General features: G+C 50.9%; 4 protein-coding genes across 12 annotated transcripts in view; all 4 read right to left on the reverse strand.

Moving 5' to 3' along the window:
• Positions 1–372: 372 nt before the first annotated feature.
• PIM2 (Pim-2 proto-oncogene, serine/threonine kinase) lies at positions 373–5,452 on the reverse strand. The gene is made up of 6 exons (XM_047076212.1): positions 5,206–5,452; positions 4,961–5,070; positions 4,179–4,229; positions 2,338–2,710; positions 1,666–1,842; positions 373–1,567 (listed from the first exon to the last, which is right to left on the reverse strand). The coding sequence occupies exons 1-6, from the start codon at positions 5,264–5,266 to the stop codon at positions 1,404–1,406; spliced, it is 936 nt and encodes a 311-aa protein (XP_046932168.1). The 5' UTR covers positions 5,267–5,452; the 3' UTR covers positions 373–1,403.
• Positions 5,453–8,416: 2,964 nt separating this feature from the next.
• Positions 8,417–36,586, reverse strand: OTUD5 (OTU deubiquitinase 5). 6 transcript variants are annotated; one of them, XM_047076221.1, is made up of 10 exons: positions 35,272–36,586; positions 34,699–34,749; positions 24,470–24,563; positions 17,000–17,064; positions 16,756–16,912; positions 16,509–16,657; positions 11,737–11,922; positions 10,047–10,248; positions 9,844–9,957; positions 8,417–9,538 (listed from the first exon to the last, which is right to left on the reverse strand). In XM_047076221.1, exons 1-10 carry the CDS (start codon positions 35,863–35,865, stop codon positions 9,414–9,416), a joined length of 1,737 nt encoding a protein of 578 aa, XP_046932177.1. In that variant the 5' UTR covers positions 35,866–36,586; the 3' UTR covers positions 8,417–9,413. The 6 variants fall into 6 exon arrangements, with proteins under 6 accessions (XP_046932177.1, XP_046932175.1, XP_046932176.1 ...); XM_047076219.1 differs by having other exon boundaries at positions 11,719–11,922; positions 35,272–36,584; XM_047076220.1 differs by having other exon boundaries at positions 8,417–9,535; positions 11,719–11,922; positions 35,272–36,583.
• A 3,159-nt stretch (positions 36,587–39,745) lies between these two features.
• KCND1 (potassium voltage-gated channel subfamily D member 1) lies at positions 39,746–48,014 on the reverse strand. 2 transcript variants are annotated; one of them, XM_047076217.1, is made up of 8 exons: positions 47,801–48,014; positions 45,250–46,492; positions 43,151–43,313; positions 42,965–43,048; positions 42,775–42,873; positions 42,252–42,502; positions 40,944–41,165; positions 39,746–40,618 (listed from the first exon to the last, which is right to left on the reverse strand). In XM_047076217.1, exons 2-8 carry the CDS (start codon positions 46,368–46,370, stop codon positions 40,600–40,602), a joined length of 1,959 nt encoding a protein of 652 aa, XP_046932173.1. In that variant the 5' UTR covers positions 46,371–46,492; positions 47,801–48,014; the 3' UTR covers positions 39,746–40,599. The 2 variants fall into 2 exon arrangements, with proteins under 2 accessions (XP_046932173.1, XP_046932174.1); XM_047076218.1 differs by having other exon boundaries at positions 39,746–41,165; positions 45,250–48,013.
• A 1,824-nt stretch (positions 48,015–49,838) lies between these two features.
• Positions 49,839–68,218, reverse strand: part of GRIPAP1 (GRIP1 associated protein 1) — a 22,113-nt gene continuing 3,733 nt past the window's right edge. Inside the window, exons 4-26 of one of the 3 annotated variants that reach the window (XM_047076213.1) lie at positions 68,027–68,053; positions 67,133–67,240; positions 64,156–64,306; positions 62,995–63,179; positions 62,752–62,799; positions 62,027–62,058; positions 61,876–61,923; positions 61,645–61,744; positions 60,012–60,089; positions 59,717–59,809; positions 58,864–58,998; positions 57,964–58,059; positions 57,494–57,706; positions 57,246–57,359; positions 56,156–56,233; positions 55,956–56,051; positions 55,775–55,831; positions 55,590–55,689; positions 53,688–53,818; positions 52,194–52,316; positions 51,973–52,066; positions 51,072–51,226; positions 49,839–50,388 (exon numbers count right to left, since the gene is read on the reverse strand). In XM_047076213.1, coding sequence (XP_046932169.1) covers positions 50,296–50,388; positions 51,072–51,226; positions 51,973–52,066; positions 52,194–52,316; positions 53,688–53,818; positions 55,590–55,689; positions 55,775–55,831; positions 55,956–56,051; positions 56,156–56,233; positions 57,246–57,359; positions 57,494–57,706; positions 57,964–58,059; positions 58,864–58,998; positions 59,717–59,809; positions 60,012–60,089; positions 61,645–61,744; positions 61,876–61,923; positions 62,027–62,058; positions 62,752–62,799; positions 62,995–63,179; positions 64,156–64,306; positions 67,133–67,240; positions 68,027–68,053 — 2,355 coding nt within the window. In that variant the 3' untranslated portion in view covers positions 49,839–50,295. The remainder of the gene's footprint in view (positions 50,389–51,071; positions 51,227–51,972; positions 52,067–52,193; positions 52,317–53,687; positions 53,819–55,589; positions 55,690–55,774; positions 55,832–55,955; positions 56,052–56,155; positions 56,234–57,245; positions 57,360–57,493; positions 57,707–57,963; positions 58,060–58,863; positions 58,999–59,716; positions 59,810–60,011; positions 60,090–61,644; positions 61,745–61,875; positions 61,924–62,026; positions 62,059–62,751; positions 62,800–62,994; positions 63,180–64,155; positions 64,307–67,132; positions 67,241–68,026; positions 68,054–68,218) is intronic. The other 2 variants (XM_047076214.1, XM_047076215.1) reach the window with 2 other exon arrangements.

The raw sequence follows: 68,218 nt of genomic DNA on the forward strand, positions 1-68,218 counted from the left end.
TCCCTCATCAGTGCCCTGAAAGGCATTTTCTCTTGTGGGAGGATTTTATCTCCTCCCCTGGGGGTGAGGAAAGCAGTTTTCTCTGCCTGAGCAAGCCCATTTTTGATTCGGGAAGTGTCCCAAACATCTTCAGTGTCTATGGTATCTCTAATGGAGCCCTTCTGCACATCCTGGGAGCTATATAAGAGCTGAAGAGGGGGAAATCAAGTTTTTCTTTGTGGTCCTGCTTAAATGAACCCTAAAGGAGCTTTAGGATGGTACCACAAGGCTAAGAATCCCCAAGAGCTGAGGAGAGCTCCAGCCCACCTCCCTCTTGGCTCAGCATACAGATGCTCCATAATTGCCTCACTGTATCTACAAATGGCCAGTCGCTTCTGATTCTATAACATTTATTAAGTAGTGGGTTTCCTTGCTGCATCTACAGTGGCCAGTCGCTTCTGATTTTATAACATTTATTAAATAGTGGGTTTCCACACATGGCTTTTTAAATAATCCAGGCAGGGGGAGAAGGAAGAGGAGGACACAGTTGGAGTTCCCCTCCCACCAATACATAAGTATTTACATTTCAGCAACTGGACAATCCTGGCTCAGAAGGAGGCAGCAAGAATCCGAAAAAGATGGAGGGGGGGGCCCCAGGAGAACAAACAAGACTTATTTCCCCCACCCCATCCCCCAAAAAACCATCCACCCCATCCTAGCGGACTCTGGTGGTGTCCATCTTCCATTCCTTCCCCAAATCATGGAAGAAGGGTTCTCCTCACCAGAATAAGAGCACTTGGGATAACAGAGTAGGGTCCCCTCACCAAAAAAAAAAAAATAATAATAATAATAATAAAATAAAATAATAATAAAAAAAATTTTTAAAAAGTCCTGGAATAACAATAGGGCATTACCTCCCCCAGAATTAACAACCCTGGGCTGAGGTAGGCAAGCAGCTTGACTGAATATAGACCCTGGGCTAGGGGAAAGGGTCCCTTTGCTAAAATAAGAGCTGCTGGGGCATTGGAAGGAAAGCACCCTTGCCCAAGTGAGAGCATTTAAACTAAGTGTGTGCGGTGGTAGCAGGAGGTGCCAGTGTAGGGGTTACAACTTATCAGAATAAGAGTCCTGGGGCTCAGAATGGAAGTAACTTCAAACCAAATAAACATCCTTAGCAAAATGAGAAATATGGAAGTCCCCCCCTCCAGAATAAGAGACCGTAAGTTCTGGGAGGAAGGCTCCTTAGCAGGATTGGGATGGGGACTGGGCAGACTTGGCTTATGTCTCCTGATCCCTGATCCCCAATCTCTGACCCTAGTAACACTGGATTTTTACTGACCTGTATAACCAGGTCAACAGATGTCCATCTATCCCTGTGGCATGCCATGGGACGGGTATTTAAACTAGTGGGGGCCTGGCCAGGACTAGGGCAGCAGGGACCAGGCCAAAGGGGTGGGACCCCCCGTGGGGGCATTGAGGGATGCATCCTCAGCTGGTGTCTGCATCCAGGGGTCCAGCAGTATCTCCTCCAGTGAGGGTCGGGCAGAGGGTTTGGGGGCCAGGCACCGGCGGATTAGGGCACAGCAGTCTGCAGATCAGAAGTACACAGAAGATTAGCAGTCAGTTGGGGGCACTAGTCCCTGGGAAGGATGCAGTCCACTGGGATGGGACCAGTGAAGGCCTCACCTGGGGAGACATGGGCAGGGAAGTGGAGCTCAGCCTCCAGAATCTCCTGGTCCCTCTCAAAGGGAATGTCCCCACACACCATGTCATAGAGGAGGATGCCCAGTGACCAGACAGTGGCTGGGAGCGCGTGGTACTGGTGACGAGAGATCCACTCTGGGGGGCTGTACACCCTTGTTCCTGCACACAAGCCAGAGATTAGATCACTCTCTGATAATGCCCTTCCCCCACCTCACCCTCCCCAGGAAGTGTGGTCCCCTCACCAGAATTAAGAGAACTCAGTACACGAGCAGGGTTCCCTCACCAGAATAGGAGCTCTTTAAAAATAACAGCAGAGTCTCATCATTAGAAAAAGGTAATAGCAGAGTGCCCTCAACAGAACAAAAGCACTTAAAAGTAACAGTAGGATCCCTTTACCAGATAGAAAAGGAACATTCAGGATAACACAATCCCCTTACCAGAATAAGAACCCTGAACAAGGTCTAGGCATTGTCAGAAGATGGACTTTATCAGAGGACAAGGCTTGAGCATTCCCAGTATTAAAGATCAAGAACCTTACAAAGGTGCAATACAGATCAAGGATTACAGGACACCCCAGCACTAGGGGCCAATGATCAAGAGACCACAAAGATAAAAGGTAAAAAATCCCCCCACTGAGATTTAGGGAAGACTTACCATCAAAATCAGTATAGGGTTCATCATGAAGTAGGGCACCGGAACCAAAATCAATGAGTTTGGCACAGCCCCGGCGAAGGTCCATCAAGATGTTCTCATCCTTGATGTCACGATGGACAACTCCACGAGCATGGCAATGCCGAACAGCTGCCACTACCTGGGCAAAGAGGCAGCGGCTTCGGCCTTCACCTAATGGGCCCTGCTCTGTGATGTAGTCAAAGAGATCCTGGGCAGGCAAAGGTCGCTCGAGGACCAGCATGAAGCCTTCTGGTGTTTCAAACCAGTCAAGCAGGCGGATCACACCAGGGTGCCCACCACCTGCACCCACCTTCCATAGCAGTGCCACTTCCAGTGGGCATGTGACTGAGTCTGACTGTGAGGGGAAGAGGAGAAAAGAGAGAACACAGACGTCAGGGCAGCAGCTGTGAGGCGGGCTTCTTGCCTGAACTTAATTCATAGCCCCTCAGCCTCCTGACTTTGTGGTCTTCAGCAACCCACTTCCCTCCCTGAGCCTCAGTTCCCTAGCCTTAAGGGCCACTGCAAAGGTGGTTTGAGCCAAAATCCTATGAACATCTGGCTCAGTAACTATTTGAATAAATGAAAGTGGTTCTTAAAAAAAAAAAGCCTTCTGCAGAAGGAGCAACTGATGAACACTACTATGTAATAGGGTATCTTTTGTTCACTGGCATCTCAGAAAAGATTACAACAGTACCTTACATACAGTAGATGCTCAATAAATAGCTGTTAAATAGCTGAAAGTACTCTATAGCATAGAGTCTAACACAGAGTTAGCACTCAATAAATACTATTATTGTGTAATAGTTGTAATGTTTTGTTCACTGACATAGCTCAAACACTAGAACAGGGTCTGGTAACAGGGCAGGGCTTAATACATGTTTGTTAAACAGGTAAAAGCAATTAGTAGAAAGGACCTAGCACAAAATTAGCTCTCAATAAATGTAATATTTTGCCAAATGCCTAAAACTGTGCCTGGCACATAGTAGGTGCTCAATATACATTTGTTAAATAGCTGAAGCTGATTAAGTACAAAGGAACAAAGTAAGAACTCAACATCATGTGATGTTTTGTCACTGACACCAAACATCTATAGAACTGTGTTGCAAGTACTCAGTGGGACTTGGAACACAGTAAGCTTTGATGATGAAGCAAAACCTGAGACATACAGTCAGTGCTCAATAAAAGGCATAAATGCTAGGCCATAAAAGCCGCCCCACGCTAGAAGCCCAACGCGAGCACAAGGGCTGCCAGAAGCAGCCTCCCAGCCTGAGGTGGGGCCCTCTCCCGGCCAGTCCACTGACTTGCACAGCCGCAGACAGGTTTTCTCACGGTGGTGAAAATTCCGCTACTGCGCAGGCGCACCTTCTCCCTCCGGGTCCCACAACCTGCGCGGGCGCACTCTCCCCTAGAGTCCGCCAGGGGGCGCTCGCACTCCTACAACTAGCCCAGACCCGCCCAGTTGTCCGTTAGCGTTCTAACGGCTGGAGTGAAGCAGCCACTGTCACCATGGCAACCAGTGACCTCTGCCCCTCTTTCCCCACCAGCATGCCCCGCGGGCAGCCCCCGAGGCAATGTTCTGAGGGAGAAGGAGAAAGGCGGTTTGGAGGGGAGAATCCAAGGCCATGGGGGTAGCTGGGGTGAGAACTGTTTGGAGGTGTGGATGTCACCACAGGGGAGTAAACACGGGCTGGTAAGAGTGTTCTCACCATTACAGGGCCCAGGGAATCATACAAGCCCTAGAAAGGCAAGGGGGTGAGTCCCTCGCCAGGGCCCATCGTCAGAGATGGCGTCGCCAGGTCAGGCAGGACTCCAAAGATACTCACCAAGGGGGACCAGCCCAACACACGATTCCGGGGGATCACTTTGATGGCCACCTGGAGAAGGGGGCTGAGGTGAGGGGACCAGCAGACGACCCCCAGGCCCCTCCTAGTCTTGACCCTCACCCCAGTCTTTCTGGTCCCAACCTCGCCACGCCACAACCCAAAATGAGCTGGAGATTCTCCCCTGCTCTCCAAGTCCCCAGAACCAAGTTCACCTCTCCCATCATCCTTAGCCCTGGGTTCTCCCTTCTCAGGCTTCAGGCCCCTCGCTCCAGCTCCTCAGCTCTGAATTTCCTAATACCCCAAGCCCTCGATCTTTCCATCCAGCTCCAAGACACCCCAACTCTCTACCGGGGTCCTGGTCCTCAGGACTCCACGCTGGACATCTGCCCTCAAAATCCCCCAAATCTCAGCTCTGAGTCTCCACCTTCCCACACAGATACATATCCCCTGGATCCCAGGATCTAGAGTCCTCACGACCTCCCAGTCTTCAGTCTCACCCCCCTGGACTTCCAGAATCTCTGCCCTGAAACCCCCCTCCCCCCACATACCCACCTGGATCGCCACACACACAAACAAGCGCGCGCACGTGCGCGCGCTCGGGCACCCCCACCAACCTGGATCCTGGTCCTCATGACCCTACCACGCACACATTGTTGGCTCATCCCCTGGTCAGTCAGCATCCCAGCCCCGGGACTCCGGGGCCCCGAGACTCCCTCCCCCGCCGCGCACACACACGCGCACACGCACACCCCTGACCCTCCCAGGACCCTCGTAGTGGATACCTGGAGTCGGTCTGTGACGCGATGTCCTGCGAAGACGGTACCAAAGCCCCCCTTACCAAGGAGAGGGCCAAGTCGGTACTCGGCCTCGAACGCTTCCCGATCCTTGCCTCCTACGCAGGCGGGGGCGAGGAAGTCAGGGTGGCTGCGTGCTGAGCCCGGCTGCGACCCTCTCCTCCCCTCCTCCCGCGCCGCCCTCAATCACTTCAGCCCGCCCGGCCTAGTCGCGGTAGGGGAGCCTCGCTCACCTGGCGGCGGCGTGGGGGTCACCGGGGCCACGGGGAGCCCTTGCAGAGGCTTAGTCAACATGGAGGAGGTGCTGCGCAGATTGAGCCCGCTGAGCCCGCAGGGCGTGGACGCCCGGGGCAGCGAGGCTGGTGAGCCAGGACTTGGGGGCGCCAGGGTGGAAGGCAGAGAAGCTGGTGGCCCAGAAGGGCCCTCAAACAGCGCAACGTTCGGATTCGACGCGCGCGCCAGCCCTAACGCTACTGAGCCGGGGCACGCGCCTCCCGAGAGAGTCGCCCCGGGCGACAGCCCCGCCCACTTGGCTTTGATCAATCCGAACGCGGCACCTGCTGTACCCCAGCCAATCGGAGCCAGTCCTTATTTGCATACCACCCTCAACGTTTCAAGTACCCCCTTATGCAAATACATGCCCGGATCTTCCGCGGGGGCCGGGCCCGCATGCAAATGTGGGGGGGCGCGCGCGAAGAGGAAACCGGTTCTGGGAATCCCTTTGCAGCGACCGCATTTGTTTTGGTTGTTGCGCGGGGTTGTTTTTATATATATGCGTATGTGTATGTGTATAGATATAAACTTAAAAAAATAACTGCACCGCCTCCTTTCCTAGGAAGTTGGTTTGCAGCCGCTGCTTCGAGATTAGCGCGGAGATAATGCCAGGCCCGGCTTCTAAGAATGCGAGCCTGTGGCTACCCTGGACCCGGTCTCCGAAGAGTGCTCAACACCCAGGACCAGAGCCCTCAAGGCGACCGGCGGCTTCTCCCCCCAAACTGAAGCCGGGGATCCTGGAAGAATCCGCCCAGCTTCCAGGGAGGGGTAGCCCTCCTGACCACCACCGCGGGGGACGCGCTGGTCAAAGACAGCGTTCCCAAGCCCTGAGGCGGAGGCCTATGGTGTGTTTTTAGAGCCCTTAACCTGGCCAGACCTGGCTAGGTTTGGCCACGAGCCCAGTCAGCACGTCTAGAATCTGGAATGGCAGGGGGAAATGGATCTTGGGCGGGGGTGAGGAGCAAGCCAGAGTGATGGTGGCGTGGGGGTATGCTTCCAAATGGCAGAGACGGACGGGGAGAACTCAGACAGGTGGCAAAATATCCTGTCACAAATTTGTGAAAAATAAGTACAGTGTCATGCCACAAGAAGATATGCACTCAAGGCACTCACGAAAGTACCATATACACAAAACCCATACTGTCAGACACATTCATGTAAACTTACATGACACAGATGCAGACACGTACTGTCACAGAGACTGACATCCACTGTCAGGCAGGCATACTGCCAGTTATGTCCCAGAATGACACCCAGAGAAACACTGTTACAGAAAGACAGGCACTCCAGAGAGACTCACATGGACCTACGTTGCCATGTGACAATGACACAAAAATGTCAGACTCACCACCACCAGAACTTGTCATGATACTGGCACCATCAGACACACACTATCACAGGAAGACTTGTACTGTCCCAGAAATGAGAGACCTCGTGGCTGTCACAGGAAGACACACAGATGCTCCAGAGACACACAAGTACTGCTCCAAAGGCAGACATAAATACTTATGCAACAGAGCCACATGGATAGGCAGTGTCACAAAAACAGATGTGGAGAGACCCAGTCAGACACACAATCAGCAAACATGCAGCGCTGTCACTGAAATTGTCCAGAAATAGCTACCTAGAATCTGTCAAAGGAATACAAACGGACATCCACCACATCAGAATGAAACCACAGATGCACTGTCACAGACAGACCCACGCAGACATGCACTTGTCTCAGAAACAGGCATAAACTGTCAGAGACAGAGTCCCACACTCAGTCACCATCTGACACACCTGGAAACAAGCCCTTGTCACACACACTGGAGACACTGTGAGAGGCATGTGAAGACTTGGACTCACCAAAGTCACACACAGACAACACTCAAAAAGCAAATACACACATGTACTCTCCCTTATTCATCCAGTATTTATTAGGGGTCTACCGTAAGCCTGCCAGGCCCTGGCAGGGGTGCAGATATTAAGAGATACACAGATTAAGTCAGGCATCACAGCCCTTGCACAGTTATTGGGGAAGGAGTAAAGACACATTTGTGGATAGAAGTGAGAATGTGGAGTCACACAGGGCTTCTCAGAAAGTGACCTTCTACCCATCTTGAAGGACAAGGTTGGGGGCTCAGGACAGGGGAAGGGCAAATTCCAGGCAGAGGCCAATGAAACTGGACAGAGCAGCAAGAGGTAGGCAGGGGCCAAATGGTGCAGAAACTTCAGTATTAGGATAATAAATACTATCTGCTAACATCTGAGCTCTCAGAACGTGCCAGGCACCATGCTATCATACATTATATTGACCACATGCATTCTCTCTCTGTGCTCACAACCAGAGAGTGTGAGGTAGTAGACATTAATCACTCCTGTTGGACACGTGGTAGGACCCTTGAAACTCACAGAGCCTATGATTTGACCAAGGCCACACATCTAGAAAAAGCCAGGTAGGTTTCAAACCAACTCTCCAACATCTGCATGCATGACCAGTGAATTCCACAGACACCCCACAGGTGGCCACCTGGCCAGCCATGCCCTCACCGGCAGACCTGGACATGCACCCTTCCACATGGGCCCCATTAGTGAGGCACAGCAAACAAACAAACAAACCCCATTCTTGACAAAACATGGGGACCAGCCATCCTTCTCTGCCTTGACTTTACCCCAAGGAAAGGCAGACAGGGGTGTTAGAAGACCGGGGACATCAATAAGAAAGGACTTAACCATTCCTTAAACCCAGGAGGCCCACCAGTCAATTCCACTAAACTTACGTTGATATGAGGCCTCTGTTGTGCCTTTCCAAAGCATTCCTCATCAAAGATCACAAGGAAAGAGCAAACGTATGCAGGCAAGGAGGCAGGCAGAGAAATTGGAAGTTCAGTACCAGCCCTCAAGCTCATAGTCCTCTGCTCCCATCATACCCCAGGACACAAGGTGGGCAGGCTACACGTGCCAGTATTGAGGCAGGGGCAGCAGGCAAAGATGGAACTTTCTTGTTAGGAACAGGTCCAGAAGTTGGTTTAGTGAGCAGTGAATCAAATATGAACAAACCCCGAGCCCGGGGAAATACCGTACTGGAGAGCATGCAGCCCTCAGAGGTCAAGCCAAGGCCTATGCCATCACCGCCTCTGCCCAAAGCCCCACCCATCCCATGCCCCACACAGAACAGAGGCGCTCAGGGGAAACTGACATTTGGTTTTATTGTGCCAAGGACATTACAGATGGTGGATCTTGTCAACACCTGCAGGGCACAGGTGCCTCATCTGTTGAGGCTGCTCCCACTCCCCACTCAAATCCTGGGCAGGCAGTGGCTGCCATGATCCTCAAAGGTGCCTCCCACCCCAAGATTCCAAAGAGACCAGTGGTGGTGGTGGTAGTGGTGGTGGTGGTGTGGAAGCAATAGGAATGCAGCGAGGTCAGAGTCTCAGTGTCCAAAGCCCATATGACACCTGCCCCCCTGCCCCCCACCCTGCCCCGGCTTGCACTCTAGACACTGCCCACCTCCACAGAGCTGGAGGCTAGAAACAGCAACCACATCTTTGTGCTCCCTCTGTGGCCCATGGCCTGCCTGCTCCCAAACCAGAGATGCCGCCTTCACAGAGCCAATGCTGTTGTCTACATCATTTTGGATTGATTGATTTTATAAGATAAAAGTACATTTTAATAAAGAAAAAATTCAACATTGAAGGCTCAGACATTCTTGGGGTACTGGGAAGGGGAATTCCCACTTCTTCCTCGCACCTTCCCAGCATCATTGTGGAGGTGGGGGTAACAAGTTTTTCTGAAGTTGGAAAAAACAGGGCAGGGAGTGAGGGGGGCAGGGAGACTTTCCTCTGTCTGAATGTTTCTCCTCGGGGAATGCCTGGCTGCCAGTTGGTTTGTCTCTGTGTGCCTCTTGCCTATGTTCGGCACCCTTGCCCAAGTCCCCTGTGGAGTGCAGGGATGGTGCTGTGCAGGGGGCAACAGGGCACGTCAGCTGGCGAAGAGACGGGTGATGGTGGTGGTGGCAGCGATGAAAGGGGGTGCAGTGGTGGGTCAGCCAGAGGGAAGTGGGGAAGAGGGAAACGAAAGGAGAGAGGGAAGAAGGCAAGAGGGAAGAAAGCCAAAGAAGGTGGGTCGGCACCGGAGGGCAGGAGTGGTGGGGGTTGGGAGATGGTCTCCAGTCTCTGGGTCTCCATCAACTCTTGTCTGGGGGTGGATCTCTGTGCACTTTGTTTTTCTTCATACTGTCTAGGTATTCCTGTTGGGACACTGCCAGCACCGATGCTAGGATCTCATCATCATCCCAGTCATTCAGACCTGCTGGGCCAAGAGGAAGGGGAAAAGGATGATGGAATACTTCCAGCCCTCCTTCTCTTCACCCTTTGCTGATCCCTGGCTCTAGAGAGATCCTATCCAGGCCCCTCTACATTTCTATGGAGAAGGCTCCTCCGGGCCTATGGAATCCCATTCAGATCCCCCCTGGACACATCCCTTGGGTTTGAAAAATTCCCTTTTCTTGGGTAGATGGCCAGAGGTCTGGAAGGCCCCCCCTCATGGGGTCTGTTGGTTCTTCTCTCTCCCCAATTCCCAGCTGGCCTCTGGGCCCCTAGACAGAGGAGGCTTACCAAACGCAGAGGGGGACATCTGCTGAATGAGGGCACGGCACTCCAGAGCAGGGTAGAGGGACACGAGGGGGGGAGTAGCCCGGTCAGCCCCTGCCGAGAACTGGCTGCTTGTACCTGGGGCAGAGGGATAGTCAGAGGCAGGGCCCAGGACCTAGGCAGCACCTCCTAACCCCGGCATGCTTCCCTGTCACCAACTCACTGACCTGGTGCACAGGGTGAAGGAGGTTTGGCAAGAGCTAAGACAGTGCCTGGGGAAGGGGGCTTGATGCCCAACTCGGTGTGCAGCTCAGGGTGCTCGGGTGAAGAGGCTGAACTCCGCTGCCGCGGGGACCTATTGGTCCACTCCTCTAGGCCACTGGAGGCTGCTGCTGTGGCAGAACTGCATGTGGCGCTGGCTTTCCGGGGCTGCAGTGGGAAGGAGGAGGAGGAGGGAAGGACCAACGCCAGTCATGACCCTCCTATGCCCCATCCCTAAGGGCTGGCTCCCTCCCGGAATCCTGGCTATGATACAGTTTCTACATAGGCCACCATCATTCCTGGGCACACAGCAGACCACAGGACAAAGGTAAGCTCCTTAATCCTCCCTCACACCCTTACAGCCAATTTGACAGGGAACCTATACTCCCACCTTCAAAATCCATTCAGACTCCATCCCCTTTTCTCCTTCCTTCCTAGCCAGCTCCGCCATCAGTTACCACTGGGACTATTCTAGTAGCCTCTGCCTCACAGGCCCCTGCTTCTACCCCTGCCCCCTAGATTCCATGTTGCACTCAGCAATCAGGGGGATCCTGTCCCTCCTCTGCTCACAACCCTCCAAATGGCTTCTGCCTCACTCACAGTAAAAGCCAAAGTCCTCACCACAGCCCACAAGCCCCTTCTCAATCTGGCCCCACCACCTCTGACTTCATTTACTACTACATTCTGCTCAGCCACACTGGCCTCCTGACCACACCCAAATCACACCAGGTGTGCCCTACCTCAGGGCCTTTGCTGGCCTTCTGCCTTGCCTGGCACATGCACTTAGCTAACTGCTTCACCTTCCGCAAGCTTTTGCTCACATCTCACCTGCTCTCAGGCCTACCCTGACCACGTTATTTAATACTGTGACCTCTCAGCGCCCTTAGCCCTACTCATTCCCTTTACCCTGCTCTACATGTTTCATCTGTCCCACCTCTCAACTAGTGTACTCATTATGTTTACTGTTTATTTTGTTCCACTCTGCAAAAATGTAAGCATCACAAGCACAGGGATCTGGGCCTGCCTGGCTCACCAATGTACCCCCGTACACTGAGAACAATGCCTGGCACAGACCTGCGATCAATATTTGTTAAGTAAATGACTCAACTCTTTCCAGCATCTACAGTCACTCTAAACTCCTTGTGATTCCTCAAATGCCTGCCTGCTCTGCCTCCTCTTTGCCCTAAACATTCAACCTTCCTGTGTGAAGACTGATCAGAGCCCCCACAACTACTGGTCTCCTAGACAGGGCCAAGGGCTTCACTGATGTATGTCTTCCTCAGTAGACAGGGGATCTCTGAGAGTGGAGCAGGCCAGACCTGATTTTACATCTTCAGCACAGAGCCTGACGCACAAGGACCTTCAACAAAAGCCTGTCCCTCTGGAACTACCCATCAATCCCACGTGTCACCACCAGTGGCTGGCCTCCCTCACTCTTTTAGAGAGCTTGTTCTGCAAAGGTGTTGAGAGTTCTAAGGCACAATGCCAAGACTTAGGCCAAGATGAGGTACAGAATGGGCTGGGAGCTTCCTTTTCTCCCAGATGTCAAAACTGCTTAATTTTTTTCTGCCAGTATGGGGGCAGAGCATGGGAAGTAAGGGGTTCTTGGCCAGGCCAGTGACAGAGCCCAGGACACACCTGGCTGGGGCCGCGGACCTGGCGGGCCTGTTTCTCTTGATCCCGTAGCCACTGCAGGTAGGATTCCCGAGCCACCTGCTCCTCAATGGCCTCGTTTGTGGCCTCCCAGTCTGTGGCCCGCTTCTTGTCTTCCAACATCTGCTGTTCAATCCATGACTCCTCTGATGTTTTTATGGCATTCTTCATCAGGGACTGCTCTGCAAACTGCAAGGCACAGAGGACAGGGATGTAGGGTGACACTCTGAACTCCAGCCAAGAGACAGAACTGGCTCAGGATTATGAGTCTGTAGGCTCAGAAGACAGGGGATAGGAAGGCAGGTACTCCTACTAAGCACCCCCCTGAGCAGGCTGTCTATTCATCAGGTATCGGGGGAAGGCAGGCTGGGGTAGTGGGATTTGTCACTCCAAACTCCTACACTCAGAAGCCCTGCTCCCAACCCCAAGACACTTTGACTGAAGTACTGTCTGGGGCAGCCAGGTACTGGAATTTAAAGACGCCTTACCCAGAGATGACTCAGTTTCATAATGCTGAGGCCTTCCTCACCTATGCCCACATGGGACAAGGAGAAAAGATCATCTGACCTGAAAAGTTAGCTGTGTGTACACAGGGCGAAGGGAGTATTTGGACATTTAAGGGGACAAGAGGACAGTACTGTCATGGTATAGGGTATTATGAGTTGTGGGACACCGTAGGAAAGTGCTTTTCGTCAGGCTAGGAGATATGAAATAATGAGAAAAATATCAGAGCCTATTCCAGGCATTAAGTGTAATTATTGCTCAACAAAATTCTAACATTATTTTAATGCAGATATACACACTACACACCAATGTGTGTGTGCACTAAGTTATGATGTAAAGCGTAGTTTTTTACACATGTGTAATAGTCCAAAAAGTATGTAAAATTGTTAGAACAAGTCAATTAAAAAGTGGGCAAAAAAAGTCTAAATACACAACCTCCTCAAAGAAGATATAGAGATGGCAAATAAGCACATGAAAAGATGCTCAACACCATTTGTCATCAGGGAATTGCAAATTAAAACAATGAGGTACCTTATCTGTTGGAGGTATCAGTAAGAACTGCAGCTTCATATAGATACAGATGGTTACATAAAAAAATATTTCTAGATAAGAGTATACATAGAAATATTTCTAGGTAAGTGTATACATATGGGTTAGTATACACAGATATATTTCCTTGCTCTGTCAGCTGAAGGAGCCTAGAAGCAAGGACACCCCAGTAACAAGGAGCATACTCAGCATCCAGATCTTGATTTTTCTTTTTTAAAAATTTTTTAATGTTTATTTTTGAGAGAGTGAGCAAGCAGGGGAGGGGGAAGAGGGAGGGGAAGGGGGAGGGGGAAGGGGGAGGGGGAAGGGGGAGGGGGAAGGGGGAAGGGGGAGGGGGAAGGGGGAGAGGGAGGGAGTCACACAATCTGAAGCAGGCTCCAGGCTCTGAACTGTTAGCACAGAGCCTGTCGTGGGGCTCGAACTCATGAACCACAAGATCATGACCTGAGCTGAAGTTGGATGCTTAACCGACTGAGCTACCCAGGCACCTGCAGATCTTGGTTTCTAATAACACACTCCAATAAAGGGAACCAGGGATCTTTGGAGAAATGGCTGGTTCTAGAATTGGGGCAAGAAATACACAAGATGAACCTGGAGCACCTCATAGTACCAGAAGCTACGAAAGTGCTACAAAATAAAACAAAATAAACAAACAAAACCCAAAATTTAAAACAGCCCACCACCACAATGATAGGGGGATGTCAACGAGATGTAGGAACCAACTAAGAGAGCTCTTAATAGCCAAAACTGGAACAATGTGAGCATCAAAATCAATAAATATAGTACTGGGTTACAATCCAGTATAAAAGAAATACCCTTGAGTCCACAGTGATATAAATAAATGGAGGACAAGAGACCAATCTCCCTTGCAGAATTCTACAGTTTATATAGATACTACGCCCTCAAGAAGATAGAGCATAACCTCCACTTCTCAAGTGTGGGCTGTACATAATGGTTTCCTTCCAAACAGGACAGTATGAAAAAGGGAATGGGAAAAGAGAGTAATTTTACAGTGGAGAAAATCTGACAAACACTACTTCCACTATCAATCAAGGTCAACATCAACAGTCATAAATCATGTTCACAGTATATACTACTGACATGATGTGATGAGAATGGCACTTTTACCACTGTGATCTTTCTCCCTAAAACCAAAAGCCCCAGTCTAATCATGAGAAAAACATTAGACCAATTCCAAAAGAGAAACATCCTACGATATACATGACCAGTACTCTTCATAACTGTGAAGGTCATCAAAAACATTAAAACATGAGAAACTGTCACAAATAAGGGAACCTAAAGAGACATCATGATTTTAGTTAATAACAATGTATCAGTATTAGTACAAATATTATAACAAATGTCAATTCCAAAAGAGAAACATCCTACAATAAGTGACCTATACTCCTCAAAGCTGTCAAGGTCATCAAAAACATGAAAATGTGAGAAATTGTCACAAATAAGGGAACCTAAAAAGACATCATGATTTCAGTTAATAATAACGTACCAATACTGGTTCAAATATTATAACAAATGTATCATAGTCATCTAATGTTAATGATAGCGAAACTATTGGGCTTGGGCGGGAGAAGCGGAGAGAAGAATACATGGGAACTCTATACTATCTTCTTAATTTTTTGGTAGATCTAAAACTTCTAAACCATTAAGTCTAGGTGCGCCTGGGTGCCTCAGTTGGTTGGGCGTCTGGCTCTTGATTTTGGCTCAGGTCATGATCTCCTGGTTCGTGGGATCAAGCCCAGCTTTGGGCTCTGTGCAGAGCCTGCTTGGGATTCTCTCCCTCCCACTGCCCCCTCCCCTTCTGGCATGCATGCATATGTGCTCTCTCTCTAAATAAGTAAATAAACATTAAAAAAAAAAACCCAAGCCTACAAATAAAACAAAAAAAAAAACTTAAGGCATTCACATTTTTTTAAAAAAAGGAAAAAGAGGGGCGCCTGGGTGGCGCAGTCGGTTAAACGTCCGACTTCAGCCAGGTCACGATCTCGCGGTCCGTGAGTTCGAGCCCCGCGTCGGGCTCTGGGCTGATGGCTCAGAGGCTGGAGCCTGTTTCCGATTCTGTGTCTCCCTCTCTCTCTGCCCCTCCCCCGTTCATGCTCTGTCTCTCTCTGTCCCAAAAATAAATAAACGTTGAAAGAAAAAAAAAAAAATTTAAAAAAAAAAAAAAAAAGGAAAAAGAGGGGTGCCTGGGTGGCTCCCCAATTGGGTGTCTGCAGCTCAGGTCATGATCTCAAGGTTCATGAATTCGAGCCCCACGTTGGGCTCTGTGCTCACAGCTCAGAGACTGGAGGATGCTTCGAATTCTGTGTCTCCCTCTCTCTCTGCCCCTCCCATGCTCGTGCTCTCTCTTTCAAAACATAAATAAACATTAAAAAAATAATTTTTAAGGGACACCTGGGTAGCTCAGTCAGTTAAGCATCCAATTTCGGCTTAGGTCATCATCTCACGGTTTGTGAGTTCAAGCCCCATGTCGGGCTCTGTTCTGACGGCCTGGAGCCTGCTTCAAATTCTGTGTCTCCCTTTCTCTGCCTCTCTCCCTCAAAGGTAAATAAACATTAAAAAACAATTTTTATGTAATTTTTTAAAAATAATAAATAAGGAAAAAGAAAAATGAGTGATCAGACCACAGAAAGTCACGGATGAATCTTAAATTTAAATACGTAGTGTTATGTGTGAGAAGCCACTCTGAAATACTGTAGGATTCCAATTCCATGACATTCTAGAAAAGGCAAAACTAGATCTGTAAACAGATCAAAGACAAAAACAAGGAAACTCAGAGAAACTGTCAGAGCCAAGAGGAGCCAAGACAACTAAATGTAGTATGGTGTCCTGGACCAGATAAGATCATAAGGGAAAGACTGAGGTTATTTAAATAAAGTACAGTCTTTAGTTAATTATCAATATTGCCTTTTGATTGTGACAAATGTTCTATGCTGACATGCTAATCAGAGTGGGGAACATGGAAATTCTCTAATTTCAGTAATTCTGCCAATCTAAAACTATTCTAAAATTAAAAGTTTACTTAAAAAAACAAAACAAAAAAACCCTCCATTGGAGGGTGTGTTGGTGTTAGGGTGTGCATTTCCTAAAATGAGGCAGGGGCACTTTCTGCTTATAGGAAGTGAAACCTGAATAGAAGATAGCAAAATCCCCAGAAGATGACTGTTTATGAGAGAGAATGAGAATGTCAGCATGTGCTGGAAAACATACTGCCACCTTCTGAGCACCTACTAGGCACCAGGCTCAGTGTTAGGCACTTACTGTATAGGCTGAGCTACTAGCCCAGATTACTTGGGTAATCTACCCTAGGTCCCACAGCCAGTAAGTAGTACAGCCAGGCCCGCACTTTAAGTCTCTGAACACAGCTGTCTATAACTGCTGAGTTTCAGAAGAGGATCCATGTGGGTGCCAAGATACCCATACCAAGCCTTGGTTCACAGTTCTCAGATGTGCCTCCATATCACAAAATGTCAACCATCAACAGGCATGAAAGATGGGTAAGCCAGCTGGGACAGGCAAATGGAGACCACAGACTGAGCCCTGAGATCCCCTCGAGTTAACTCCCTTATTTTTATAAAGGTGAGACCTCAGGGGCAACTCAGAGGGGACAGGACATTTTTGTGGACTAGGGCATAACTGAGACCCCAACAGAGGTTTTTGGCCTCTGTATCTAGCAGTCATCCTGAGCAGGGGGACCCACTTACCCCCGGTTTGAATGACGGCAGGCCTAGCCCCACACCAATGGTGGCCTTGTTGGGATTCACCACTGAATTGTAGTGGATATTCCGATGGTAGCTGACGCGGATGGGTTCATCCTCATTTTGATGGATCCCATGGAATGTGTTGATGGGTTCTGCAGAGAAAGAGAAGGAAGGAGCATCCACAATGGGCCAGGCAGGGCAGGCTCGGACCAGGTGCAGTCGGTCGCTCACCTACCCACCACAGAAGTACCTGTGCTGTACTGGTACACCTCCACGGGCCGGTTGTACATCTCTGCCATGGCCTGCATCTCAATGTGGTTGCCATGGCAGTTGTTTTTCCGCTTCCTGTTGATGTAGGTGGTGAAGTCCTCTGTGACATAGTTGGAGAAGTAGTCCGCATTCTTCATCTGCAGAACAGATTGGAGAGTCAAGGTCTGCAGGGGGAGGAGATGCACCCATACTGCCCCCACCCCAAGGCCTCCACAGGGTCTCACCAGGTAGTCCATGCAATGCTTTCGTACAACCTCATGCATGTCCTGGTCTCCATATACCTGGTCAGCTGTGGGGAGAGGAGAAAGGAGAGGCTGGGGTTAAGAGCTGCCACCAGAAGAGTTTGGAGTCATGGAACATCCTTGGCGGTGGAGGGCTGGGGGCCAGAAAAACTCCTTTTCCTACACTAAAGGCCTGGAGAGTGCTAGGCTTTGTGGGCTGGAATGGGGTCATGGAAAAAGAGGCAGGCAGGGACAGTCTTTAGGAACAAGAGTATAGGCGAGAGGAACACAACCACAGTCCTCTCAGGCAGATGAATTTGTCCACGGCTTGCCAAGCCACTCAGACAAGTCAATAAACATTTTAAGTCCCCTAAGTGGTCTTGAGCACCAGCAATTCCACACTCCCCCTTCACTCTTCACACGAGGAACCCAAGGTTCAGGGAGAGTTTGTGGCTTCATCAAGGTCACACAGCAAGTGAGTCTGACGGATTCAACTCTAGAATCCAGTTTTCCTGACTCCTGGAAGCCAGCATGGCCTCTGTAGGTTAAAAAAATGAAAAAAGAAGAGACAAGAAAAACAACTGGGCTCCAAGCCTAGTTCTGCCAGGTCCTAGTGAGCTAAGCGACTAGAAGAAAGCAACCCAAGTGTTCCGAGCCTCATGTGCCTCACACACAAAACAGGAACAAGTAGGATGATTCCCTAGCAGGCCTCTTGTGGGATCAATGAGATAAAGGGTATACGGTGACTAGCACTGGGCTTGGGATAGACCAGCCACTCAGCAAATCAAGAGTTCCCTACCCATAGTGGGGCCTGAATGTGGGGTACTGTGAAGGTGAGAGAGGTGAGTAAAATCCTGCCCCTGCCTGCAAGAAGCACGTAATCTAAGCAAGAGAAATAACACACATATGAACATAACTTAAACTTAATTCAGGAAAGGCAGCCTATGGCCCAAATGGTCTAGGCATCATGGGGTTTTGGTCAAAATAAGAACCATGCTCCTCCTGCCTCACTCTGAGGATCTTCACACATGCCATTTCCTCTTTTCAGGGCATTCTTTCCATTCTCCTTGGCTGCCTACCTGTCAAATACCCATGTGTTCTTTATACAGTTCCCCATCTCTCCCACCATCCAAAGCACTTCTATCACCAGATTTATCAAAGATGTATGCAGACTTCCTCTGCCTGAGCACTCTGACTTCCACTGAGGGCTGAGAGCAGTTCACATCCAAGTCCACCCCAGCTCAGAGGCCAATACAGTACAGGAAATCGGGAAGAGCTTGCTGACTGGATGGATAGGCTGGGGTGGGGGGAGGCCGGGAGTCTTGTCCCTGGGAAATTAAAGTGGGCTTGAAGACGAGGCCCACCTGGTGTCCACTGGCTAAGACAAAGAGGGAATTTCCCTTTGTCTCCCCAAAGGACCAGGACCACTGCTCTGATGGGATCACCCAGGGCACTGGGGCAGGGTCAAGTCCCTCAGGGGACACCACAGAGTTCTTCCATGAGAGCCAGTCTGCCTTGGAAGAATCGCCGGAAGAACGCCTTTGCCGCCCTCCCCCTTCCCTCCCTGGAGGATTCTGTGAGATAAGGAGAAAAATGCTACTTCTGAGATAGAAAACGGGGCCAATGCCTGTCTCATGTCCTCTTCGGAGGTGCAGAGGACTGAGGGGGAGGGGAGCTGTGAAGGCGGGAAGGGGTAGCCCCTTCACCGATGTAAACAAGGATGTGGGTTCTGCGGCCACACTCTTCCCCACCCCCAGCAGCACTTCCAGCAAGTCACGTGCCCTGAGCACAGGCTGGGGGCCCCCTGCTGCCGCCTTTCTTAGAAGCCAGGACCACAGAGCCCTCTGTGGCTGCCGAGAGCTATTTATGTAGAATGAGCTTGGGGTGCTGAGGAGGCAGTGCTGCCAGCAGCTGCAGTAAACAGGAACTGAGATGGCGGCAAAGGGGTTAAATAGGGGCCGGGCTGCGAAGCTCAAGGAGGTGGCTGAGATGTTCCTAGGGAAGGATCAACAGGTATTTGCAGGCCTGGGAGATGGATCTACCTGAGCTAGATGCCAGATGCAAGAAAATGGAGGAAAGGGGAGACTGGGACAGGGAAGGGAACTGAGGGAACCTCATGAAGGTCCCCCTGCTCCATTCCCCTGCCACTGTCTCCTTTGCCTTAGCAGAAAGGCTCTGCTGCCTCCTAGCTGTGTGGCACTGGACAAGACCATCAAGCTCTCTGGGCCACAATGTCTTCTTCCGAAGTGGGGAGAGTAACTCCTCTTCCTTTCACAGGGAGCTGTCAAGACTAGGGGTAGGGTTTGCTGAACACCTAAGGTGTACTAGGTGTTCAAGAAATGGGGTTCCATTTATTACGAGTAGACGCTGACTCTTTCAGATGGCCAACCACTCACAAGTCAGTCAGAATGTCACCGGAACCACTTATTTAAGCCCTTCCTCATTTCTGTCACTTCCTCAGCCAGAGGAATGCCCCAAACTTAGGAGTCTAGGCTGTCCCTCCTCACACAGGCAGGACTGGGTCTCAACCTTTACTGAATTCAAAGGTCCACAGGTCTACCTTCTGTATCCATAGTTCAAATCTTTAGCAACCAAATTAACATCAAATCAATAATACAAGCTTCACAAACCAGGGCCCTTAAGTGTGGGCAAGGTATAACTTTACCTTCCTACCTACCTCCCTGTAAAATATCCCCTTCTCTCTTCAATTCTAAGATGCACTGGTATGTGGTACCACACATGCATTTAAATCGCAGCTTTTGTTAGGGGTGGTAGTGGCACGGCACGACCCACCTACCTGATTATAAGATATACCCCAGTTTGGGGAATCATACACATGGAAGAAAATATGTTATCTGAACCAGCAAAACGGAACAATAATACCTCCCCAAAGAGGGAGAGGAGAAGGGTCTTTACAGTGATCTAAGGCAGGGAAAAGCATCCAGGGCAGGGCAGAAACACAGGCAGCCCTCACTGAGGCGGTGCTTGCCTGACTTTGCTAGCTCCACCTCTGTCCTCCAGAAAGCCCTCCTCCTCCGAGAGGGTAGCCATATGGGACCAGGGGCTAGGCTGGGCTGGATTTCCCTGTGGGGGCCAAGGTGGGGGAAAGGGCCAATGGACCTGCAGAGGTAGGGGAATTCAGAGAACTTGTTTTGATAGAAACTGAAACTCCTCTTCTTGCTGACGCTGCACTTGTGGGCAACGTGCACCTGCTCTCCCTTCCCAGAGTCCAGCTGAAGGGGGTCCCCACTACCTCACCTCTGTCCCCAACCCAAAGAGCGCTCAGAAATCCTCAGGACAGTACTATAATTGGTTCCACTAAGGTCTTTTCACATTCCAACTTCTTCCATCTTCACCCCAAAAAAGCCCTACTTTACACAGGAGGGATACTGAGGTACAAAAATACAGCACAGCTGGCCCAAGGCCACACATCTGGGAGGGTGAAGGTGAGGCCAAGCTCTCAAGAAATAACCAGTGACTTCAAACACTCATGCTCCAGGTGATGTTACCACCACTCCCAATCCACCTATCACCTTAGCCACCTGACTGCCTAGGCAAGGCCTGATTCTGTCTGCCTCAGTTTCTCCACCAGCACAAACAGGAATCAGCTGGAACCCAGGAAAGGCCTGGGAGTGAGCAGAGATTACAGAGAGGTCAGTATCCCACACCGGTCCTTTCTCTGAGCATGCTGAGACACCAGCACAAAAATACATGTGCACACACACACACAGCCAGCAGATCCTGCCAAAGACATTCCCTGAGGCCAAATATCCATACCACCCTGACAACTACAGAGACCTATTGTATTCCACAAGTAGTTGCCCTTACTGCTAACCAAGAAAGACTAAAGGTTGCACATGAGGCAAGGCTGTACAAACTGAGGACCCCCACCTCCTTCCTACCCTTTGCCAGGGGCTTAATGGGAGGGAGGAATAGCCAATAGCTCTAACAGACTTGCCTCAACCTCCTTCCCCTATTGCCTGAGGGAAGGTCCCCCAAACCTCTGTAATCCTTCCTCCTTAGTCTCCCTAAAATAAAGTCACTATTTGCCAAAGAGTTATGTGCAGAAGCAAGACAGGAGAGCCTGGATAATCTAAAGGAGTTTAATAAAGTACAGGGCTCTACCATTTGTTTTAGAGGCACCTGGGACCTGCCTCCCCACCAGGCTGCTGCCTGCCTGCCTGCTAGAAGAGCCACAGCAAGTTCTGCTGAGGACAGAAAAGGAAGCTTGGTGTCTGCAGGGAATCTAAAAACAAACCACACAAATGTGTGTACACACAGCAGCAGGGGGAGACAGGAACCTGATCTGTTCCCCACTTGCCTCCTGGCCCACTGTGAATGCCAGCCCCACCAAGAAGATGAGCCAGAAAAAAAGGCCTCACCTGCCTATCAAGCAAGCAGCTGTTGTGTGCACCTGGCCCATGGCCCCAAATGGCACACCCTCAGTGGGGGAGACATCCTCAATTAGGGGGAGACAAAACTCAGTCCTCTTAACAGCCTGTCTCTGAGATGCCTGCTCCTCTACTTAAGGATTCCCATGGCAAAGATGGGAAAACTGAAGGAGGCAGGGCAGAAAGAGCCCAGTGGAAACTGGTACCATGGTGGCCCATGGGAATTTTCTCCTCTGGCCTAGTTCAACCTCAAACACCGTGTTCTGGTCCAGGCTAATGTTTCTGGGCCCCACCATTGCAACATGTACAACTCCAGCTGTTTCCTCATGGCCCATGCAGACAGATGTACGTGTGGCCTCCACTTTGCCCACAGAGGCCAGGGCCAGAGGTTTTTGCTGAGTCAAAGCCATGTGGGGAGAGGGAAGAAGGAGAGAGGCAGACTCATGTTTCCAGGAGGAGGTTATCTGAACATAGCAGGGGCAGGGTGGGCCACCAGACACCTCAGGAACTCAGACTTGTACTTCTACTCCACCCAAGCCTTCACTGATGCTCACAAGTCCCCAACAGGGGGTAGTGGGAGAGAGCAGTGAATACTGGTTTACAGTACGGACACCTGGACTGCAGAGGTAAAACAGAGGGTAGAGAAGCAAAGCTGAGAAGGCAGGGCTTTCCCAGGGTCATAGAAAGAATGTGTCCTTGGGATACCTCTGGGTCCCCATGCCAGCTCTACCACTAATGACCCTTTCCTGAGCCTCAACCTTCTCACCTGTCTCATGTGATAATGATCCCAATTTTGCAGGTGAATCTGAAGCACCAAGCTGAGTGCCAGCGAACAAAACAGTCAGGGTCAACAAACAACAGAGTGGTCTCTGTGTGTGCAATCCCCCTCCAACTCCAACCTTCAGTGATGTGCTCCTTCCACTATTCAATGCATAGCAGGAAGTCAGAAGCTATAGGCCTTCTCACCAGAGCTCAGGGCAACTACCACCTGTCCCTGTACAAGCCAGGCTGGAAGCAGAGGGGCAGCAGAAAGCTGGAGGACAAAGTCCCTTTCTCGGGCACATGTCCTGTGCACTCTGCTGCAGGGAAACTTCCAGATGAGGCCTGGAGACCCAGGGGCCATGTACATCTAGAGAGAGGCCATGGGGCTTCTGAGGTTTTACAGAGAAAAGCCAAGGGCAGCTCAGTTGGGGGAAATGGGTAGCCATAGTGCTGATAGGGAAAGGCCTTCAACCTGCCACGGTCAGCTCTTCCTATAAGCTCAGGCCCTTTACTGGAAGGCCTGGGGTGGGGGCAGGGGGAGTGTGGTGTGGTGTGAGAGGGTGTTTGGGGAGGTCAGCTAGATGGACATACGTGAAAATGTTGCTGTTGATATGGGTTACTACATAAACCAGGTCGTTACTAGCCCCAAGATCTGCCTCAAAGACTGCCTGAGACCAAGTATACCCGACTACATTCTCTTACATTCACTCCACTAGTAGCCCTGTTTATCCCACATCTCGCCTGAGGTTTCAGCACAGGGCCTAGCACCTAAAAGGCCCCCACCTATTCTTTCTTTGCCTTCCTTGGTCCAAGATGCCCCCAAACCCAGCACTTTCTCTAGGAAACATTCCAGGAGAACACAGACTTGAGCCACAGGGGGAGGAGGACTGGGATTTTCCCAGGCCAGCACAGACCTCTGCCTGGACCTCTTCCCCTTGGTAGAACTGGCAGGCAAGCACTCACCCCATGTAAACTTCTTCCACCCATTCAACAAACATTTGTGGCTCTGAGACACCACCAAAAACAGCATTCAGGCTTTACCAATGCTACTGTTCCGAGGGCCTACTGTCAGGCACTAAAGGGATTTACTGAAGTAATCTCGTTTATCCGTTGTAACACTGGGTCTCTCAGCCTCCTGTTACAGCCTTGGAAGTAGGCTCAAGCAAAAAGAACTGGTTGCCCAAGTTCACACCAAGAATCAGTGGCACAGCCAAAAGTGGAGCCTGAGTCAGTCCAGCCCACCAGTACTCATGGGGGCTAGCCACAGAGAGGATAGCAGACCTTGTAGGGATTCAAGGAGTCCTTCAGAATCAGTACCATTTAACAGATGGGGAAATACAAGTTTTTGAATCAGGGCCAGAACTAGAAGATAGCGCTTCTTTCCTAGCTGAAAGCTGCTATCAGAGAGCCCTTCTTCCTGGTAGATTATCAGAGCCCCAATGGAAGGGTCAGATCACATTCCCCAATTTCCCCGGACACTAGCACAGGGCCTTACAACTGCCTATTGAGTCACAGGTTCAGAGCCAGAGGGAGCTCAAAGATACTGCTCAGACTGGACAGTTGATGGCATTAAGGAATTATGAATGTTGTTAGGTAGGATAATAACACTTTGGTTATGTTAGGAAAAAACAGAAAGAAAGAACCCTTATCTGCCAGAGAAACATACTTAAGTATTTAACATATGAAATGATCCAATGTTGGGGTTTTGCTTTAAAAATACTCTTGCTTCAGGACAGTGAAAAAAAAGTGGGCAAGATAGTGATAAAACAAGGCTGGCCATGTGTTGATGACTATTTTGAAGATGAATGATGGGTACATGAGAATTCACTATTCTACTTCTGTGTAAGTTTAAAAAAATTCCATGGTCCCAGGGTGACAGCAGTGTGCTGTGGTTAAGAGCATGGGCCTCAGACTAACCTGACCCAGAGACCCCTGACTCTACTATGTACTACCTGATCCTGGGCAGGTCACTCCCCTGCTCTAAGCTGCTTTTCTCATCTGACAAATGGAAACCACGACAGTCCCTACACTTACCTAGCCTGGGGGAGAATTAAAAAGGGTTTCCTTTAGTGGCTGACAGTGCAATCTGTCACCAAGTATTGTTATTTTCTTTATCACTATTACTGTTGTTATTACTTCCGTGCCACCACACTGCCTCATGACCAAAGGCTAGAGGCCAGATACTAATTTGAAGCTGGGGCCTGGAGTCCTGAAAAGACCAGTAAACTCTACCCTCAACCCTATCTTAGGGATTACTCCTAAAAATTAGAAGTAGCTCAGGGGCATTTCTAGGCCCTTGAAGGCTGAGGCAGAGACTCACCTACAGCCCGGAAGAGACAGGCGCCGTCCTCCTTCATCTGCTTGATGATGAAGCCCTTCTTGTCCCTCAGGGCCTTTTCAAACCAGTGCTCCTGCTGGAGGGAAGAGGTGGGGGTCAGCAACAGGAAAGACCTGTACCCCCTCCCCATGGCCCTGCCCTCCAATTCCCGAAGGGCCTAGCTAAATGGCAGGGTCAAACTCCCAGCCCTGTTTGACACTCTATGCATGCAAAGGAAGAGGAGACCCTTTCTTTTAGGGAACTGGTCATTGTGTAAGCAGAAGACTTGCTCCCAGAAGGGCCTCATCTGCTTTCTGACGGACCCCTGCTGACCATGTTGGGAATCCAATGCTTGGCCTTCCCATAGGCAGCCGGAGGCCCTGACCCAGCAAGTACCTGGAGGTAGGGGGCAGCAGAGAACCTGGCTTTACCTCAAGGAGTTTCACCTGGGGATCCTCTAGTCACTTAGGGTAGGGATGATATGGAGGAGGGAGTAAATGGCAAGAGCCTAGATCCCATTTTGCCTTTGTATAAGGCAAAATACATGCAAGGTATGATTTCACTTACAATTGAACAAGTTTAACATACATACATGTGACTATACATATAAGTATACAAACATGTAAAAGTTGGGAAGACCATCCAACAAAATACCCCTAAAAGTTGGCATTACAGGTGATTTTGACCGTCTTCAAGAAAAGTATGCAATCCCTTGTCCAAAATTCCAAAACTCAAAAAGCTTTGAAAACCAGAAGTCTTCCTCTAATTCATCTGCCATCATAACCTGACCTGAGCTGGCGAGAATGTATTTATCCCCCAATTGGAGGTGAATATTCAAACATTGCCATGCAGAAACATTCAGGTGTTCATGAGGTACTGCCACAGACTCCACGAGAGGTGTTACCAAACACACAGTATATACATCAGGTGATTTTTCTAAATTCTGAAATTTCTCTAAATTCCAAAGCACATCTGACCCCAAAGGTTCAGGTTTAGTGTGCCTAGACAAATGTGTATTTTCAGACTTAAAAAATAATAATGGATGAGCACCTGGGTGGCTCAGTTGGTTAAACATCTGACTCTTGGTTTTGGCTCAGGTCATGATCTCAGTTTGTGGGATCGAGCCCTGTGCTTACAGCATGGAGCCTGCTTGGGATTCTATCTCCCTCTCTCTCTGCCCCTCCCCTGTTCACTCTCTATGTCTCAAGAAATAAATAAACTTAACCCTCTGTTTGTCCCTCTCCCTGTTTTTATATTATTTTTGCTTCCCTTCCCTTATATTCATCTATTTTGCATCTTAAAGTCCTCATATGGGTAAGGGGCATTAAGGAATCTACTCCTGAAATCGTTGTTGCACTATATGCTTAGATGTAAATTTAAAAAATAAATTAAATAAAAATTAAAAAAAAAAACTTAAAAAACAAATCTCTCTCTCCTTCTGCCCCTCTCCCTTGCTCACATAAGCACACCCTCTCTAAAAAAAAAAAGTAGATGAATAGGCAGAAAAGAGGGTATTTAGGGCAGTGAAACTACTCTGTATGGTACTTTATAAGTGGGTATGTGTCAGGGCACCTGGGTGGCTCAGTCGGTTAAGCATCTGACTTTGGCCCAGGTCATAATCTCATGGTTCGTGAGTTCAAGTCCTGCAACAGGCTCCATGCCAACAGTGTGGAGCCTGCTTGGGATTATTTCTATCTCCCTCTCTCTCTCTGCCCCTCCCTGGCTCATGCTTTCTCTCCCTCTCAAATAAAATATAACTTAAAAAAAAGTAGTTATGTATCATTATTCATTTGTCCAAATCCATAGAATGTACAACACCAAGGGTGAAACCTAATGTAAACTGTGGACTTTGGGTGTTTATGATGTGTCCTACATGGACACTGATTGTAACAAATGCACCACTCTGGTGGGGGATGTTAATAATGGGGGAGGCTATGCATGTGTGAGGGCAGGGGATATATGGGAACTGCCTGTTCAATATGAGAACTCTTTTGTTCAGTTTTTTTAAATTTTTTTTCAATGTTTATTTATTTTGAGAGAGAGACAGAGAGACAGAGAATGAGCAGGGGAGAGGCAGAAAGGGAGACACAGAATCTGAAGCAGACTCCAGGCTCTGAGCTGTCAGCACAGAGCCCAACACGGGGCTCGAACTCACGAACCGTGAGATCATGACCTGAGCCGAAGTTAGACATTTAACCCCTTTTGTTCAGTTTTTCTGTGAACCTGAAAGTGCTCTAAAATATTAAGTCTATTAAAAAAATAGGGGGGCCTGGTGGCTTAGTCGGTTAAGCGTCCGACTTTGGCTCAGGTCATGATCTCGCAGTCCATGAGTTCAAGCCCCACGTCAGGCTCTGTGCTGACAGCTCAGAGCCTGGAGCCTGCTTCAAATTCTGTGCCTCCCTTTCTCTCTCTGCCCCTCCCCCACTCATGCTTTGTCTCTCTTGCAAGAATAAACAAACATTAAAAAAATAAAAAATAATAATGTCCACGGGTCACTTAGAACATATTTTCCATTTCAAAACAAAACTAGAAGCAGCAGACCTTTCCCCAGGCCTCTTACGCCCTCTGGTGGCCACCAGAAGAAACCAGCCTTACCTATCATCCAGGCTAGGGACCAGAAGTACCAAGCCTGCTCCTTTGGGACACCACCCTGACCAGGGATTTATAGTATATGGCTAATGATCACTAGACAGAGGGGATCACTACTCTACAGGACACTTTTCCCCAGCTCAAAGTGAGCAAAATTCCCGGCAGAGTAGGAAGTACGAAGTCTGGAAGCCAAAAGCTCTGCATTCCAATCCCAGCTCTGCCACTCGCTCGCTGCATGATTTCAGGTAAGCTACCTGAACTCACCAAGCCTCAGTTTCCTATCAAACAGGGGATATGTGATCTACCTGCTGGAGCTGTCAAGAAGCTCAGAGGAGCTTCAAGACCTGAAAAGGCTTTGTAAATAACCTAAGTCACCAGTCACAGAAGAGTGGACACTGGCCCAGAGACGATGCACAACTGAGGCCCTCAGAGAGTACCAGGTGAGTGGCTGGACAGTAAGGGATGAAGATGGGGGTGACAAAGGAATGCCCAGCAGCCCCACCATCAGGGCCCACCCCCCGGGAAGGTGTTACCGGCTTTCCAGAGATGACAAAGGTACCTGGAAGCCCTTAATGGGTTCCCATAGACAGCACAAAGACTCTTATTTGAGCACAACACTCCAACAACCAGGTGCCTGTCCACAACCAAGAGACTGTGGACTAGTACACTCCAGCCAGTTCCCCCAAGTCCATCCCTGTCCTGCAGGGACAGTCATATCCCAACACCATGGTGCCTGCTCTAGCCAGGGGTCACCAGCAGGGAAGCTACAACTATGACTAAAGGCGCAGACTGGACAGAAAGAAAAGTTCTTAAAAAGAAGGGCACACAGCAACCTCCTGCCCTCAAGTGTGTGTGGGGAGGGAGTGGGGGGAGATGAGATCAAGGTGATCAAAGAGGATAAGAGGGGCCCCTACTTATTCATCCAACAAAAGTTTACCAGGCAGCTGCTAAGTCAGACCCTGTCTGTATTAAGGCTGGCAATGAGGACAGAGAAATGAATCAGACTTGGTCTCTACCTTCGATAAATTCACAAATTGCTAGGGGGGTGGGGAAACAGGGAATGACCACACACAGTGTGAGCAGGGCAGTGAAAGAATTGAACACACAGTGCTATGAAACACAGAGGAAGGGACCTGGCCAGTCATTAAGGCTGGCACTTGAATAGAGGTGCCAGCTGACCAAAGGATCAAAACATAAAGACCTCCAGAAATGCTTGTTAACTGGTAAGAAATCACTTCTGGGGACACCTGGCTGGCTCTGTTGGAGAAGAATGTGACTCTTGGGTCTTGGGATTGTGAGTCTGAGCCCCATGTTGCGTGTTGATATTACTTAAACTAATTTAAAAAAAATCACTTCTGCCACAGAACACTAAGGATGCCAAAGGCCCAGCAATGACTCCAGCACAGCTCAAGTCCTGGGTAGGACTATACAGGTAAGCAGAGCGGGGCCAGGAAGAAAGATGAACTCATATTAGCCAAATGTCTGCCCCTCACCAGGTGCCTGATGCAAAAGTTAACTTCACTTAATTCTTCTTATCACAGTCCAGCTGCCAGTGAGCATTAACCTTATTTGACAGAGGCAAAAGAGCTGGGGTTTGGGCACCAGCAAAGGCTAGTATAGAGGTAACAGGGGAGCCCTCATGAGCCACAGTGTAGAGACATACCTGGCAGCCTATCCTAGGAAAATCCTGGTTTGTCCCTAAAATTGAAGGAGGCCTGAATCCGGAGGCCAGACCACTACCTACCCATTGGCTTTAGCATCAGCAGCCTTAAGGGCTTAGGCTCTGGCTGAAACCGTGCCTTTCCCTTTGGGGAGAGAAAATAGGACATCATTGTCCTGGGCTCCAGAAAGAGATGAAGAGTCCCAGGAGCCTCTAGCATAGTCTCCTCCTTCCCATAGCTGGACAGGAGCCTCTGAGAAAGATGCCAACTTGGGAACTGTTTAGGAAAGTGGCCCAGGAAAAAAATGCTGGTGGGGGAGAGGGGCGGGGGCTAGTCCTGCCATTGGTAAGTTTAAGTTACAATGCTCTAGCCTGAGAAAGTCAAGTCCAGACCATGAATCTTACAAGGCCACTGCTGAGCCTGTCGGTGAGTCCCTCCCACATCTCTGAGCCTCCATAAGGGGACTGGACAAAGTTCTCTGACATCAGGGGATCCCAGGAGCAAGACTCTGCAACCTACTGGTCCAAAGGCCCAAAAGAAGTTAAAGCAGGGGCGCCTGGGTGGCTCAGTCAGTTAAGCGTCCGACTTCGGCTCAGGTCATGATCTCACAGTTTCTGAGTTCGAGCCCCACATCGGACTCTGTGCTGACAGCTTAGAGCCTGGAGCCTGCTTCAAATTCTATGGCTCCCTCTCTCTCTGCTCCTCCCCCTCTCATGCTCTCTCTCTCCTTCAAAAATAAATAAAAACATTAAAAAAAATTTAAAAAAAAAGTTGAAGCAGACTGTGGGACCCAAGTAATTTAGGTTCCAATCCAGCTCCACCAATTACTAGCCATGTGATGAACCACTCTAAAAACTCCACAGTATTCCAATCTGTGAAATAGGATAACAAGCTTCCCAATAATAGGGTTACTGGGAAGACTCCAATATTACATGACTTTACCCAGCAGAATAACATTTAATGGGTTTCCTTCTTCCCCTGGAATACCCCTATAGTAACCTGAATGATGACCACCCACAGATATCAGAGGCCCTAAACCTGAAACCTGTAAATGATACTTTGTAAGGAAAAAGGGTCTTTGGGGTGTGATTAAGTTAAGGGTCTTGAGATGGGGAGATTACCTTGGGAGTATTCAGGTAGGACCTAAATGCAATCACAAGTGTGAGAAAGACCTGACACAGAAGAGGAGACCACACATAAACAGAGAGGACAGTATGAAATCAGGCAGAGGCTGGAGTGATGTGATCACAAACCAAAGAACACCGGCAGCCACCAGAAGCTGGAAGAATACTGGATTCTCCTTAGAGCCTCTGCAGCAAGTGTGGTCCTGCCAACACTTAGATTTTGGCCCAGTGAAACTGGTTTTGGACTTCTGGCTTCCAGAACTGTGAGAGAATACATTTCTGTTGTTCTAAACCACTCAGTTTGTGGTAATTTGTCACAACAGCCACAGGAAACTAATACAATCCATTTGTAGCACTCCCTAGTGTGAGCCATGAGGCTATATGGCATGGTTCCCGTCCTGCAGGATCTACCTCTCTAGCATTCCCCCAGGGAGAGGATTAGAATGAAGGCAGCAGGGGCTTGGAACTCCCCCTCCCAGTCTGGGAAGCTACTGACCCTGCCTATCAATGAATGAGCTGCCACTGAAGACAGAGGGGGCAGGGGAAGATGGCAGCAGCAGTGGCAGCTCCTGGGCAGATGTCTTCCCAGAGCCCGTGGCCAAGATGTGTTTAGTATTCTGGCCTTCACAGCTCTGTCCCAGCAAGTCTGATGCCAAGACCACCCCTCTCTCCCCCCAAATCACCCAGGAACACTGGCTCAACTCCATGGGCAAAACACAGGCAACCCATCCAATGAAAAACAGAGGCGCACTGCTCTCTAAGGAGCAACACAAGCTCTCCAAGGTGAAGGAATGGGAAAGGAGCAAGGACCCAAACCTACTGCTGGGCCACTGAGGGGGCAAGGGGAGAGGGGCTGGGTTAAAAAAATGAAGATTCTATCATTCTTCAACAAAAAGAAATGAAGTATTGCTGCATACTACAACACGGATGAGCCTTGAAAAGAATATGCTAAGAGAAAAAACCCAGATACAAAGAATTTCACATTGTAGGATTCCATTTGTAGGAACTGTTCAGAATAGAAGAATCAATCAAAATGAAAAGTAGATTAGTAGTTGCTGGGGCTGGGAGGCGATGGGGGATTGGGAGATGGGGATGGTGCAAAGTTTCATTTGCAAGTGATGAAAATGTTCTAAAATTGATCGATCGTGGTGATGGGTGCACAACTCTGAATACACTAAAAGCTACTGAATTGTACACTTTAAATTGGTGAATTCTATGTTGTGTGAATTATCTCCATAAAGCCGTTAAAATTAAACAAACCCAAGGGCTGACAACAATGGCAGAGGAGAAGGAAGCCAAACGTTGTATGAGACTTCGTAACACACCCCCATAAGCCAACGGGCCTTACCCAAAACTTTCAAAATGGGGAGGGGGAGTGGGGAGCAGGGAATTAAGAGATTACAACCAGCTTCTCAGAAATGAGTCCAACCTCCCTCCTCATTATTACCCATTTCAAGGCTGGAGAAACTGAGGCCCAGAAAAGGGAACCGCCTGAAGATACAGAACTCAAACCCAGAAAGCCCAGGCAGGGACCACTTCCTGCTATAAGATTCTGTCTCCCCGCCAAAGGAATCCAACGGTTCCTGGATGCCAAAGGGTCTTTGCTAACAAAGCTCAATTGTTAACAAAGCCTCCCAGGGAGAACCTAGATTGTCCTGGGGAAACTGCAAGAGAAGAAATCAGCCAAGCTCCGAGGTGGACAGGCACTCCTACACTCAATAACCCCAGGCATGGGTGGACTCTTGGGGGTGGGGGGGAAGGAAGCTGAGAGTTTGCCTGAAGCCATAAAACAGCCAAGTAGGAGACCCTAGGGTTTGAACTCAGGCCTGCCCAGCTCCAAAGCCCCCAATTTTTCCACACACAAACCTACCTCTACACCATCCAATAGGCCCCTTGACGGGCAACCCCCACGCCTATTCACCATAACACAGCTGGACATAAAACATCACTGCCTGCCAACCCCAAACCTCACACTGAACAGACACTTGTCCTGCCCACCAAGCTTGGGCAAGGGAAAGAGGAAGAGGAACCCAGTTTTTCCTCAAAAGACACTCACCATTCTCTGTCACCTCTAGGTCCCGAGGGCTTCGGTAGGAGTTCCCTAAAATCCCAAAGCTAAACGACCCTTCACCAGCTCCTTACCTGACCCATGAAGAAACTGAGACCCAGAGAACACAGACCTAACTATTCTGGTTCATCCAGCAAAGCTCCAGCAGAGTCAGAGTAGGAACCCAGGTACTCTGGCTACAGTGCCAGGTCCAGTACCTCTGACCACCTCCGCATTGCACACCCCATTCTTAAAATGCTCTGAGGGGTCCTCAAGCTCTTTTCACAGTGTAGACTCGGTAAGGCAGCCATGCCTGGAAAAGAAACCCCCAACATCACCACCTCCCTAGCACCAGGACCCCAGGGTGCCAAAAGGGCTCCTAAAATCAGCGGAGGTAGTCACAGCATCCAAACAGACAGGAAGTCTGAGTAGTCGGAACAAGGATCCACCATCTGGGTTTGCTCTCACCAACTTCTCTCTTTTCCACGGGATCTAATGGGCCTCAAAGGCTATAAATGCCCCCAGGTGATAGTTCAGGACAAAGACTGGAACCTCAGGAAGAATCTCCGCTCTTCTCATCCCCAGAAAGCCCCAAGTTGGACCAGGTGAGGCAGGGAGAAGCATCTTATTCTCCTTTTGTCCCAAGAAGTGTGAAGACAGGAAAAGCCTTCCCCCTGTCATTGGGAAGGCATCATGCAACCACAGAGTTTTACTTCCACGCATATTCTTATGGGAACAAGTATGGGGGAGGGACTCCCAGCCTAGAAGATGCAAAGGGGGTGTAAGGAGATGTCTTTCTAGTCACCATGTCAGCACGCAACTTTCTTCCTTTATGTCCCTGGGACCAGGGATGTAGCATTCTCTAGTTCTGTGGAGGAAAGGCAGCCTACTACAATCAGGGAGAGAAACAATTCCTGGCCCTGACCCTGTAGACTCAAGACAATTTATTCTACCTGTAGTAGTAAAGGGTAGAAAGGTATCAAGGACAGGGGGCTCAAGACAAGGCCCTGGCCCCTGTGAAGTGCAGAAAGATTTATCTGAATCAAGGGGAATAGGAATATGGGTAGAGAATTTCCCTGGAGTGGGAATGTCTCCAGGAAGAAAAAAGCTTGTTGAAAGCAATTCAGAAAGCTCAGGATATTTCCAATCCTGGAAACGAGAAGCAAACAGAGCTGGGTCAGGGAGAGACTCAGAGTTATCTCCTAGTTCTTGAGGGTAGGCCTCAGCCCCAAGTCCCCAGTACCTGACAACCTTCTCATAGAAAGTAGGAAGATCTTCTTGGCCTGTGAGAGTTCAGGTAAGGGGTTCTTAGGACTATATAGCACCCAGGTCCTTCTGTTCAATGGCAGAGGCCTCAGGCCACACTGGAGAGGACCTCATGTCCCTCTCCCTGGTAAGAAAGGATTGCCTGGTTGTGGGGAGGGGGAGAGCACCTCATACCCAAGGGGGACTCAGGTCTCTCCTTAAGATAAATGATCTCTTGTCCCTAAGGAGAATCTTAGGCCCCTAGGAAGAGGCTCAGCCTCTTCCTCAGAATCCTGTCCTATCCATGTCCTCAAGGGGAGTAGAAAGTTCTTGGAATTTAGTTCATAAATGGCCTGAAGCCCAAGTCCCCAAAGCAAAAAAATCCCTCAAAGGCCCCTTTAACGGGTATACCTATGCTATCTAAAGTGAGGTGACAATTGGTACTTTCAGGACAGACGCAGGTCTCAGGTCCTAAGGTGGGTAAGGTGTCTCACGCACCTGAAACAAAGTTTAAACTGTTAGAGGGAGACTCGGGACCCTATTTTCCAGGGACTCCCTATCCACGCCCCTAAGAAAAGGGTCTTGGGGCTCAATTCCGAGTCCTAAGGTAGAAGGAGTCCTCCTGTTCCTGAAGAGATCCTTAAATTCCTTGAAGAGAGAAGCCCAGACCACATTTCTAGAGACACACCAGACATTGGGGTATTCATGGGTCTCTTGTCCTTGAGGACAAGCTCAAGTGTCCTTGGCTCAATGAGTCTCAGGCCCTTGATCCATGGGAAGACCTCAGGTCCATCTCTAGGACTCCATGCTGCTCATGTCCCCTGAAGACTGGTATCAGGCTACAGTTCCCAAAGCAGGGATCTTACATCCCTTACAAACAGCTCAGGCCCTTGGAGCAGGGGGTGCTCAGATCCATGTTTCAGGGGGAGAAGGGGCGTTTTTGGACCCAAAGTATGTTTCAGTCTTTCATAATTAGGGTAGAAGAACCTCATATCCCTGTATTTGTGTGTGTGTGTGGGGGGGGTGTCTCAGACCTCCAAGAATACTCAGACACCAATCCCTGAGGAGAAAGGACTTCTGTGGATGGGGGGTAATCCATCTCCTGAAGAGGCTTCAGACCCAGTCTCTGTAAGCCCCAGTTCATAAGCAGGAGGATCTTAGGCTCAAGTACCCAAAACAGTGAGGCTTATTTTCTTGAAGAAAGGCTCAGGCTGGGGAGGTGGGGGAAGAGAAGAGCTGAAGGTCTATCACTTAAAAAAAGCTTAAGCTCCTAGAGAGAAATTCAGACTCTTGTCCCCAAAGAGGTCTCAGACCACTGAAAGGAAGCACAGACTCTTGTCACCTGGAAAAGGGATCAATCTCATGTACCTTAGTAGTTTCTGGTCCATGAGTGTTAGTTTTGGCGCTTGTCCCCAAGGGGAAGGGAATCTTATCTCCATGAAAGTCGTTTTATTTCCCTGAAGAAAAGCTAGAAGATGCCCTTCTCTAAAGGGAATGTATCTGTGTGTGTCAGATACTTGATTCTAGGAGACGGAATCTTAGGCCCTTGAAAAAAAGGCTTAGAACCTTTAAGGAAGTCGCTGGAATCCATTGGAATGGTCCTGTGTTTTGTTCCCCCTGAAAAGTAAAGGGAGGGGTTGTCCTGTATGCACTGTCTCAAACTCCCGAAAATGGTTTAGATATCTTGGGGACACTCAAAAATGTATAAGGTTTCCATCCTATTTGTGTTCCCCTGAGGAGAAATCTCAGACCCTATTCCAAGAGGAAAGAAAATCTCAAGACACAGAACACAAACCAAGGTCCCCTGGAGTCATGAGACTCCCCTCTCAGGTGGCATTCCTACCTACTGGCCCTACACGAGGACGTCTCAGGGCCCAGAATAATGGCTATGGGTCCCAGAAGAGACCACGGACTCCATCGTTAAGTCCGCCATCTTATCTGGGGCTTCTAACCCTCAAGTCCTTGGTGGGGGGCAGGGAAGAGGGTGTCCTAGGCCCCTACCACCAGAGAAGAATGAATGCCAGGCCCCGGGAGAAGACGTAGGTCCCTTGGGGGGACCTCAAACAGCCTTCCTTGGGTCCCTATCCAGTCTGGGGATCCCACCCACCACATCCACTCACCTATCACCCCCAGCCATACCTGCTCAACGGTTGCGGGGTCCATAGCCTCGATGCGAGCTGCAGCCGCTTCGTATTCGTCCTCACTGTTGTAACCCGCGCCGACCTCCTCACGCTCCGGACTGCCCCCGCCAACCGCTCCGACCCCGGGGGCTTGACGTCGCCGCTTGCTGTGGCCCGGCCCGGAGCAGCAACCTCCCACGCCTACGGTTCCGCCCACGCCCACCACCACGCCCGCCGCGCCCACACCCGCCGCCGCTGAGCCCAACGCGTCGCCGGGACCGCCGCCGGGACCGACAGGGCCCCCGCAAGGAGGAGGAGAGGCCTGCTGTGGTCGCGGACCCGCCACGGCGCCAGGCGGCACGGCCAGCGCCCAGCGGTGAAGCGCTCCCGGCGGCCCCGGTAGCGGGCCCTGAGGCGGTGGTGAGGCCCGGGAACGGGGCCCCACGACTCCCGAGTCACGGTCGCGGTCGCCACCGCCCACACCCGTGCCGCCGCCGCCCACGCCCACACCCCCGCCGCGACGCGGCGCCGGGGGCAGCGGCCCGGGCGGCGGCGGTTCGTTGGCGGGGTCGGCGTCGGGAGGCGGCGGCTTCTTTTTGGGGAGAATAGTCATGGCGGCACCGCCAAGTACCCCCCAGCAAACCCGGCGCGAGGCACGCTGGGATAGAACCCGGATGAGGGGGCTACTGTGGTGCGCGAAGCACGACGGGATCGGCGGGACCCGGATAAAGAGATTGAGGCACCGGTTCGAGAACCGTCGGTGGCGCGCAGGTCACGGGGCAGGAGAACCCGGATGTGAAGTCCTAGATGATGGCACCGCGGCGAGTTTGTCGTAGCCTTTTCTCCAAGTCCAACAAGTTTACTGCTATGCTCGCTCGTTCCGGCCTGCCGCTTCAAAGGAAACAGAACCAAAACAAGCACCTCTTCGCCCCGCCCCCTCGCAGGTTCTTGAACTACCGGGTGGGGCCCCGGGGCGCTGCGCACGCGCGCCAGGGCACAGTCCCGCCTCTCGTTCGGAAGTACGTGGGCAAAATCTTCGCCGCCGCCAAAACAATTGCAGACACCAACCAATCGAGGCAGTTGCGTGGGTCTACGATGATGCCCACGGGCCAATCAGAAGCTAGCGATCGCCCTCCCGTGCCCTCCGTCTCAGATTTCAGTCAAAGTCTGCACTCTCGTTCCTTGCCTTTCTTTCTCTCAACCGTCCTGTCGCGCTCTTCTCTCCCTGAGGCTCTGACTCACAGGCGGGGGTACTATGACAGCACAGTGCGGCCGGCTCCAGGCGCGACAATTTGAAAACGACTCCCTGCCAGGCTTCCAACCTGGCCGCAGTCAGCCGGACTGACTGGAAAATATCAACACTCCCAGAGCATAGCAATCCCCTGAAGCGTCACTTCCGGTCCCACCCACCTGCAAATCCCTGTCCGGCCGAGAGGCGGGCTCCGCTTCACCCTGGCAACAGGCCGAGTTCTGCGGTAATTGGTTAAGAGAAGCCGTCACTAACGTCGGATTGGCCAACCCCGGGACAGACCTGCATCGTGGGGACCTTGGGTATTTGCGAGGCAAACACGCCCTCTTTGGCACCACTGCGCTCCCGCCCTCGAGTTGACCTCCCCGCCTCGGTGGCTAGTGCGCAAACGCGGCACAACCTTCCCACCGTACACCGCTCCCCCCCAAACTGAGTTTACCTGGATTGAGCAAAAGTTTAGGAACCAGCACTGTCCACCAGCCAGCGTCCCGCAATGGGGTTGGTAAAATTCCTGGTAAAGAGCGGCTGGAGATCTACAGGCTAATCGTAGCTCTGCTCCTCCTGTCTGAGTGATCCCTGACAAGTCATTTAACATCCACCCCATCCGCAATTCAAAAAATTATTTATTTTTTTAGTAGTCTCTGTACCCAAGGTGGAGCTCAAACTCACAACCCTCGAGATCTAGTCGCATGCTCTTCCCACTGAGCCAGCCAGGGCCCCCATCTGCAATTTCTACTTCTCTGTAACATGGCAATGATAATTCCAATTTAAGGATCAAAGATTAATGCTTGTAAAGGGCTTAGTGCTGTGCTTGGCACAGAGTTAAGTGCTCAATAAATTAGTCTGAATGGCAGTGCAACGAAAATGATCCCAGGCTTTGGAGTCAGGAAGACATTAGTTCCAGCCCTCCATGGACTGTTACCAACTGTATGACTTTGAACAAGTCATTGTCTCAAATTTGAGATTACCCATGCAAAACGGGAATGATAATGCCTGCCCAGACTACCTCAGGGAGCAGTTATGGGGTTCGGATAAGCTTATGAGCTGAGAAGTTGTTGCGAGAGGTGATGGCTTGCTGCCAGTCTCAGGAGTCAAGCTGTACAACATGTTGACTGAAAGAGAGATGATCAGAAATCTCTTCTGAGTGCCACCTAACCTTCTTCCTTCAGATGCCGACCTTGGTTCAGTTCTTCCTTCAGGAATAATATTCAGGAATACTCCTGAAGAAATGACTACAAAAAGAGTGTTGTGTTTTCTGCTCTGGAGACTTAATGGGAGAGGACTCACGTTTACTAGGCTTATTGTGTTCAGGGCACTGTGCCAAATGCCTGTGCATGTTATCACATTGAATCTTCTCCTGAACCTCTCACGTGACCTATATATCCCATTTCCTACTGGATATTTGTCTAGCACTACACACCTAAACATGAACTTAGGATGATCATTGTAGCTAATCTTCACCAAGTACTTACTATGTGCCTGGCACTGTGTGTGAACAACTTTGATGTTCCTTTTGACAGGGAATGGTGCCCCCATTCAGCCTTTGCCCAAGCCAGAACTTTTGAGTCAACCCTGCCTGCTCCCTTTTCCTCAACTCCCACATGCCTGTCAATCCCAAGTCTTGCCAACTCTACCTCTCAAATCTCTTGACTCTCCAACTGTTACCACCACTACGTGGTCCAAGCCACCATCACCTACCAATACTGCAAAAGCCTCCTCACCGCTCTTCCTCCCACCAGGACTGTTTCTTTAGAATCCACTCTCCACAGCCAGAACCATCCTTCTGAAATGCAAACCTCATGACAACTTTCCTATTTAAAAACCTGCAGAGGTCTCCATTATCCTTAGGATGAAGTCCACAATCTGTATCATAACTTCAAAGGCTTTTTGTGAGCTGGAGTGATCTCTTGCTCTCATCACAACCTCACACTCTCCTCCCCAGCTGTACTGAACTCATTTAAGTTCCCCAAGGGCCTTGGGCTTGCTCTCTAACCTCTAGGTCATTGTACATGCTGTACAATGCCTGAAACGTTTTTATCCTTTTACCTGGCCAACTCCACCTCATTCTTTGGGTGTTGGCCGGCTTAGGTCCTCCTGCCATCTGCATGCTTCTGCAATCCCATCGATTTTAGTCCTACAACACTACATTGTAATTGCTTAACTATCTGCCTTCCATGCTCACCTCGGGAGATCAGAGACAATGTCTTCTTTACCCATCTTTGTGTCACTAGGGCTAGCATGTGATATGCAGTTAATAAATATTTAGTGGGGGCACCTGGGTGGTTCAGTCCATTAAGCATCCGACTTTGGCTCAGATCATGATCTCGCGGTTCACGAGTTCGAGCCTCACGTTGGGCTCTGTGCTGACAGCTCAGAGCCTGGAGCCTGGTTTGGATTCTATGTCTCCCTCTCTCTCTGCCCTTCCCCCACTGGTACTCTGTCTGTCTCCCTCTCAAAAATAAATAAAACATGAAAAAAATTTTAAATATTTGGTGAATTACTGTATTATGTTATTATACATGTATTATATTTGGTAATTATTATTTCATAGATTAGCAACCTGAGGCAAGAGAAGTTTTAAGGATTGGAACCCAGGTTAAACCAAATGCGAGGTCTGTCTTAGTGCTCCACAGAGCTCAGTCACACACTAGTCTAGTGTACCCAGTAGCCCAGAATGTAGGGGATGTCCACAAGGAAGGGAAACTTACCAAACTGAGAAATACTTTTTACTTCTTTTTCTTTTTCACTCTTGAGTTCTTTTTCCTTTTATTAAGTAGGCTCTAGGCCCAATGTGGGGCTCGAACCCACGACCCCAAGATAAAGAGACTCATGTTCTACTGGCTGAGCCAGCCAGGTGCTCCCAAGAGATGCTTTCAATTAGGGTTCAATTCAGAGCCGTTTGCTGTTGGGAAGTCTGGGTTTAAGTCTCCTCTAACCTAGCATGTGCTGCTCTGGGTCTCAGTTTCCCCATCTGTGAGTGAGAAAGCTGGAGCAGATGATGTCCTAGGGGCATGTCTCAAGACATCCTGGCCTGCCTTGCTGGATGTAGATTCAACTCTTCAAGCCACTGTCTTTAATTTCTCCTAGATCCCCATTTTCCACAACGTGTCACCAACCACTGACCTCCCATACCTGTGCCCACACCAGTCCTTCTAGTTGGAAGGAATTGAAACCAGAGTACTTTCAACGCCCCAGCCCAACCCAGCCTCCGAACCCACAGAGCCAGGAGGTGCTCATCCTCGTCTCTCCTCTCAGGTTTTATTGACTGATGGAAACTACATCTTTGTCAGCCACCAGCTCCACAGGGACAGTGCTGGGGACAGGGAACCTGAGATGATGCCAGATTTCAGCCCAAGAGCAGACACAGAGTTCCGGAAGGTGACCCAAGAGGGAAAAGAGAGAGGAATATGTGAAAAGGCGTTGTGGGGGAGGAGGAGGAGGAAATCAAGAAGTTCCTCCTGCCTCCTACAACTCCCAGAGTTCAGGAACAACCCAGGCCTCAGCCCCTGACGCTTCTGGACTTCTGCCCAAGAACATGGAATCAGCCTATGATCTCCAAACACAGCCCAGCTCTCACTGGCTGCTAGGCTCTTATCTCAGCCAGTCCAGGCTCCAGCCCAACCCAGGAAGGAAACAAACCAGAGAAGAGAGGAGGAGTACTTAGAGGTGGCCCCTCTGATTAGGGCAGATGTAAACGCTGCAGCAAACTGGGCAGAGGCTTTGCATAATGTCACGGCAGCAACTGCTATTGCTAGAGATTGCTGGGGGCCCAGCGGAGGACGGGGTTGCAGGGACCCATTTCCAGCAGCCAGGAAAGGGGAATGGCATTTGTGCTATCTGTGTGTATTGGGAGAGGCAGCCTGACCCCTGAGCCAAGGCGAGGGCAGGGGGGTGGCAGGTCACTGCTGAGGCCACAGCCCATGAAGCCTGTGGTTGCATTCCAAGCTTCAGAATCGGGGAGTTGTTGGGCTTGGTGGAGGGTGGGGACCTCCCCTAGAGGCCAGAACAGAGGTGAAGGTTCTCTTCTCTGAACCCCCAAACCTCCACAGCCCAGCCAGAGAGAAGAGGGGGTCTCACCTCTTCTCGTCAGGCCAGAGCTCAGAAGTCAGGTGGGAGCCTGGGACACAAGAAGAGGAGCATGCAGGAGGCCAGCTAGGAGACGGAGGCCAGTCCCAGTGTGCTGGGGCAAGGAGGCCGGGGGCCTGAGGAAGCCCAGCACCTCAGTGCCCACTGGAACAGCTGTCTGGGGTGGGGAAAGTTGCCCCCTTCCCTGGCCACTTCCCCACCAGATGAGCTATTCCATGAAACTCCATTGCATAGTTCTCGGTGGGGGGCAGAAGGGGTCCCCAGGCATGCCCCTCCCCACCTCCCCAAAATATGGCTTTGGAAAGGAGTCCCCAAGAATCGAGAGGGCCCTCTGGATGGGCGGGCCCACTGCTCACAGGGAAGAGATCTTGACAGTCTCCGGGAGGAGGCAAGGGGTACCCAGGCTGGAGTTCCTGAGGGTGCTGCTGGCCCCACCGCCATCACCAGGGGAGGAAGGCTGGCTCTCATCTGGGGTGTTGGCAGGAGGGGTAGGGATACTGATAATGGCAGCCACGAAGTCCCGGCTGTCGCAGTTCAGGTCAAGGCAGTCATGGGGCTTGGCATTGAGGCTTGAGCGGCTGTGGATAAGGGTGGGGAGACAGAAGGCTCTTAAAACGCCATCTTAATACTTGCCACAGTGATCATGACATTTAATGAGCACTGACTGAAAAGCTAGCACTGTGCTAAATGCTTCATCTGCATCCTCAATTATGGTCGTGCCCAGTGAGGGCTCTGGGGTCAGATGGTCCTGGGTTCAAATCCTGGTCTCATTTTAGCATCTCTAAACCTCTCTTCTTTTTCTTTCATGTGTAGCACGGGAATAACAGCATTTTCTACCTCATAAGGTCATTGTGGAGATTACATGAGATGGTAAGTGATACAAAGTGCTCAGAGCAGTGCCCGGAACAGAATGAGCACACATTCAAAAATGTTCTCCGTTTCAGTTACTCCTTATGATGCCAAAATTCTCACAACAATCCATAGTCAGATCTACACAACCCTGTCCCTGTTCCTTTCTGGTTTTACTTCCTACCACTCTCCCCCTCACTCACTCCACTCCACTCAGAGTAGCTTCCTGGCTACATCTCTAACATGCAGACCCTTTTCAGCCTCAGGGCCTTTGCACAGGCTATTTGCTCTGTCTAGACAGCTCTTCCTCTAGACATCCACATGGCTCCCTCCCTCACCTCCTTCAGGTGTTACCTCAGCAAAGCCTTCCCTGACCACACTATTTAAACTGCATCACACCCTCTTCTGTGTTCTCTGTCCCCGATCCCCAATTTATTTTTCTTCTTGGCACTTAACATACTATATCATCTCTGTGTTTCTTTGTTTATTAATTGTCTCATCCCACTAAAATATAAATTCCAGAAGGTCAAGGATTTCTATCTGTTCTCTTCACTGCCTAAAGTGGACTCAACTCCTAAACTCCTGAAGTGAACTCCAAAGTTCCTAAAATTATGCCTGGTATGTAATAGGTGCTCAATAAATGTTTGTTGAAAGAACCAATGAAGAACAAGTTCCAGACAAGATAATCCCAAGCTCCCAGCATACAGGAGTTTGGGTTCGAACTTGGCTTGCTAGGCCCCAAGTCATGAAACCTCAGAGGCCCTGGTGCAAGGTCTGAGCTTCCCCAGGGGTAGCCAACAGGTGGGGGCGCTTACCTCTGAGGGGCAGGACTCCTCCGCAGCCCTGCCAGTGTGTCCAGCTCCTGCATGCTGCCACGACTGACCGAGGCAGTGGAGTTGGCAAGGCGAATGGCACGGCGCTTGGCCCTGCGGGGGCAGCAGGAGGACAGCAGGCTGCCAGGTCCCGCAGGCTGGGAGGACACAGAGGTGCTGCGGCTGGTGCGGCCCCCCAGTGAGTCGGCACCCACGGCCTCGCTGAAGGTCAGCTCATCTGTGAACTCGTGGCACTGTGGGCAGAAGGAAGGCACAGTCACAAGGCACCACACAGGAACTGACCCCACCCCTAGGCCTCTGCTTAGGCCATTCCTTTCTTTCCAGAAGTCACTCTTGATTCCCTTCCCTTGCCCATCCTTCAAGGCTCAGCTGTACCGGGCCTTCTTCCAGGAAGCCCTGTGTGATTTCCACAATTAGTAGTGAGCCTCCCATCCCAGGGTGGGAACTGGCTTGCCCACAGAGGAAACCCCCTCATTCCACCATGCCACCTCTCATTAGGTCTCACCGTTGTCTTCTCCAGACAGTGCAGGAGGTGGTGATGTTGTTGCTCAAAAGCAGAACGGTTCCTGATACATAGTGCCTGTTCGTCCACACTGCTACTGTCCTGGAGTGGACGGAGCAGGGGGATGAGGTCAGGACCCTCTTCTCCTCCCATCACTGCTCACCCCCCAACCCCAATTCAGGCCCCTCCCCACCTCAAGGCCCCCGTTCTGCTTGTACTGCAGGAAGGCATTGGTGGTACCACTCTTTGCCAACCGGATCCTTGCCAAGCGCACCTTCTACAGAGAGAGGAGGAGATAGAGGGTCAGGTGGGTAAACACAAGAGTAGACTGGCTTTGGGTATGGGGAACAGGAGGTACTCAGATGGAAGGGGCAGTTACCTGCTGTGCTCGGCGCTTGTCAGCACGCTGGTTCTGGTGGTAGATGCGGCTAAAGTTGGACACGATGACTGGCACAGGCAGTGCAATGACCAGGACACCACTGAGGGAGCAGATGGATCCGAAAATCTTGCCAGCAATGGTGCTGGGCACCATGTCTCCATAGCTGGGGCCGGGGGAGGTAAGCCAAGGTCAAGAAAAGTGTTCAAGCACCCCTCAGTCTCCCCCTCCGTTCCATCCAGCCTGACGCACTTTGCAACCCTGGCCAGGCACTGAAACTCTCTGAGCCTCAGTTTCTCACTCTGCAAAATGTGGGGAAAGACCTCTGTGGCCACCAGTGGGGGGTGGGGGTCAAATGAGAAACTGGCCCTTGGGCCCCTACCATCTGCTGCCCCCATCTGAGCTGCACACCGAACATCTGAGTCAGCTGGAAATCTATTAATACCAAGCAGAGGGGAGAAGGAGGAAGTGACAGGCAGTAAATATAGTTTCCTGGGGAGAGAGTCCCAGCACCACTAGCCAGCTGAGGGGCTCTGAGTCCCGGGAGAAGTGCTCTGTTGTATTTGCTTACATCTGTCTTACCTTCTGTAGGTAGGACCCCTTCTTATCTTCCAGAAAAAAAGTCTTGAAACTGTCCGCATATGAAAAAATAGGGGAGGGGGGAGCCTTGAAACTCCGTCCTCCTTGTCTCCATGCCACCTCCTCTCCCATGGAGCTGGAGCAGTGCCAGTCTAACCAACTTGTTTCACAGGGTGGGGGTGGGGGGACCAAAGCCCAGGGAGGTTCTGTAACTGACTGGCTCAAGATCACACAGCACACTTTTGTTCTGATCATGGGACCAATTAGATCCCCTCCCCTCTGCGGTCCCAGCCTCTAGGCCTTAGCTCAGTCCATGTCCCTCTTCCCCCCAAGGATGGCTGTTGCTTATTTCTTTGTTTTGACTCATTTAAAAGTCTCTCCAACTTGGTCATTTCTGGTCTGTGATGTGTCATCTCAGACTGTGTCCTCAACTATGAGATGCAGGCAGCTGTCCACCCTCCCGGGGTTGTTGTGAGGACTCAGTAGGGTAAAAGGCACCCAAATACCCAGTTCCAACCCACTCTCAGGACTCAGCATTTGTTTGTCGATCCAATTGTGAACCTCCAACCAGAATTACTTTCTACTCCATACAAACCTCAAATCAATTTTTCTGTACCTCTGTTAAAGCACTGATCAAGCCCAATCCATCCATTCAATAGATATTGAGCAGCAACTGTATACCTAATCCCAGTGATGGAAATTTAGAGGAACATGGTACCTGCCCTAGACAATGTCTTTAAGAAGAACACGAGTTTGGTGATTCCGTGTGATACTTTTATCCCAACTGTTTCCTCTCAGGGATTGGCACTTAAAAAATAATGTCGAAAATACATTGTCCTGGAGAACATCAAAGAATCACAAAGCCACAGGGGTAGTACCCCCATACAGCAGATGATTCTAGAGGTTTGGGAGACATGGGTCCTCAAGATGGGAAAAGGGGGTGATAGAAAGCCAGTACCTATGTATCCTACACCAGAAACTTTCAGAGAACTTTCACAACTGTGATGTCACTGAATCCCCTCTAGATGAAGGGATAATCATGTCTCATTTGACACAGGAGATAACAGGCCCAGAGAAAACAAGGTCAACAGAAAAAGTGCTGCTAAAACAATCCTTGAACCCAAGTCTCCTGACCTGGAAGGTGAAGGCATTGTCAGAGCTGTGAGGGATTTGGAGATTAGTCCAGCTCCCTTCATTTTGACAGATGAGCAAACTGAAGTGCACACTGAGAAAAAGAAATCATTTATCTAATCTTCCCAATCTTTTTTTTTTTGAGAGAGAGAGAGAGAGAGAGAGAGAGTTTATGTGCATGAGCACACAAGTGGGGGAGGGGCAGAAAGGGAGAGAGAGAATCCCTGTGAGGAGCTCCATGTGGGGCTCAAACCCATGAACCATGGGATCATGACCTGAGCTGAAGTCGGACGCTTAACCGACTGAGCCACCCAGGCAGCCCTCTAACCCTAACCTTCAGAAAGGGTGAGTGTAATTGATCGGGCAGCTCCCAACACAGGGTCTGCACTCACCCAAGCGTAGTCATGGTGACAATGGTATACCAGAAGGCCGCAGGGATGCTAGTAAAGTTGGTCTTGTTTGTGCCCTTCTCGGCATAAAACATGACAGTGGCGAAGATGATGATGGCCATGGTAAGGGAAAAGAGGAGAAAGCCCAGCTCAGAGGCACAGCTCTTGAGTGTGTAGCCCAGAATCCTCAAGCCCTGTGAGTGCCTGGAGAACTTGAAGATGCGGAATACCCGGAACACACGCAGGGTGACAAAGGCGCCTGAGACATCCTCGTTCTTGGGCACGAAAAGCCCAATGTAGTAGGGCAAGATGGCCACGACGTCGATAAGGCTCATTACGCTCCGCAGGAAGCGGCAACGGCTGGGGGCGGCGAATAGCCGCAGGAGGTATTCACCCGTGAATATGAGCACACAGGCCGTGTCCATACAGAAAAAGGCCAGTGGGAAGCGGTCGCCACAGGGCTGCTCCCTCGGGGGCCGCCGCGCGGGGCCGCGGCACGGGATGGTCTCGACCACATTGGCGATGACTGACACGGCAATGAAAAAGCCGGTCACATAGTAGAAAACGAGGGCCGCCGTGCTCGTGTGGGGGTTCTCGAAGGCCCGCCAGAGCCGCTGCCGCAAGGAGCTGCCGGCAGGCAGGGCTGGGCCATCCCCGGCCTGCTCAGCTTCCTCGTCCTCCGCCAGGCGCTCGGCGTTCTCCTTCTTGCGGTCCCGGTACTCTTCGAGGCAGCAGTCGCCCACGAGCTCAGGCACCAGACCATAGAAAGCCAGCTCTTCGTCGAAGGCCTGGATGCACTCCTGCCGCGGGCAGTGCAGCCGACCCGTGCGGTAGAAGTTCAGAACATGCCGGAACATGTCGGGGTCGCGATCGAAGAAGTACTCGCCGGAATCAGCATCATAGAAGAATTCCTTTTCTGAACTGCCCAGGAGGGTGTCAGGGTAACGGTCCAGAGTGTTCTTCCAGGTCTCAAAGCGCCGTCCGCTCACGTTCACCACCAGAACCTCATCCCCTCGAGACGCCTTCACCCCGGGCGCAGGGGGCAGGGGCTGCTGGGCCAGGGGCAGCCAGCCCACCGCGGCCGCCCTCGCAAACGGCAGCCACGTGGCCACGCCTGCCGCCATCCTGCCGCGCCCCAGGCCCACGGAGACTGGGGGGGGGTGGCCTTTAGGAGAGTGTGGCTGTCTCCAGGATGGTGGGAACTTGGGGAGGCCCTGGGCCACTCGCACAAGCAAACTGGGGGTGTCTACAGAGGCCAAGAGGAACCAGGAGGAGGAACTAGAGAGATGGGCAGGGGCTTGGGGAGCATTTAGAGGGTCTGGGAAGGACCTGGGGGATGTCTTGAGGGAACTACGGAGAAGGGGCTAGGGGGACATGGAGAGTAGCAGAAAAGGGGAGCCTAGAGGGACCAACGAGGATCTCAGGGAGTGTTTAGAAACGCTGAGATGGTTCTAGAGGGGTCAGCAGGTGCCTGTGAGATGTCTGGGGTGTCTAGGAGGGGCAAGAAACGCTGGGGACCTGTCCACACTCTCAAGAGTTCTGAGGGAAAATGGGGCTGGGACCCCTTAGTGGGCTTGGAGAGGGGATTGGTGCATCCAGAAGGCTAGAAATGGGACCAGAGGTGTTTGAAAGAGGCCAAGAGTAGCTGGAGCGGGGTTCTGGAGGGACTGAGAAAAGTGAGGTGGGTTGTCCACACCCTCAAGACTTCTGGGGAAAAGATTAGGGGATTGGAGCTCCCTCGTGGATCTAGGAAAGGGGTTGGTGAATGTAAGAGGTGGCTATAGAACCAGGAGGTTGTAAAGAGGCTGAGAGGTGTCTTGGGAGTGCCTAGAGCTGCCAAGAATAGCCTGGGGGGGTGTCTATACTCTACAGGAGTTCTGGGGAAGGAAGGCGAGGTGGGGCCCCCCTAGAGGGGCTAGGGAAGGCAATGGGGTATCTAAAGGGGTAGATATGGGGCTAGGTTATCTTTCAGAGACTGAGAGGTGTCTGGGAGAGAGGGGTATGGGGGGTGCTGAGAAAGTCTGGTCTACCCTCTCCAGAGTTCCAGGGGGAGGAAAGGGGCCCGAGGAAGCCCCCTGGTGCTCCGTTGGAAGTTGGGAACAGCCCCAGCGCACCCAGATGTTAAAAGACTAAGAGGAGAGGGGTCCCCCCAAAATGGGTTGGAGAGTGGGATGAGGTGTTGAAAGGGTGTTGGGTGTGTCTCCAGGGAGGGGGGCTGGTGGGCCTTGCAGGAGGTGGATGGGGGAGGCCGGGATAAAGCTGTGTGCCACCGTTGGGGGCTGGTCTGGGGAAACCACACCCCGATGGGCTGTCAGTGTGTGCTGGACAGCGGCAGTAGCAGCAGCGGCAGCAGGAGGAGGAAGAGGAGAAGCAGCCACAGCCAGGCCTAGGAGAGGAGAAGGCAGCACAGGCAGGGGGGTCCCTGGAAGGACAAGGTCCAGCAGAACCCCTGGGGACTATCCCAGGATGGGTTAGGGTGTGGGGGCTGGACCAGGGAAGGACAAGGACAGCGCTGTGGGTGGCCCCCTCCCCCTCCCCAAAGGGCCGTCCTCACCTGTGTCCCCGCTGCAGCAGCGGCAACAGCGGTGGGGCTGGGGGTACCAAACACCGGAGCTCCTACCCCCCTCTGCAGAGCTGCCCGAGTTCTCCTCCTCCTCTGGCTCTCTCTCCCCGCCCCTCTGAGCTTGCCGGGAGATGGAGAGAGAGACAGGGAGGGGCCTCGTGGCTCCCAGAGCCCCCTCCCCTAGGACAGCCTGAGAGGGACCCTGGGGAGACTCCGCCTCCTACAAAGCTGGTTGGGCCTCAGTCGCGTCATCTGGAAAATGGGGGTGGCAGGGAGCTTTGCCAGTTCTCCCCACCTCCTTCCTGGACTCCCCCCTCTTCCTGCCCAGCTCCTACCCCCTCTGCCCCCAGGGGCCCCCACCCCCACCCGTCTGAATCAGCAGCACTTAGCAGATCCGATCGATGGGGAGGCGTCTGTTAATGGCCCCAGAGCGGAGTGCCATGGGGAATGATGCAGCGCTGTGTCCCCTCCCTGCCCCCATGCTGGAGAAGGGCTGGAGAAGGGGGTGGATGGAGGGACCGGTGGGGGGCATTTCTCTAGATGGCAAGGCCCCCAAAGCTGCTCCCTGGGGGGGGGGTGCATGGGTTAGAGCCCAGCTCTGACCAAAGCTGTTGCTGTGGGATTGGAGCACCATCCTGTTTTCAGATGTGAAGTGGGGGGTAAGGGGAGTGCAGATGGGACAAGCCAGGTCCCACCCCCATACCAGCTTCTCTCTCAGGCGGGCCCCATGCTGAGGGGCAGTCTCCCTCATCCGTCCATGTCCAGGAGCCTTCTGAATTCATGCCTTCTCCCCAGAGGACTCTGCTCCTGGATGGCATAGAGCACTGGGTACCAAGCGTACCAGGCATGGATGGGTTCAAACTCCAGCTTTGCTACTGACTTATGTCCTTGAGCAAGTGACTTGCAATGTATCTTCAGTTGTCAGATGTCACGTTACCTATATAGTGTCGTTGGGCACATTAGGAGTGACGTGAAAGGGGATGGCACAGGGCAGGGCACACAGGGGAGGCCTCCGTTTTAGTAATTAAAGGTGTGGTGGGAGCACCTGGGTGGCTCAATCAGGAGAGCATCTGACTCTTGGTTTTGGCTCAGGTCATAATCTCAGGGTTTTGTGGGATCGAGCCCTGACAGGGCTCCACGCTGGCGGTGCAGAGCCTGCTTGGGATTCTCTCGCTCCCTCTCTGCCCCTCCCCCGCTCAGGCACTTGTGAGTGCTCTCTCTAAATATAAATAAACATTAAAAAAAATAAAGGTGTGGTGCAGGGGGGCAATAAATCCAGGCCAATTTTCCACTTTTCAATCAGTCTAACCCATGCACATAATCCTCAGTTTGCCCACTCATCACACTCCCGATCTGTCCATTTCTCCATCCCTGCACCCACTCACCACACACCTATCCATTCATTCTCCCACCCACACAACCAAATGCTCTACCTATCCCTCTACCCACCCACTTGCTCACCCATTTGTATATTCACCCTATCCACCCATTTGCCAACCTATCCTTATGTACCCCCCGGACCCATCTACTTGTCTATCCATAGCCCTGCCCGTCATTTATTTACCTACTCTTTACTCTTCCTCATCCATCCATCAATCCATTCCCCTAGCCATCCATCTGTCCACTTACATCCCTGACCTATCCATCTATCCATTTATTCATGCAATCACCCATCCATCCATCTGTCCATTTATTTCTCAACCTATCACTGATCCATGCAACCTTCCACTTATTTATCCATCAGTCCATCTAACCACTTATCTATCCTCTCATCTGCCCACTCATCCACACCCACACCCCATACATATCCACCCACATACATATCTGCCCATGTTTCTGTTCCATTCAGTTTGAGGGGCGGGCCCACAGTGACTGGAGACAGCTGGGTGAAGGTAGGGGAAGGGGGATAAAATTGTAGCCAGAGACCACCCTCCTCATGCCACCAGAGACCTCCCTTCCCATTCCAATGGTGTGACCTCCCCATCACCAGCACATCCCTCCTGGTTGGAAAGAATGAGAGTAGACATCAGTGGGTGGGCCCATCTGGCCAGATGGTATTTTGGCTGCAGCCTTTACACACACACACACACGTTGCTAGAACGCTGAACATGGACCGTGCCCCACCCAACATCCCCAATCCCAAATGCAGAGTAGCCAGGCTTCCAGACATAAATTAAAAAATAAAATAAAATAAAAAAGAGTTGGTCTCTGGGGAGGGAGAGCTCATGCAGAGATGAAGGCAAAGGCCCCTGGGAGCCAGGGCCAAGAAGGAGGAGAAATCCCTGACCCTCCCCTCAGGATCCCCACTCCCCAGGGGCTTCTGCCCTAAAACAGGGTCATTAACACCAGCCATCAGGCCTCCAACCCCTTTAATGTCCAGTCTCCCAACCTATTTGATTTTGGCAGTCCCATTTTCCCACCGCAGCCCAAGGGAATGGTTTCCTGGTGGGTGGGGAGGGGAAGGAGTAGGTGCAGCTCGCAGGTCTTTAGCTGGCTTCTCGAGGTTCTACGTCTGGGTCAGGGGACCCCACGCACTCCTTGCTGAGCCGCACAATTTCCTGGGAGAGAACTTCGATGTCCTAAGAAACAAACGAGCCATCAGGGGCCAGAGGAAGCAGCAGGGGAAGCTCCCTCACCAAGCTTGGGGTGTCATCCATCTCACCTCATTAATCAATGCCCAGCTATGTCTAGCCTGGCACAGGAAGGTATTTTGAGAGGCTCACAGAACCCCAGCAGTGGGCTGGGCTTGGAAAAGATAAGTGTGGGGGGGAGAGGAGGGGGAGCCTCCCAGGGATATGGATATAGGCATGGATCACCAGCTGTGCATGGTGAGGGCTGGAGGATACAACCCTCACCTCACGACCATCTTTTCCACTAAATGGTGAGCTCACTTCTCAGAGGCAGGGGCTGGGTCTGCATAATTTCTGACTCCCCCAGAAAAAGGGGAATATCTGGGGGGCAGGATGAGCAAGTAGACGTGTGGGTGGATGCATGGGGGATCCATGGTAGGCAAACAGGTGGGCAACAACAGGTAGGCAGGCAGGTTGCTGGGCAGGTGGGTAAAAGGTAAGACAAGGGGCTACTGATGAGTAGGTAAGAGGGATAGAGGGGTATGTCAGGAAATGGGTGGAAAGACATGGGGCAGATGATTAGATGGGTAGGGGGCAGATGACCTGGGGGCTGTGTGGTGGGGGGATCAGGTGGGTGTGGAGGGAGGAGGTGGCTAGATGGACAGATGGGTAGGCTGGTAGGCCACACTCGCCTTGTGCAAGTGCATATTCTTGGTGAGCTGCTCTTCCAGCATGTTCTGTAGCTTCTTGTTCATCTCCCGAAGGTTCTCGTCGCCTGGCTTCACTAGGTCTCTCAAAACGCTGCCCAGCCCGCTGCGGTCTGTGTGGCCTGCTGCCACAGACACATCTGCAAGGGGCCAGGCTGAGAACCACCCCTTCGGCAGAGCCGGAGGAGAGATGACAGAGATGGGGCAGAAGAGAGGGAAACAGAGAGTGGGGGCGAAAAGTGGGGGGAGAAGCCACGTGATGCAGGGGGCAGAGGCCTTGCCATGTGAAACCTGGCTGTCACTTACTACCTGTGCAGCCCTGAGAAATGGGGCTAATAAACAATTCGTGGACCTGGAAAAGTGGCTGCACGCAAAGCACAGAGCACACGGTCAGCTCTCAGCACGTATCAGTCCATGTTATTCTGATCAATACGGGGAAAACAGGGATTGGAGAAGGTGTGAAAGAAAGGAGCAAAAGAAACGAAGATGGGAGAGGGGGGCAAAAGAGGAGAGAAAGTGGGAGAGGGGAGAAGAACAGATAAGGAGCCCCAAAGGGGTATACATGCAGAGGATGAAAACGTCCAGAGGAGGCACAGGACAGACAGGTAGCAGGAGCAGTGAGACAAGATGAGGAGGCAGGGCAGATAGAAGGGGTGGGGGGAAGAGAGAAGGACAGAGAGACACACTGGGGAAAGGAGAGACCCTGGCAGAAGGGAAGAGCCGAGGTGAAAGACAGACACAGTGACGGGCCTGGCCTGCTCTCCCCTCTGGCAGCTGTGGTCCTTGTCAGTAACTCTGCTGAGTTGCAAGACGAGAGGAAACAGTGGGGCAGGAGGGGGCAGGTCAGAGGCTGGATGGTGGGTGAGGCTAGGGATGGAGCACTGACCGATCCGGCTGTCCATGACGTAGGTCTCAATGATGGCACTCTTCCGGCAAAGGTCCTCTGCCATGGAGGCGCTGCTCACCTCCAGGTGCTTCACCTGCAGGGTGGCCCAGCATGTTCATGCACAATAAGGGGCCCAGCCAGGCACCCCCCCACACACACACACAACGCCCCAGCCTCCTCTCCAAGGGAGTGCCAAGTGGGGACAGGCAGGCAGGCAGCACCTTCTCCTCCAGCATCCATTTCTCCTGCTGTGTCTCTGCCAGGCGCTGAAAGAGCTCGGCCACTTCCTCGTCTGACAGCTCTGCTGGCCGCGGAGGCTGGGCCTGAGGGCTGCTGGATAAGGACTGCAGGGAAAAGGAGAGGAGAGGCCAGCCCTGTCTCAGCGCTGCCACCTGCCCCAGATAAGATCAGGGGCTGGGAGGGAGCCAGGGGGGATGAGGATGGGCTCTGTGACGGGGGCTATAGACAAGTCTCAGCACCTGCGAAGGCTCTGGGTCTCCCTTTGCCTAAAGAGGGACATAGGAGCCACCAAGTCATTTCCTTCCTGAGAAGATGAACAAAGGGCCTATAACAAATGAGATCTCATTTCCAGTTGACAGGAAAACTAGGGGACAGAGGAACAAGAAATATGACACCACTAGGAAGCCAGCAGGAAAACCAAAAGGTGGGATGCTTTCTGCAGGTTAACTGGGTGGTTTCCTCTGTGGGTTGGTGCCATGAAAAAAAAAAAAAAAGGGACCACACTAGACTCAAGACACTTAACGGACATAAAGCAGCCAGATGTGACATGAGCCCTGAAACTGAATGCCAGTTTTCGCAAAACCAGCAATCAAGGACATTTTGGGTCCAACCAGAGAGATGTGATTAAGGCCAAAGTACCAGATGAGATGAAAATTTACAAAACTGGGAAGGTAAAGATCAGCTGAACAAAAATGGGTTACTTATGATCTCATTTAGGTTCAAGAAAGACCAAGATTCAAGGGACCTAGGTGGCTCAGTCAGTTAAGCATCTGACTTCAGCTCAGGTCATGATCTCGCAGTTTGTGGGTTCGAGCCCCACATCAGGCTCTGTGCTGACAGCTCAGAGCCTGGAACTTACTTCAGATTCCGTGTCTCCCTCTCTCTCCGCCCCTCCCGGGCTCACTTTCTGTCTCTCTCTCAAAAAAAACCAAACATTAAAAAAAAAAAAAAAGAGCAAGATCTAGAAGGGTGTGAACCAAGGCTTTATAGTGGTGATCTCTGGATCTCTGGATGGTGAAGATGTGGTTTCTTTGGATTTAAAAGTCTTTGCTTGTGGGTGCTTTTCAAATCTTTCTATACAGCACACATACTACTTACAGATTGATAACAAATCATTTACAAAGAAAAGTGGCCAGCCCAGGAAGCTGACATTATAGACGACAGTCACAAGTGATAATTATGAGTTGGAAAAAAGGACCTCCCATAGAGATGATGCACCTTCTATGAGCTACATATTTTATGACACCAGGAATGGTGGAATTAGTTCACAGATGAGGGAACAGAGGGTCAGAGAGAATAACTTGCCCATCCCTGATTTGGCAATCTGAATCCAAGTTGGCAAGCATGGACAACAGTTGACAGGAAAATGTGTGTGCTGGGCCCAGAGCAGTAGATGGCTGCAGGGGAGGAGAAAAGGTGGACCCCCAGAATCTGGGTAGGAGAGGCTGGGCTGTCGGCTCTTCCTAGCCCCTTACCCTGGCAGGAACAGTTGAGCTTTCCTTCTCCCGCAAGATCTCCCGGTAGCTGAAGGAGGAGACACTACTGCTGTCTCCAGTCTGGGTCCGGCTTGGTGAGTTCATCTCTGACAGAACCAGCTCCTCGAGGCCTGGGCAGAGAGAGAAGAGAAACCTGAGCCCCAATCCCCCAGGGTCCCAGGGCAGCGACTGGCAGGAAGAGGCAGAAATAGATTTGATGGAGATGGAAGGAGGTGATGTGACACTCGGGCACAGGCAAGGTGGAAGCAGACAGTACGACAGGGAGAGGCAGAAACAGAGAAAGTGGCTGCCTCTCCAGGCAAACACACACGCCAGAAGAGAAACAAAGGTGAAGCAGCTGGGAGAAAGTTGGCAATGTGGACCCGTACGGGCATAAAGGGCCATATGCACTCACTCAGACGTGGGTTATGCAGAAAGGAAGACCAACAGTTGGAGAGAGCACAGGGGCACACCCACACGCAGAGGGGAAATCCAAGAGAGACAGTAAGCCACAGCAGATGAGAGGCAAATAGAGACATGGGTCAGAGCAGAGACCAGAGGGGAAAAAAAAAAAAGAGACGGACATGTAGCCATGAACCTAAATCCGGATTTCATCTAATGGACAAGGACGATGTATGGCAAGCCACTGGAATCTGCTTGTTGATTCATACACTGATCGGTTAGCAAAACAGAAACAAAACTCCTTTATAAAGAGAGGTCACTTCAGGAGACCCAGTGTCTCTGAGAGACACAGATAGGGTGAGCGATACATCCATTTTTGCCATGTCACTTAAAACAGGGCCACCGAGCTCGGGCCTCTACTCTTGCAGCTGCTTCTGGGTATCAGGGAAGGGGGCTGTCATCCCACCCCGAGGGTCTCCAGCAGGAGCCGATGGCTGCAGGGGGACAGGGGAGCAATTTTCTCTGAGCCTGTGATGTGGGAGATGCACCAGAGCTATCATCACTGTGTCTTATCTATTTATTTAAATGTATTTATAGGCCATTTCCTTCTTAAAAAATAAAGTCCAAAGCAACTCAAGGGTTTTTGTTGTATCTTCTGCCCTAAGCGGCAGAAATAACATGGATTTTAGCTGCATGGTGATAATGCTGCACTGCTGTGTGTCTCTCTAGCTCAACCGGGAGCTCCCTGAGGACAGAGTTTCGGGGGGTTTCCTATCAAAGACCCTGGATGTGAGCACGGGGGCTCAGTCCCTATTCATAGAATGAGAGAATGGCTACAAGAAATTTAGAGACACCAGGCGAGGTGTGGGAATATGTATGAGTTGGGGGGATCCAGAGACAGAGACAAAGACAGAGAAGAGAGAGAGAGAGAGGGAAATAGAGACAGAGAAGGAAAAAGCAGCAAGGGGAAAAGAGAGCAGAGAGAAAGAAAGCAGGGAGAGAGAGAAAAGGAGAGACAGAGAGATGGCACAAGACGGCACAGAGAGACCAAAACAGAGGAGAGACACAGAAAGAGATAATGCAGAGGGGCGCCCGGGGGGGCTCAGTCAAGTTAAGCATTCGACTCTCGGTTTTGGCTCAGGTCGTGATGTCATGGTTTTGTGAGTTCCAGCCCCACATCAGGCTCTGCGCTGATGGTGTGGAGCCTGCTTGGGATTCTTTCCCTCTCCCTCTCCCTCTGCCCCTCCCCAGCTCACGCTGTCTCTGTCTCTCTCAAAATAAATAAACACACATAAAAAATTTTTTAAAAAATGAAAAAGAAAGAGGTAATGCAGAGAGCAGGAGAAACAGAGGAGAGCCAGACAGACGCACCAAGTTCAAGAGGGACAGAAAGCGCAGGACAGCCCAGTGGAACGAGGTACAGGAAATACCTCTGGCCTTTGGGCCCCAGCCTGGCCTCCTCCCCTGCACCCCAGCCCCCCCTGCCATTTGGTCCCTCACCAGAGCGGCTCTTGCTGTTGGTAAGGATGTCCTGCAGTCGCTCCTGCAGCTTATCAGCCCGTTTCCGCTCCAGGTGCAGCTGGCGCTTGAGGTCCTTGAGCTGTGGGGAACAGGGGGAAAGGGGAGGGCTGAGGCCCAGTGGACCCAGAGGTGGGGGGCCATGCTTGGACACCTCCCCATCATACCGCAGCACTGCCCTTCTTCTCCAGGATTCGCTGCCCATCCACTGTGTCCTTCACTTCCTGTGGGATAGAGAAGGTGTGGCTGGTGGCTGCCACAATGGCCATGTGCAGTGCGTTCCCTCCCCGCCCCGTTACTATGTGCTGAGGCCCAGGCTGTATCTGGACTGGCGGAGGGACAAGTGACCTGTTTCAGGTTGCTGATGGTCTTCAGGTGGCAGTCCCGCTCCTCCTGGGCCTGCTGGAGCTGATCCCGCACACCCTGTAGCTCCTCTTCCTTGCTCTGCAAACCAGAGGGCAGCTCAGGCCTCTACTTGGGCAACTTCTGTCCTCCCTCTAGGGCCTGGCCCTCCCGGGAGAGAAGGATGCCATCATGCAGGGGGGCACCTTCAGCTCATCAGCGTGCTGCTCCCGACATCGCTTGAGGGCTTCCTCCTGCTCTTGCTGCTGCTGCTGCAGAGATTCCTATGAGACAAGTGGTGGGTCTGGCCATGGCCTCCCAGAGGATGTCACGCCCAGTGGCGGCAGGGGCCTGCGGGCATGTAGGAGACACTCCTGCAGGGAACACTGTGTGCCCTTAGGCAGTACACAGAAGTGTCACATCCAGGGCTGTGCTGTTTGCATCACAGACTGACATCTGCATTTTATTCTATTTAACAAAATATAACACAGCACTTACTGCATGCCAGGAATGTTGTAGGGATTTGACATATATTGACTCATTTTATACAATCCTCCCATAATACCTAGATGACAGGTATTATTATTATCCCTTTTTTACGGGTGAAGAGAACAGGCCACAGGTCAGGTAACTTGCCCACAATTAGCAAGGGGCTCAGTCAGGATGGAAACTCATGCAAATGACTACTTCCAGTGTCTGTGCTCTTCACTACTACGTGACACTTCCTCTGAGGTATTATTATGAGTCTTCAAAAAAAATGGCAGTAAAAATCCTTGTTTGAACAAAATCAGTATATTATTACAGGGGCGCCTGGGTGGCTGTCGGTTAAGCATCTGGCTTTGGCTCAGGTCACGGTCTCACGGCTCTTGAGTTCAAGCCCCGCATTGGGTGAGCTCAAGCCCCCGCTTCAAGATTCTCTCTTTTCCTCTCTCTCTGCCCCTCGCTCACTCATGTTCTCTCCCTCTCTCAAAAATAAAAAAAAATAATTTAAAAAATAAAATAAAAATAGAAGAATAAACAGATGTTATAAACACAAACAGTATATTACAATAATTTCCTGACAGAAACAGGTTCAGAAGGAAGCGATGCCTTTTCAAATTTGCATATCTGACATCCTGCCTTACTGATGGCCATCCCCTGACTCCCCTCTGGATGGCTGCCGTGGAGCTGGTGGGGCTGCAGGGATGTCCAAGTCCAGAGTATCTCAGGAAATTCCAGGGCCTGACTGCTCCCAGTCCCCTGGTTTGGCATGGATGTGCCCCAGTAGCCTCTGTGCCTCATCAGGCACCAACTCACCTCGGCCTCCTTCAAGCGCCGTTCAAACCAGCCTTTGGCTCCATCCATGGAGTGTACCTGAGCTTGAAGTTCTTCCACCGTTTGCTGGAGATTCTCCAGCTCCCGTGTTCGGGCCTGGGAGAGGGAGACCGTTATGGATGGGGCAGGCGGAGAAGCAGACACCTCACCCACACCATCCCCTGGCCCACGGGCGATGCTGTGCTCTCCCACTTTTAGAGACAGAAGGATATCGCCATCCACCCACCCACCTTCTCCTCACGGATCTGCCCACGGAGATCCTCCTCCTGCCGCTTCTTGTCTTCGTGCAGCTCTCGGAGCTCCCGCTCGTAGCGGGCACGCACCCCCAGCACTTCCTTCTCATGCCGCAGTCGGACCGCTCCCAGCTCTTCCTTGTGCTGGGACTTCTCCTGCAGGGTCTCCATTGCCAGCTCATCCAGCATGGCCTTCCGCTTTTCGGCACTCTGGGGGGCAGGAGCATGCCAGTCAATCTCCTCTCTCAACGTCAGACACGGCCTACCACCTTCTCCCCAAGGAACAAGCCCAATTCTGCCTCCTCCCTGTTCCCACAGAACCAGCGAAGTCACTCGTCTATCCTCACGGAACTGGTCACTTTCCATCTTTTCCTGTTGCCATGCGTTTGCCCACATCACCTGCTCCCTCCCTACAGACCAGGGCCAATCCCTCCCCTTGCAGCCTCTGGGCTTCCAGAGCTGCCCACCTTCCGAGCCTCCTGTAGTTCCTGGGTCAATTGCTCCTTCTCCTGCCCGATTTCTTGAAGTTGTTCCAGGAGCCGACTATTGGCACGTAATGACTCCTAATGAGGGGACAAAGGAGATGAGTTTCATAAAGAGCCTCCGGGAGGTGATGGTCACCCAGGACGCTTCTGGTAGACTGGTCTCCCCTAACCCTGGTAAAGTTGGTGCTATTCTCTACATTTCTAGATGAGAACCATGGCAGAGACTGGCAGCAGCTCCCCAGTGTTCTATGTGTCCTCCCCTCTGTCCCTAGCAATAGATTTCGTCGTTGGACACATGGTTGTCGAACTGATTTTTCCCTGCCTCCCTCGCAGTTAGGTGTGGCCCTATGATTAATTTCTGTATGAAGAAGTAGTGAGTGTAACTCAGGTTATACTCATAAAGGAAAAGGGCATGCTGGGCCCTTCCCTTTTTCCTCCTTCCTTCCAGACAGAATACAAACATGATGGTAGGGGAGCCTGAGCAAGCATCTTGGCTGCCAAGATAGAAGTCTTATGTTGGAGGTGGCAGAACTGCAATGTGGAAGGAATCTGGGTCACTGGTAATTGCAAAGCCATTGTTCCATCCCTAGACAGCCCACCTGGATTCTTACGTGAGAGAGAACGAAGCTTCTATCTTATTTAATCCACTATGGTTCTGGTTTCTACTATAGACTCAAAATGGCTATCCTGTCTAACTGAAGAGGTTCAGTCTCAGCGAAGGAAGACAACCTGGTCTAGGACACAAGGTGCTAATAAGTCAGGAAACCAGACTGGAACCTGGGTCCTCCTGACTCCATAGTCTTCTCCCTGCACCTCATGTAGGACTCCACGGAGCCAGCACTAGGGAACCGGGAGAAGACAGGTCATAGCCAGAGATGTCACCTGCAGCTGTGAGTTGAGGTCATCTTTCTGCCCCATGAGGTCTTCATACTCAGTCTGCCGCTGCCGCAATTCAGCTGCCAGCCCAGTATTCTCTTCTCGGAGCATATTGAGTTCTTGGGTCTTTGCTGTTTGGATCTGAAATAAACGGAGGTGATGGGAATTGGAGGGAAAAGGGCCCCAGGGGCCAGCCATAGGGTGTGAGCTTCCCAGTTCTGGGCAGACAAGGAGAGAGGTGGAAAGAGAGCCAGGAGAGTAAGAGAATTTCAAAGGAAAAACGAATGAGATAAAGAGATCAACAGGGGAATGGATGAATGTAGTATGGTCATACAGTGGAATAGTAAACAGAGATAAAAGAACAGACCAATGCTACGTATGGATGAGCCTCACAGGAAAGAAGCCAGGCACAAAAATGGGTGTCTGATTCCACTACATGAAGCTAATGAACAAGTAAAACTAATCTATGTCACTAGAGGTCGGAGGAGTGGTTATTTCTGGGGAAGTACTGATTGGGAAGGGGTAAAAGGGACTTTCCAAGGTGCTGAAAATGCTCTACATCTTGATCTGGGTGGTGGCCCCATGGAGACAGACAGACAGACATGATTCACTGAGTGTACACCACGATTGGTACACTTCTTGTACTTCACTGGAGAGAAACTAGAAAATGCAAGAGAAGCAGGGATGGATGGCCAGAGAGAAGGGTGGAAGCCATCAGAGAGGAGAGGCTGAGAATCAAACAGAAACAGAGGCAGGACAACAGCAGGAGGTCCAGACTGCTCTGCCCTGATGTGGATCAGAAGCAGAAGGAGACGGGAAACTGGGGAGGGATGAGCGAGGGCTCCCGGGTATCCTGTACCTGCTCCAGGGCTGCCAGGCTAGTCCTCAAGGCATTGTTCTCAGCCAAAAGTCCTTCCACTTGTTCCTGTGCGTCTGCACTCTGGATGGACACCTGGCCCCACCCCCACAATAGGTGAGAGTGGGTCCAGAACAGGGGGACAGGACCTACCCACAGCCAAGAAAGAAAACACACGGGTGCGCACCCACGGCTAGGGGAGACAGGACCCCTGGGGCCTTGCCTGCCTGTACGATACCTGCTGAGGCTGCCCTCTACTCATCCCCTTACCTCCCAGAAGCTTCCCATTACCATGTACCTGATCTTGTAGGGCTCGCAGAGCTGCTGCATGCTCCAGGCGCTCCCCTTGCCGTTGATCTCTTAGTTCCGCCAAGCTCTGTAGGGACCAGATCAGGGGAGCCCATTCTAGACCTCAGTCTCCCTTTTGGGGTACATATAACCATACAGGATCCCTCTCTGACCCCCCAACAGAATGTTCCCAGCACTTGAGGGCCTTGGACTACCCAGCCATCAGACTCAGACTCACCCAAATTCTAGGTCACTACCCCCAGGGGCCTCAGACCCCATATGCTAACTCCAAGAATCTCAGAAAACATCTAGGTTTTTAGGGATTTCAAACTCACTCCACTCCCATCCAAAAGAGGTCTCACACTCACCCAGATGCTAGCTTGGAGGCCCCAGGATTCTCAGACACACTTAGCCCTCAGGGACTACAGTGTCACTCAGACTCCTGACCCCAATTCCCATGGGTTTCAGGCACACTCAGTCTATGTCGCTAGCTCCCAAGAGTCTTAGGGTCCACCCAAACTCATAACTCCAAACCTTAGAGGTCTCAAACCCCTACAGTCTCCTAGATTCCAGCTCCTGGTGATATCTGACTGACTACCCCCCCCCTCCACCTGCCACTCCTGTCCCCAGTCTCTAGGGATCTTCAGACCTAAGTAACTGAAGACCCAGCTTTACCCAGACTTCTGTCGCCAACCTTAGACCCCCAAACCACCATATCCCTAATCCAAGGGATCTCAGACTCACCTGCTCTGGAGGAAAGCCTGGAGGCTTTAAAGTCCCCTAGCCTCTAACTCTCAGACTTTTGCTCCAGTCTCTGGATGTCTTCAACTAACCAGTTTTTTGTTTTGTTTTGTTTTGTTTTGTTTTGCTTTGCTTTACTTTGTTTTTATTCACAGCCTCCAGAGGTCTCAGGACCACTTAGCCTAAGTAATCCAACTTACTAATTGTCTCAGCTCCCCAACCAGCCCCCATACCCTGAGGGCCTCAAACACACTCAGCCTCCAGGCGCACCTGTCTTAAACCCTTGAAAGTCTTGTATCTAGAGGGTGCCCCTGGGTGGCTCAGTTGGTTAAGTGACTGACTCTTGATTTTGGCTTAGATCATGATCTCACAGTTCATGAGTTTGAGCCCCACATCGGGCTCTGTGTACTGACAATGTGGAGCCTCCTTGGGATGCCCTCTCCCCCCTCTGCCCCTCCCCCCCCTCTGCCCCTCCCCCCAAAAAATAAATTAACTAATTAAAAAAAAAGAAAGTCTTATATCTATGCAGTCCCCAAAGGTCTCAAAATCACCAAACCTCCAGGGAGTTCAGGCTCACTCCAGCTCTCGCTCCCAGCCCCCAGTGACTCTAGACTCCTATCTCTAAACTCCCAGAGTTTGAGATTCATCCAACCTTGTGGCACACAGCTGCCAAGTCCTCAGCCCCCTGAGATCTTTGATTCATGCATACTCAGGCCAATTCCTAGGATTCTCGGGGCTCCCTAATTCCCACTTTCTTAGCTCCAAGGGGGTCCAGTACCCATTCAGTCCCTATATTTCCAACACAAGAACTATTAGCCTCCCCAGCCAGTCTCTATAGACAGGGTTCCCTGGACTCCCGGCCCTGGTCTCTATCCCAGCAATCCCAGAATCCAGCCCCTCACCTGATTGGCAGCCTCAAGTTCCTGCTGCAGCTTCTGAGTGCGAGCCAACTGAGCTTTGAGATCCGCTTCTTTCCGTTGCTGTAACTCCTCAATCTTATTCCTGGGGGCGATGGGGGAGCATGTTGACCATGGCCCGAGGACCCGTCTCCCACCTCTGCCTTTGTGGTCTTCAGGCAATTCTGCTGGGTACTGTCCCTATTGTCCACCAATACACCCACCCCTGGTAGTTACCGGCTATCATTGAATAGTGTCTCCTTTTCTGTCTGCAGACGGCAAAAACTGGGCACAGAAAGACAGACATAGATGGGTCAGTTCCACAAGTCAGTCCCCTCTCCAGTCCCTCAAAATTCATTTCCCCACCTTGGGAAAAAAAGAAATTTACCTTTCTTGCTTCTTTTTCAGTTTCTCAGAGAGCTGGAGTGGGGTGAGGGAGGGGGGTGCAGACAAATGATTGCATATTAATAAAGACAAAAAAATAAATTTAATATTTATAGACACTTCTTACTAAGTCCTTTTTGGGAGCTGGAATTTACTTATGTTATCTCATGGGATCCTCAGAGCAGTCCTGAGAAGTGAGTACTACTGGTTTTACAAATGGGGAAACTGAGTCTCAGAAGAGTTAAGTAATTTGGTTGCCCAGGTGGTCAGGAGCAACAACATGACCTCAACCCAGCTCCCTCAGGCTCCAAAGGCCAGCATTTATGCCCCCAACATATTGCTTGACAGCCACATCATAGAATGGCTAGGGGAGGAGGCCTGGAAGGCAAGATCATGATTGCCTGCCTCATCGTTGGGTCTCCAGCTCCTAAGATAAGAGCCAGCGGTCTACACAATGGATGGATGGATGGATGGATGGATGGATGAACAAGCAGAACTGAGAGGACACATAAGAGAAAGATGTGGCCTGCCAGCCACAAGACAGAGGAAGCACATTAGCCTATTCCATATCGAACGCAACTCTAAGACATAAATGTGAGTCCCTCATTTCACAGATGGTGACATTGAGGCTTTGAGGGGGGGCACTCCGCTCCTCCTGCCCTGCCAGGGGAAGCATGGCAGGTGGGGAGTGGGGTGGAACAAAGTCCAGGGAAAACTCAGCAGCCCCACCTTAGCAAGTTCCTCCTGCAGTCTGGATGTTTCAGCCTGCTTCGAGCTCTGCAGGGAAGGATGAGGGAGGGAGCTATCTTCAGCAAAGGGGGAGGTGAGGCCTGTGCCTTCCCCTACCCTCCTGCCTTCCTAATCCATTAGCCCACAAGATGGAGAAGTCACAGACATTTCCGTGGGACCATAGACTGAGCTAGGGCACCTGCCTGCCTCCTGACACTCCAGCCCCAACAGACCCAGATTCACCTCCAAGCCTTGCAGTTGCTCCCAGAGCAATCTCTTTTCTTCCTTCTCCATTTCCCACTTCAGCTCCACTTCTGCCAATGGCATGGGGGCTGGGACAGTAGGGGCTGGGCCCCCTGGGGGGTCCCCTTGGCCCTCACTGGCAGCTTGGGATCTCCCGGCCTCTTTCCCATAGCGCTCTTGCAGGGCTGGTGGGTAGAACAGAAATATATGATGGATGAGGTGGTCTCCAAAGACCCTTGCCATGCCTCAAATAGATGGGAGAATTGGCCTTGGATCCCTCAGGTAGAAGAGACCCTGCCCAAAATGACCAAAAGCTTACAAAACAAAGGCTCAGCCCCATCCACACCTCTCACAAATATTTTTTTCAAGTTTATTTATTTATCTTGAGAGAGAGAGAATCCCAAGCAGGCTCCGTGCTGTCAGCGCAGAGCCCCACTAGGGGCTCGAACTCACAAACCATGAGATCATGACCTGAGCCGAACCAAGAGTCAGACACTTAGTCAACTGAGCCACCTGGGCACCTCCCTTCACAAATCTTTTAAGCCCTACCATCCACTGAAATCCTGTCTACAATCAGACCAGCCCAAGCCGGTTTCCCTGAGCCCCACCCCTCCACCCCCCCAGGCCCCACCATCCTCTACCCACTACTTACAGCTGAATCCTCCTATAACCTCATCTTCAACCAAATTCTACAAAGTCTCGCTCCGGATCACCAAACTACCACCCACCACACCACAAGCCCCAAACATCCCCACGTTGGGACCCACACTCTACCAGCCTTTATCCCAGACCCCACTGACAATCTGGGCTCAGAATCTCCCCTAAGCTCCTTCGTTCACTTTCTCCGTTTAGCAAACAGCTCCTTTCTGATGTTCAATCTGCTAACCTAACGTTTGCTAGGTACCAGGCACTGAACTAAACTAAGAAAGCTACCACCTCTTAGCTCAGCTCTACTGCAATCTTCCGGGGAGTGTACATCCCTACAAGCTCTCTGTAGATGAGGAAGCTTTGACTCAGAGAGGTGAAATGGCTTGTCCAAAGTTATACACTGGTTCATAGCAGGGCCAAGCCTAATTCTGAAGCCTTTCCCCTGCCCCCAGGGGGAAGACACCCTACTCAGTCCCCAAGGTCTCTGCATCTCCAAGGAGGGCCTCCTTGTACCTGCCACATTTTTCTGCAAGGCTGTGTTCTCGGCCTGCAGCCTCAGCAGCTCACCATCCACAAGACTCCCAGCTTGGGCAGTGCCTGCCCTGGCAGCTCCATCCTTCAGTTGCTGGTTCTCCCGCTCCAGCTGCTCCATCTGGCTGCAGAGCTGAACAGGGGAGGAGGGAGGGAGCAGAAAAGCAGAGAATCAAAACAACATTTGCTGAAATATACATGGTGCTTGGCTGATGTACTTTATAGTTCACTGAATTCTCATAATGTCTCTGTGATGTAGGTGCTGTCATTCCTCATTATCCACCCCCCCCCCCACTTCACAGATAAGGATGCTGAGCCACAAATGTTAAATGACCTCAAATTCCACATCTGGTAAGTGGCAGAGTCACAGAGGATTGAGGATACCAAGAACACTTTTCTGCTTGCCCAATCCCAACCTCATAGTCATAATCCAAAACCTCAGATTCCTCTGGAAGTTGCTGGTCCCAGATGTCAACATCACAAATAGCCCTGCTGCCACACCTCTTCTGTGAAGGGTCTGTGTCTGGGAGCCTAGGCACCACAGCTTTCAGGGCATTTCCAAAGCCAGTGCTACCCACAGCCACCTCCCCTCCCCCCGCCTTCCACCATCATCAGCGCTTGGCCTTGGAGCGAGGTACAATGCAAATAAAACTAGGCCAGCCCCTTGCTCGACTCCTGGCCAAAACACAGTTTGCAGAGCATTCCTGATAAGTGACGCTAAAACCCCATTTCCAGATGAGAATACTGAAACCTACAGAGAATTTTTATTTTTTTGCCTGGAATTACTTTCTACCCAGAACACTATTTCTTTCATCCAGTTCTTCACATGACTGGCTCCTTTGCATCCTACAGTGCTCTGTTCAGATGTATTCCTTGAAGTAGTAATCCCCCAACACAGAAATCCCAATACTCTCTGTCACAGCACTCTGTTAATTTCTTTTTTTACCTAGTACTAATCACAATTAAATTTACCTAGTACGCTAATTTCCTAAAGCTCTGCACATTTTTGGATTATAAATTGTGATCGACAATTAAACTTTATTTTGTAACATAGGGTCACAAGCACAGATTCTGAAACCAGACTGCTTGGATGTGAACTTCTACTCTGCTATTTATTAGCTATGTGACCTTGAGACAAATTACTTTACTTCTCTGGGGCTCAGTTTTCCTCATGTGCTTAGTAGGGATACTACTAATATCTCATTGGCCTGTTGTAAGAATAAATGAGTGAATAATGTAAAACACATCAAACAGGACCTGGCACACAGTAAACACTATGTAACTGTCAGCTATCTGTACTATTATTATTTTTTAATATCTTATCTTTCTCCCCACCCCATAAGCAGAATATAAGCTACCTAAGAGTGGGGGCTGTTCTGTGCTGCTCACAACTATGTCCAGAACACAGAGCATGAAGGAGGTGCTCAATAACTATTTGTTGAAGGAAAAATTGAGCTGAAATATCTTGGCAAATAAGTGGTAGAGGTAGGCCTTGAATCCAGGTCTCTCTGTTAGCACTTCCAGTTCCCAGGAGGAGGAGGAGGGGGAGTGTGAAGGAGGTTCTATACCTGGTCCAGTGCCTAGCCCAGGACAGGTGCTGGAAAACACAAGCTGTATTTATGGAGGAATCCCTGTCCCTGCCTCATCCTAAAAGAACCATGATACCATTGAGGCTGGAGGCAGGACGCAGTGAGAAGTGAGGCGATGAGGTCAGCTATTACATGAGCACCAGGGGGTCTGAACAGTCAGGGTCAGGGACCCACTCGGAGTTGTTGCTTAAAGGAGTGATGTGGTAAGGCCTGCAGGTCAGGACAACCTCTAGGGCACAGACTGGTAGGACAAACTAGAAGTAAGGAGACCAGCAAGAAGGCTGTGGGAATAGAGCAGGTAAGAGGCAGTAAGGGCTGAGGCAGAGCAGGGCCACAGGATGGATTCAAAACTTTTAAATAGTCAAAAAATATTTTAGGGGAAAAATGAATCAGTAATAATAAAAAGATAGTAGCTAACACCTACATAGCTGATACTATGTGCAAAGCTCCGTTATAAGTGGTGTACAGACATTAATCCATTCAATCTTCACAAAATCCCTGCAAAGCAGGTACTGTCATTATCATTTCCAATTTAAACATCTGGGAACCAAGGAACAGGCAGGTCAAGTGACTTGCTCAAGATTACAGTTAGTAAAAGGCAGAGCCAAGAGTTTAATCTAGGCCTTATGGTTCTTAACTTAGACTTGTTAAATCACCTCTCCCGATATTGTAACTGTTTAAAGGTTGTTTTCGTATTTTCTTATTTAAGGTCTTAAGTACTACATTCTCACATGCAGTCCTGGAAATACCATTTTTGCTGTCGTGATAATTTTTTTCTCAAAACACACTAAAACTTTAGAGACTTATTGATCATGGATACAGAAGATAGATAAAGAAACAAAAGATAATATCTCTAACTCCCTAGTAGATTCAGAAACAGCCAGGACACTAAAACCAGTGAGGAGATAGAATGATCCAATCCAGCACGAATTATCTAGAAGAACTAGAACTCCAGGCTCATGTCAGATGAAGGGAAGGAAGAGTAAAGGGAAGCAGCTAGAACATCTTTCCATCTCATGCTAAGCATAAGAACTTTACCTAAGACCCTCCAGACCCTCCAATGCCCTAAAGCTTCATAGCATCAGCTGTCAAATATACACAAGGGAACTTGAAGCTCAAAGAAAAGGAGTGCCTTGGTCTGGAACCAGCTGTCCTCAGGGCTCGCAGCCTTCTAATCGCAGCACAGTCGGCAGCCCCATTTGTCAAATCACTGCCCCCCAGCACATAGCAAGGATGTTTCAGCACCATGGACAGTGATCCAGGGCCAGCCTCTGTCCAACCACTTTCAGCTACCCTCAGACTTTAGCCCAGGTGGCCCCTCCCCTCGGATCCCCCCTTGGATCCCCCTCGGCAATCCCAGGCACCAGCACCTTGCTGAACTCCGCCATAAGTGTGCTGTTCTGCAAGCGGAAATCCTCTTCTTGGCTATGCAGCTTTGCCTGCAGCATCTCATTTTCGCTTAGCAACCCTTCGACTTCCTGCAATGGCAGACAAGGGCAGGGTCTCCAACAAGGGCAGAAAGGATGGAGAGGTAGGACAACGAAACAGGGAGAAAATGATGGGGGGGGACATAGGGTACAGAGAATGGGATGGGTGAAATCAGGAGATAAAAGGAAGGAAAGAGACAGACATGGAAGGGTAGAGAGAAGGGAAGGTGGACATGGCAGGGGAGAGAGTGGGAAGAAAGAGAGGGGTAGACAGAAATAGGTGAGAGGAGGTAGAGAGAGATGAGGGAAGGGGGATATATAGGGATGGAGAGGGAGAGAAAAAAAAGAAAAGGCAGAGAGAAAGATAGGAACAGAGAGATCAAAGGAGGGAGAACAGAACAGAGGCAAGAGAGAGGGGGTCAGGGAAAGAAATGAGTCAAGAAGAGATAGAGGAACAGGGGGAGAGAGAAACAAGGAGTCAGAGGGAGAGATAAAGAAAGGGAGAGAAGAGAAATGACGGCAGACAGGAACAGGCGGGGGAGAGAAAAAGGGAAGGTTGGATGGGGAGAGAAGCAAGAGTCAGAGAGGAACAGGAAAAGAGGCATAGAGAGACTCAGAGAGAAGGATGGGGAGAAAGGGAGAAGGAAAGACACAGAAAGCAGCACAGAGTGAGACAAACAGGAAAATAAAGACAGACATAGAAACAGGTGACAGTGAGGTAGTCACAGATGTGAGTGCACACACAGAGAAAGAAAGGCCAGTACTAGGAGATCCCAGCATACAGAAATATCGCCCCTCAGTCTCCCAGACACATTCACCCACCATGGGTCCCCTTACCTGAGCTTTCTTGCTCTTGCTCAGTGCCTAAGGGTGAGGGGGTGGGAAGAGAGATAAGGTGAACAGAGATGGACTCCCTCACTAGGGTATGGAAACATTGTGGCAAGTGTCAAGGGGGTGGGTAATGATGACAGGTTCAAGGGATGGGAGTGTCTTTAACCACAGAACTTGAATGAAATCTGTAGTCCACAG

The sequence above is a fragment of the Lynx rufus genome, unplaced genomic scaffold (genome assembly GCF_022079265.1).
Source record: "Lynx rufus isolate CCGP_SWC_20201006 ecotype Redwood Valley unplaced genomic scaffold, mLynRuf1.p SCAF_14, whole genome shotgun sequence".
Taxonomy (NCBI): domain Eukaryota; kingdom Metazoa; phylum Chordata; class Mammalia; order Carnivora; family Felidae; genus Lynx; species Lynx rufus.

Coding starts and splice junctions, on each gene's coding strand:
- PIM2 (XM_047076212.1), bottom strand. CDS start 5,266: ATGTTGACTAAGCCTCTGCAAGGGCTCCCCGTGGCCCCGGTGACCCCC. Junction 5,071..5,205: donor GACCCCCACGCCGCCGCCAG/GTGAGCGAGGCT, acceptor CCGCCTGCGTAG/GAGGCAAGGATCGGGAAGCG. Junction 2,711..4,178: donor TGTTGGGCTGGTCCCCCTTG/GTGAGTATCTTT, acceptor TTCCCCTCACAG/TCAGACTCAGTCACATGCCC.
- KCND1 (XM_047076217.1), bottom strand. CDS start 46,370: ATGGCGGCAGGCGTGGCCACGTGGCTGCCGTTTGCGAGGGCGGCCGCG. Junction 43,314..45,249: donor GTCACCATGACTACGCTTGG/GTGAGTGCAGAC, acceptor CCCCGGCCCCAG/CTATGGAGACATGGTGCCCA. Junction 42,874..42,964: donor AGCAGAACGGGGGCCTTGAG/GTGGGGAGGGGC, acceptor CGTCCACTCCAG/GACAGTAGCAGTGTGGACGA.
- OTUD5 (XM_047076219.1), bottom strand. CDS start 35,865: ATGACTATTCTCCCCAAAAAGAAGCCGCCGCCTCCCGACGCCGACCCC. Junction 16,913..16,999: donor AGCATTGCATGGACTACCTG/GTGAGACCCTGT, acceptor TCTGTTCTGCAG/ATGAAGAATGCGGACTACTT. Junction 16,658..16,755: donor GGTGTACCAGTACAGCACAG/GTACTTCTGTGG, acceptor CTTTCTCTGCAG/AACCCATCAACACATTCCAT.